The sequence below is a fragment of the Bombina bombina genome, chromosome 1, assembly GCF_027579735.1.
Source record: "Bombina bombina isolate aBomBom1 chromosome 1, aBomBom1.pri, whole genome shotgun sequence".
Lineage (NCBI taxonomy): Eukaryota > Metazoa > Chordata > Amphibia > Anura > Bombinatoridae > Bombina > Bombina bombina.
This window is the reverse complement of record NC_069499.1, coordinates 905,392,210-905,464,298: the sequence shown is the minus strand read 5'-3', so window position 1 is coordinate 905,464,298 and position 72,089 is coordinate 905,392,210. Positions and strand designations below refer to the sequence as shown.

Below are 72,089 nucleotides of genomic sequence, written 5' to 3'. Positions count from 1 at the left end.
TATAGTTTAGATGATAGAAGGGAAAGAGGTGACATGATAGAAACCTTCAAATATATGAAGGGACTTAATAAAATAAAAGCTGAAAGCATTTTTCACAAAAAAATAAATGCCAAAACAAGAGGTCACAATCTAAAGTTAGAGGGTAGCAGATTCAGTAGAAATTTGAGGAAGCATTTTTTTTATAGAAAGGGTGGTGGATTCATGGAATAAACTTCCATTTGGAGTGGTAAACACAAAGAAAGGAATTTAAGAATTTCTGGGACATGCATAAGGCTATCCTAAGGAAAAAAGTAACAAAATATGGGTAGACTTGATGGGTCTTTTTGGTTCTTGGTTCTTATCCACCGTCAAATTATATGTTTCTATGTTTCTATTAGTTTGACATGATCTATTTCTCATAAAACCATGCTGATTTGAACTCATGGGGGCCGATTTATCAATGTCTGGTTGACATGATCCTCTATAGCAGATCATGGCCGCCAGACATCGCTGAATGCTGACAGCATATCCTGTCTGCTTTTAACATTGCACAAGGAGGTCACCAGAACTGCTTTTGCAATGCTACCACCTGCAGATTTGCGACCAATCTAGCAGGGGGTGTCAATCAACCCGATTGTATACGATCGGGTGGATTGCAGACCGCAGCCTTAGAGAAGGTGTACGAGTTAAGGAGCAGCAGTCTTAATACCACTGCTTCTTAACTCCTGTTTTTGGTGAGCCTGAAGGCTTGCGCAAAAACAGATGCATTGCGGCCGATTGACACTTTGATAAATCGGCCCCATAATCTTGTTTACAAGAATATACCCATCAATATAATCCCTTATAATCCCTTCAAATATCTTCCCCACTATTGATTTCAGACTAACTGGTCTATAGCTTCCTGAATCAGCCCTGCTTCCCTTTTTGAAGAATGGAACCACATCAGCTTTACACCAATCCTGGGGTACTATTCCTGAGAATATTGAGTCTTGAAAAATTAAGAGTAGAGGTTTGTCTATAACAGTGCTCAATTCCTGTAAAACCCTTGGGTGTTTGGGCCTGGAGTTTTATTTATCTTAATTTTATCCAGTTTTTTTTCCTGATATCTTTTAGACATAACCCAGTTAATGTTATGAGCTGGCATGTTCTAGTTTGTTCTAAATTATCCTCCATTGGTTCCTCTCTTGTGTATACTGAAGAAAATAATTGGTTTAGTACCTCAGCCTTTTCCCTGTCACTGTTAATCATGCTACCCTCCACACATTTTAATGCACCTATATTGTCCTTCCTAGATTTTTTGCTATTTTATATACTTAAAGAACCTTTTTGGGTTTGACTTAGAATCCTTATCAATTAATCTTTCATTTTTAATTTTGACTAATTTGATTTTTTTGCATGATTTGTTACATTCCTTATAAATTTGTTATGTTGAGTCTGTACTATTTTCTTTGAATAATTTAAATGCCCTACGTTGTTTCCTAATCTCTCTTAACAGATTTTTATTTAGCCACATTGGTTTGGATTTTTTTTTTTTACTTGTATAAACATATGGTATGTGTTGATATGTATGTTTATTTAACAACGTTTTAAATGTTATCCATTTATCAGGTGATGAAAAGTAATGTATCTGCAGAAACAGAAACAATGGAGCGCAAAAAAGAGAAAAACAGGACGATCTAAGTGTAGATGATAAAAACACTTGTTCCACTTTATTACAATACACATATAGGTCTGCACTTACAGGAGATACCCTCAAACATATGAGTTATGTGTCGACATTATACAATAATCCACAGCGTGGTGACAGTTCCCAAACGTATCATATGTATGGTATAGACAAAGTCTATTTTTTTCCCCTTTAACAATGCACCATATATATAGTTTAAAACTTGCTGATCCAGCAATAGAGGAGGTGTCAAATGAGACAGCGGTAGTGCAACAATAAAGCCGGCTATGCACCCACCGCTCCCCACAGTTCATCTGTTTCCTCCATTCACGTAAAAATGGGCATCTACACTTAGATCGTCGTGGTTTTCTCTTTTTTGCGCTCCATTGTTTCTGTTTCTGCAGATACATTACTTTTCATCGCCTGATTCACGGAGATCACACCAGTGTTTTATAAGGAGCTGCATGGTGGATATAGAAAAAAAGGACAAGATATACAAGGACAGAATAAGTATTCTTTTATTAACAGTTTTGGAAAGTTAAAAGGTGTATACCCCTGTTTGGGGTAATGGACTTCCTATGCTTTTAAAGCTAATTGTGTCACCTGCTGTTATTTTGTAAAGTATTAACAGACTATATTATTTACAATTTTAACTGCTGGTTTTTGGATCACCATCATATCTGCTATATTTTGTTATATATGAACTATTATTGTGGCGCTGCCTTGGAATTGTGTCAAAGCAATAACTATTACTTTATCCATGTATCCTCTCTATTTTTTTTAGAGAATATTTTGTCCCAATTAATGTGCGGGCATGTGACAATTTAGTACTCCACTTGTACTCTAGCCCACAGATTTTATAATCACAGTGTAAAACTATTAGTGGTAAACACACCATTGTCTCTGACAGCACATCTTTCAGATTACATGTATTTCTTGACCAAATGCATTATTGTTAAAATGATTGCTCTTGTACCATAAAAATGATACTTAATCAATGATGTTTATGCATAAAAAGCAATGCAAATAGTTTAAAAACAAATCGACACCTTGTTTGTTGCAGCTTTTCTCCAGTCCATGAACCACCTTGTTTGTGTAAACAAGGCTATTCATGGTCATTAAAGGGACAAGAAATCAAACATTTTTCTTTAATGATTTAGATAGAGAATACAATTTAAAAAAAAGTTTCCAATTTATTTATATTATCAGATTTGCTTCATTCTCATGTTATTTTTTGTTGAATAAATATCTGGATAGGTAGTCTGCAAATGTCTGGAAGAATGCAAGGCAGGAAATAGTGCTGTCATTTAGTGTTATTGATAATGTGTAACATTGTTGCAAAACTGCTGCCCTATAGTGCTGCAGACAAATGCACACTTCTGAGCTTACATTTCTGCTTTTCAACAAAGAATAACAAGCAAACAAAGAAAAATGGGTAAACTTATCAGTAGCTATGGATTCAATTATCACCTCTATGCTGATGATACTCAGATCTACTTATCCACCCCTGCACTCTCTCTTTCTGTCCTTTCTCACATCAGTGTCTACTTATCTGGTATTTCTTCTTGGATGGCCTCTCACCACCTAAAAATCAACATGTCCAAAACTGAGCTCCTTCCAGTTCCCACCTCTAATTCTACCCCGGTTTCTAACTTTTCAATCACTGTGGTGACACCGCTATCTCCCTATCACCCCAAGTCTGCTGCCTAGGAGTTATACTTGACTCCAATCTGCCCTTCATACCCCACATCCAATTGCTCTCTTCCTGTTGCAACTACCTAAGCAATATCTCCAAAATTCATCCATTTCTGAGTGTTGAAACTACTAAACAGCTGTGATGTCCTGTTTTATGCAGGAACTTATGCAGTGTTTTTAAGTTAAGGGTTTGTTGCTCTTTTAATGAATAAAACAGGCAGTATGGTTTGAACTACCTGTTAAATCACTGGTGAGACTTTTACTGATAGAAAACTTCGTAGATGCCAAGCAGAAGCAAGGAATACTTGAGTAGAAACAATTGTTGCAATATAGGTAAGGAACATAAAGCAAACAGTTCAGAGATATGATAGAGTAAATGTGTATTTAGTTACACTTAGTAAAACATCAGTAGTTGTATCCTTATTGTAACAATTATCAGGAATGTCTTCACGCACTCACACAATCATACATAAAATATATACAGCACAGTCAGACTATGGTAGTAACCGGTAGATTTAGCATGGTAATGCGGATGCTTTCCAGAGAGTGACAAGGTAAGAACGGATCCTTCGTAAATGGATTAAATATTACCTTAGGTTTGAGGAGAACGGTTTTACCTCTGTGACCGGTATACTGCGTTGGTGTGAGTGCGGCTTCCGGGACGCTGCAAGTAGATCCGGTGGCTCCTTGATCCGGTTTGATGAAATAATAGGATTCCGGTAGAATTGGAGAAATAATGAAATACTTTTGAAAGTAAAGTGTACAGCAAAAGATCCTCACTTACTACTGCTATTTCAGAGAGAAAGAAACAATGAAGCAAGTTAGGAAATATCAAAAGTAGAATCACAGCATGAGGGATGCGATCAGATAAGCTCCAAAGAGAAAACAATTTTCAGGCAAGGAATGATGGTTCAGGTGTGCTTGATATAGGGTGGAGGAAAGGTAGGCGGGATATACCTTAAAGGTATATCACACACTCCCCCCGCTAAGGGGTCCCCCAATTGATGAGAGGGATGGCTTCAAAGGATACCTGCGATGAAAGGATCTAATCAGACGGGGAGCAGAAATGTCAGTGCTACGATGCCAAGAATTGTCCTCAGGACCAAAACCTTTCCATTTTAACAAGTACTCTAGGTGACGATTCTTGATCCTAGAGTCTAGAATACGGTCCACCTCAAATTCGTCGTGGTCATCTATTTGTAACGCAGTTGGAGTCTGAAGACTGGTTTGTACAGTAGAATTATAAGGTTTTATCAGAGACACATGTATAGTGGGATGAATCCTATAAGCTGCAGGAAGAGTTAAACATACCGTCATAGGGTTCAAAATTTTATTGATTACAAAAGGTCCAATGTATTGGTTCGCCAATTTCTTAGAGGGTACATGTAGTTTTAGATTCTTTACAGATAATAATACTTTGTCACCCACTTTATAGACTGGACTGGGTCTGTGATGTTTATCATAATAAGCTTTCTGATAATTCTTTGCATCAGATAAGTGTTTTTTGACTAGGGCTAGTCTTGCTTCAAGTTGTAAAGAATAGTCTTTAGCAGCTGGTGAGTTTACATCAGTTTTAGATAGTGTCAAAGTTGTCGGATGATAGCCATAGGTTACATAGAACGGTGTCATTTTTGTTGAGGATGATACCGAATTGTTGTAAGAGAATTCCGCCATTGATAAATAATCTATCCAATCATCCTGCAAATGGGAAATGTAACAACGAAGATATTGTTCTAATGTTTGATTTAGTTTCTCAGTCATCCCATTGGTTTGGGGATGGAAGGCTGTTGAATATCTTGGTGTTATTTTTAACAATTTGCATAATGATCTCCAAAAGGATGAGGTGAATTGTGTACCTCTATCTGTTATTATATCAGTGGGTAGTCCGTGGAGTTTCACTATATGGTTAAGGAAAACATTTGCTGTAGTAAAAGCTGAGGGTAACCTTTTTAGGGGTATAAAATGTCCCAATTTTGTTAGATGATCTATGACAACTAATATAGTGTTAAAGTTCCTTGATTTTGGTAGCTCTACAATAAAGTCCATCGAGATCATGGACCAGGGTTTATCCGGAACTGGCAATGGGGTCAACAATCCGATGGGCCCTTTATGATCTATTTTATTTCTAGTACAAGTGTCACAGGAATTGACATAATCTTTGATGGTTTGATTCATTTGGGGCCACCAAAAGTTTCTTCTTGTTTTTTCAATGGTTTTTTGTATTCCGGTATGACCGGATAAAGGTTCATCATGAGTGTGTTTCAATATTTGTTTTCTTAATGAACAGGGTATATACAATTGATCTTTATGGTTTATTAAACCTGTATTTAGGTTTTTGTGACAGGATTTAGGTGTATTGTTTTCTTTTTCTTGCGCCCTTTTAATCTCTTCCTCTAAAGGTGTTAGGACTCCAATAAATTTTTCGATTGGTACTATTGGAGTCAGGGTCTCTTGAGGTGTCATTTCCTGTACTCTGGATAATGCATCAGCCTTGGTATTCAGGCTTCCTGGTCGATAAGTGATCAAGAAATTGAACCTATCTAAGAATAATGACCACCTTACTTGTCTGGAAGTTAGAGTTTTGCTTTTCTTCAAATATTCCAGATTCTTATGATCTGTGAAGATTTTAAATGTTTTTTGTGTACCTTCCAGTAAGTGCCTCCATTGTTCAAGGGATACTTTGATAGCAAGGAGTTCTTTATCTCCTATACTATAATTATTTTCTGCAGGTGTGAATCTTCTTGAATAATAAGCTACAGGAAATAATTCTGATTTGTTGTCTACTTGTTGAGATAGGACTGCTCCTATACCTGAACTTGAGGCGTCTACCTCTAACACATATTGTAGCTTAGGATCTGGCATGTGTAAAATGGGGGCTTTGGAGAATTGCCCCTTTAAGTAGTCAAAAGCTAATTGGGCCTGTTCGGTCCATTTATATCTTTGTTTCTTACTAGTCAACTGAGTTAAGGGCTTTACTATATCAGAAAAGTTTTTTATAAACTTTCGATAATAATTGGCAAAGCCAATAAAACGTTGTAGGGCACGAACCGATTTTGGTGTGGGCCATTCTAGTACAGATGAAACTTTATCTGGATCCATTTGGATCCTGTTAGGAGTTATTATGTATCCCAGGAATTTGATTTTGTTCACATGAAATAAACACTTTTCATGTTTGGCATATAACTTGTGTTCCTTCAAGCGCATTAAGACCCAACGTACATGTCTTTCGTGTTCCTGTTCTGTCTTGGAATAAATTAGAATGTCATCTAGATACACTATAACACAGATATCCATTAGATCTCGGAAGATTTCATTAATAAAGTGTTGGAAAGTAGCTGGGGCATTGCTCAATCCAAAAGGCATGACGTTATATTGATATAACCCATATCGAGTCCGAAAAGCGGTCTTCCATTCGTCACCTTTCTTCATTCTGATAAGGTTATATGCCCCTTTTAAATCTAGTTTAGTAAATATTTGTGCTCCTTTTAACCGTTCTATTATCTCTGGTATTAGTGGTAATGGATACCTGTTTTTTATGGTAATGGAGTTTAAAGCCCTGTAATCAATTATAGGCCTTAGAGTGCCATCTTTGTTTTTTACCAAAAACATGCCTGCTGCAGCTGGGGATGTAGAGTGGGATATGAATCCCTTTCTCAGGTTGTCATCCAAATAGGACCTTAAATACACTAACTCATCTTGTGATAAAGGATAGATCTTCCCATGTGGTATTGGTGACCCTGGAATTATATCTATAGGGCAATCAAAGCTTCTGTGGGGTGGTAAATTCTCTGCTTCTTTCAAATTGAAGACCTCTGCCAAATCCTGATATATCCCTGGTATCCCTGTCTCAGATGATGTTAAAATACTATGAGGGTAACAGGTGTTTAGACAATATGTTGAGTCTAGTGTAAGTTTTGAATGTTCCCAATCTATTTTGGGATTATGTTTTTGCAACCAACTATATCCTAAAATGATAGTATGCAGTGATATAGGGATCACATCAAATGTAATATATTCTGTGTGCCCATTGTTTATCATTATAAGCAAAGGTATTGTCTGGTGTGTAATGGGTCCCTTATTTATTAAAGTACCATCAATTGATTTAACAAACACAGGGTTCTGCTTGCACACCAGAGGAATTTTATTATTTACAATATATACAGAATCAATGTAGTTCCCAGATGCACCTGAGTCAATCAATGCCTTGGAGTGTATATTTTCCTGATCCCACTGCAAAGAGAGAGGTAAAGTCAATTGCATTGTATCTGAGATATGATATATGTTTTTATAACCGGTTTTCTTACCCTTCTTTTGTCTTTGTAATGAAGGACAGCTTGAGACAGTGTGTTCCTTTTGTCCACAGTATAAACACAAGTTTTCTAACCATCTTCTTATTTTTTCCTCATTACTTAGTGGCCCCTTGATAGTGCCTATCTCCATAGGGGTTACACTACCTTGAGATTTCTCAGATGTTGTAGGATAAGTGACCTGACGTCTGGGTATTGTGTCTGAAGTGGATCTCTCTGCTCGCCGTTCCCTGAGTCTTCTATCTATGGAAGTGCTTAATTTAATAAGTGCTGGAAGAGAATCAGGCATTTCCTGGCGAGACAGTTCATCCTTAAGATTTTCAGATAGGCCCAGCCTAAACTGATTCTTAAGGCTAACTTGGTTCCATAGTGAGTCTGTTGCCCACATTTGAAATTCAGTTGTGTACTCCTCCACCGTGCGCTTACCCTGTTTGAGTGCGCGTAGTTTAGAGTCTGCAGTTATTTGCGTATCTGTATCTTCATATAGATTAGACATAGCTTGAAAGAAATCCTGTAGTGAATCCAAAATTGGGTCATTATTTTCATAAAACCTGTTAGCCCAGGTTCTGGGCTCTCCCTGTAGAAATGAAATAGTGGTGCAAACCCTGATGCGGTCTAAGTAATATGTGCGGGGTCTCATGGTAAAAAGAAGTTTACAAGCAGTCTTGAAATCTCTGAATTCATGTCTTTTACCAGTGAAAGGTTGAGGGTATTGAATATGGGGTTCAGGTACCTCAGTACTTTTGTGAGACATATATTCTTTAACAATAGCTTTTAATGCGGTATTATCTGCTTGTACTTCTGTTAAGCCTTGTGCAAGATAATCTAATTTTCTTTGTATGTTAGAGAACTCAGTTTTAATTTCATTTGCATCCATAATAACAAAGTTTTGTTTACCAGTAACAAACCCTTAGAACACTGTGGCCTGAAAATTATGTGATGTCCTGTTTTATGCAGGAACTTATGCAGTGTTTTTAAGTTAAGGGTTTGTTGCTCTTTTAATGAATAAAACAGGCAGTATGGTTTGAACTACCTGTTAAATCACTGGTGAGACTTGTACTGATAGAAAACTTCGTAGATGCCAAGCAGAAGCAAGGAATACTTGAGTAGAAACAATTGTTGCAATATAGGTAAGGAACATAAAGCAAACAGTTCAGAGATATGATAGAGTAAATGTGTATTTAGTTACACTTAGTAAAACATCAGTAGTTGTATCCTTATTGTAACAATTCTCAGGAATGTCTTCACGCACTCACACAATCATACATAAAATATATACAGCACAGTCAGACTATGGTAGTAACCGGTAGATTTAGCATGGTAATGCGGATGCTTTCCAGAGAGTGACAAGGTAAGAACGGATCCTTCGTAAATGGATTAAATATTACCTTAGGTTTGAGGAGAACGGTTTTACCTCTGTGACCGGTATACTGCATTGGTGTGAGTGCGGCTTCCGGGACGCTGCAAGTAGATCCGGTGGCTCCTTGATCCGGTTTGATGAAATAATAGGATTCCGGTAGAATTGGAGAAATAATGAAATACTTTTGAAAGTAAAGTGTACAGCAAAAGATCCTCACTTACTACTGCTATTTCAGAGAGAAAGAAACAATGAAGCAAGTTAGGAAATATCAAAAGTAGAATCACAGCATGAGGGATGCGATCAGATAAGCTCCAAAGAGAAAACAATTTTCAGGCAAGGAATGATGGTTCAGGTGTGCTTGATATAGGGTGGAGGAAAGGTAGGCGGGATATACCTTAAAGGTATATCACAACAGCTAATCCACTCCCTGTTAATTTCTCGACTTGACTACTGTAATAACATACTAACTGGCAATAACAAAACAGGAAGGCCTTGGAACTGGATAGATGAAAAATAAAATTCACTTTATTTAACGTAGGTTAAAAATACAACCCAAATCAGCAAAACATAGGATTTATCAGATCCTACGCGTTTCGGTGGATGCTGTACTCATAGATCTGTTAAAGCACTGCACAGGGTCGGTTTAAAAAGCACCTCCTACATAGCTTTTGGTGTTAATGGCAAATAAAATACACTCCCACATTCGAGGACAATAGCATCTATTAAAAAATCCTAACATAATACAATGCATAGTATATAACAGCATCATAATCAGCTCATAGTGTCTATAGCTAATACAAACATATATGTAACATATGAAACACATAGCACATATGCTGTATAAAAAGTAATCATAAACTATAAAAATATAATTAAGCATGTAATATATTTTTATAAATGTTCATATATTCAATGTTTGTCAATACATTGCAGTTGCAATAGAAGAGTATATTGCAATTAGTAGTGTTGTAAACAATTTAACATCAGGAATATAATTGTAGAATGCGGTTACAAATGAAATAAGTTCTCAAATCATCAGGAGAGAATATCAAGTATAAACTTATATGTAGTTATGATTAATTATATTAAACAATAGCACTGTTTGTTTGATTTATATAAATTTAAATTTTAAAAGGCCATCGTTAGTGAGCAGGCTACTGACACATTTTAATTTAAGTTAGTACCAGTGGTAAATAATATTGAATTCCGAATTATAGCCATTGGGAAAACTGCGTTTGCAGTTTGTTTATCCAGTAGATTTCCTGCTTAGCCAAGAGGCCTTCTTTATTACCTCCTCTTGGGGGTTGTCTGATTGCCTCAATGGCTCTCCAATGAATGCACTGATATCCTTGTTGTGGACCTCCAAAAAGTGACGTGAAAGAGCAGAACACGGTTTATCATTTTTGATGTACCCTAAGTGTTCCCATATCTGGGTATGTACATCTCTAGTTGTCATGCCCACATATTGACAATGGTGTACAATGCATTAAATCAGATAGATCACATATGGAGTAGAATATTTTATTCAACCTTTAATTGGGAATGTCTGTTTGCTGACATAGGACGTGAATTATCTACTCTCTGTCAGATATTCGCATGCTTTGCATCTTGAAATTCCAAACTTATATGTGCCGTTAACACTTAACCATGTCATAGTGGGTTCTCTGCGAGGTAACTGACTGGGAGAGAGTATATTCCCTAAAGTAACATTTTTAGAGTAAACACATTTAAAACCTTGTTCAACAATACTCTTTAGATCCCTATCGCCATGTAGCAATGGAAAATATTTCTTCAAAATATTGCAAATAGAATAGTACTCTGAGGAGTATTGTGTAATGACAAGGTATGATCATCTTGTTGTGGGGATTGATACTTAGGCTGTAAAATATCATTCCTGTCAAAACCAGATACTTCTCTAGCTATTCTATCCAGCATGTGAGGTGAATAGCCCATAGAAGAAAGCCTCTCTTTGATCACTGATATTTTCTTTTGGAAGTCAGTGTTTTTGCTACAAAGTCTTCTAGCTCTGACAAACTGGCCTTTGGTGATACCCCTAAAGACATGTGGTGGGTGGGCACTTTTGTGATGAAGCAATGTGTTACCAGATATATCTTTCCGATACAATTTAGTCTGGATACTCTGTGAATCAGTATATCCTGTCAGTGTAATGTCAAGAAAATTAATTTCTGCCTGATGCCAATCATAAGTGAACCTTACTCCATTGTTTGCATCATTTAGAAATTGAACACAATTGTGGGCACTTTGCTGGTCTGAATTCCATATTATCAACAGATTGACGATAAACCGACGATAAAAAAGAATATGGTGTGAATATGGGACACAATCTGCATAGACAAAGGACCGCTCCAACCACCCCATGTAGATATTGGCATAGGACGGAGCAAATTTTGCCCCCATGGAGGTCCCCTGTCTCTGCAGATAGTAAGTACCCTCAAAGAAAAAATAATTGTGCTGTAACAAAAACCTAGTGACCTTTATAATATATTCCACAGTTTGTGTATCCAAATGATCCTGTCTCTCTAAGAAATATTTCAGAGCATTAATGCCCGAATCGTGTGGAATGCTGTAGTAAAGTGACACCACATCGATAGTGAGCCAGCTACAGTGTATGGTCCAAGATATAACAACTAACTGCAACACATGTGTGGTATCCTTACTGTGAGAGGGAAGACTAAGTACAATGGGTTGGAGAACCATATCCCACCACTCCAAAAGTGGATCAACAACAAGAATAAGGCACCCGGTCTCCAGACATCCAATCTCCAAATAGTAATGCAACAATCCAGGAAAGACAATTCAAGGTAGGCAATCCACAAACAGTCACTTTCAGTAGTAAAAGCAAAGCAAGTAGTTTATTGAACAATATGTTCCATATATAGCGGCATCCATAAAGGTAGTTACACATTGTTAGCACAGGTCAAACATGTTTCGTATACATCAGATACTGAACTTCCTCAATGACTGCTAGTTGATTAATGGCTACTGTATCCTTTATATAAGCCTAAAGAGACTACTCCTCTAATAGTCATTCAATCCAAATACTAAACAGTTGCCAAACAATTGGTTAATAAATTAAGTAACTTAATTCCATTCAGCATATATGCTCATTAATGGGAATAACATACTAAAAGCATACAAATTACATATAAGAGGAAGAAACCCTATAGTAAAAGTAAAATATTAATACTACATCTGCACAGCATTTCAATCATGTGTGAAAATAAAGGGGGGAGGAGAATTACTCACAAGTAAAATACTGTAAACAAAAAAAACAGAACATAATTGTTTATTTTGTGAATATTTTGACATCCCACTCAGAGTTTAACCCTCTCGGCACTCTAGTGTCCAAATTAAATATCCAAAATACTTCTCTTTTTCTGAGAATCTCTTCTCTATTACCCCCTCCTGGGTGTCTGGGGATAACTTGGATACACTGGAATGTCAAGAGGGAAACATCTGAATTACGTTAGCTTTTAAAATGTAGCGACACTGGAGTAGAGGACTCAGGATCCTCAATTGACACTCCAAAAGTGGCTCTAAAAATAAGCCAATACCTGACATAACTGGGTGTCAAACCACATTGTGTAAACTCTTATGTACTTTAGGTAAGTGGTGGAATATTGGCGTGATGGGATTATCTACACTTAGATATCTCATAGTGTGTTCATCCAAAATGCCCTGGTGCAACCCATCGTCCAAGATCTGATACAGTGCTCTTTGAAATTCTCTAATTGGATTTTTGAATAAGGTGAGTCCCTTCACTGGCTTCCCATTAACAGCAGAATTAAATTCAAAATTCTCACCCTGAACTACAAAGCCCTTACCAATTCAGTCCCTCCCTACCTGTCCTCACTCATCAACAAATATACTGCAGCCCGCCCCCTAAAATCCAACAATGACCTGCTCCTTGCATCTTCTACCATCACCTCCACCCATGCTAGACTACAGGACTTCTCTCGTGCGGCACCAACCATCTGGAATGCACTTCCTCAAGCTGTGAGACTTTCCCCTAACCTTTCCTCCTTTAAACGCTCCCTAAAGACCTTTTTGTTCAGGGAAGCCTATCTCCAAATCAGTAACAAATGAATCCACTTGCCTAATAGCTGCCCTCATCTAACTCCACACTAACATAATTCTCACCTTTGCAGTCCCCACCTCCTGTTTTTCACCCTGCTACCCATGTAGATTGTAAGTTCCCATGGGAACAGGGCCCTCAAGTCCCCCATGTATTTGTTTGTTAAACTTTGGTGTCTTTTATATTGTATTGTACTGTACTTTTATCTTTGTACCCATAGACAGCGCTGCTGAATCTGTTGGCGCTTTATAAATAAAGAATAATAATAATAATAGAAGTAAATTGGAAAGCTATTTAACATTGTATGTTCTATCTGAATCAGGAAAGAAAAAAAATGGGCTTTATGTCCCTTTAAGAAGTCATCAAAGACTGCATTGCTTGGCAGATTGTTATCTGATATCATTTGCTGAGGCCTGTTAGGAACAGATAAATACCAGTCTTAGCCTTGAGAACTCTGATTTGTGCCTTTTCTGAGTAAAATAAGTAATACAAGTTTTTTTGAATGAATATTAAACATTTTCTATTACAATCTAACTGCTTATTTTAAAATGAAACACATTTTTACTGAGTTGAAAAAAAGCTGAGTCTGGCTGAAATATACACCTATTTGTAAAACCCCTAATCTGATGAATTGAACTTACTTTTTGTTTTTAACCAAACCGTTTGTACAAACATGAATAAGTGAAAAGTCAGTTAGACATAACTTTAAAAATCACTCTCATCTAGATCACGAGTTTTACATTACGGTGCGGTACGGCTTTTAACGCTGAAAAATTGGCCATTACGCTGTAACGCAAACATTTTAGCCTGTAACGCAACGTCCATTCCACCCTCAAAAAATGACATTTTTGTGTGGGATTTTCATAGCGCCGGTATTACAGTTTGTGCGTTCAGGCTAAAAAGCTTGCGTTATGCTCTATAACGACACAAGCCATACCGCCATCTGAGAGCAGTAGTTATGGATTTTGTGTAACAAAAATGTCTCACAACACTCATAAATAAAGTGTTACAAAGTACACTAACACCCATAAACTACCTATTAACCCCTAAACCACCGCCCTCCCGCATTGCAAACACTATATTAAACCTATTAACCCCTAATCTGCCACCCACCCACATCGCCAACAATATTTAAATACATTAACCCCTAAACCTCCAGCCCCACATATAGTAACTACTAAACTAAACCTATTAACCCATAGACCGCCTGCCCCCCCCCCACATTGCAAAACACTAAATAAATTATTAACCCCTTAACCTAACACTCCCTAACTTTAAATTAAAATTAGAATATAACTATATTTAAATAAATAAAAACGTGAAATAAAAATAATCCTAACAAACTATAAATGAACATAACATAACTATTAAATAAATAAAAAAATACTACCAATTAAAAACCTAAATTTTAAAAAAATTTAAAAAACTAACCCTACGAAAAAAAAAATCTAAAATTACAAAAAACAATAAACACTAAATTACAAAAAAATATATAGCCCTATAAAAACAAAAAAGCCCCACAAAATAAAAACACCCCCTAACCTACAATAAACCACCACTAGCCCTTAAAATGGTCTGTTGTAGGGCATTGCCCTAAGTTAATCAGCTCTTTTAACAGTAAACAAATACAAAGTCCCCCAACAGTAAAACCCACCACCCAACCAACCCCCCCCCAAAAAAAAACTAACTCTAAAAAATCCTAAAGGGGCATTTGTATGGGAATTGCCCTTATAAGGGCATTCAGCTCTTTTTCAATGCCCTTAAAAGGTGATTCAGCTCTTTTCCAAGTGCCCATCCCTAATCTTAAAAAAAAAAACCACCACAAAAAATTAAAAATAAACCTAACACTAACCCCAGAATACCTACTCACGGTTCCTGAAGTCCGGACATCCATCTTCATCCAGGCGGCGAGAAGTCTTCATCCAGGCTGCAACACCTTCATCCATCTTGGGGACAGCAAATAGTATGAGAGCTTCTGAAATCCTATTGGCTGATTTTAAACACCAATAGGATTTCAGCAGCTCTCATCCTATTGGCTGTTTTGAACAGCCAATAGGATTTCAGAAGCTCTCGTCCTATTGGCTGATTTGAATTTGAAGAATTAAATCAGCCAATAGAAATACAAGGTATGCCATTTTGAAACAGCTACCTTGCATTCAAATTCAGTGTACGGTGGTGACCGTATGAAGAGGACACTCTGCGCAGAATGGGATCCACTTCCAGGATAGCTCTGCTCCGCGCCACCGGGATGAAGATAGACATTGATGTCTATGGGGGAAAGGGTGCACAAGCACTTCAAATCAGCCTTTGGATTTTGTGCGGTATGGAGCTTAACGCACAAGGAGGCTTTTCAGTAACTCGTAATGGCAGCGCTATGGAGAGTGAAATAACGCAACTTTTTTGACATTAGTTTCGCACCCTGTTTAGTGCAAAACTCATAATCTAGGTGAAAGTTAATTAAACTGTACTTTTTAAAAATATTTTTACTTTAAAAAATTGCAACATTTGTTTTAAGACAGGGGTGGTGTCAGTATTAATGTATTTAAATAATGGCATATGTAAACAAAAACATTAGCCTGGTCATTAAAAAGCCAACTTTAAGTCAGTTGCAAATCTGTTATCGGCTTGAGACAATTAGAATACATAAGATGTTTGTAAAGGATGACTACAACTGATTTGCATACAGTCTGATTTGGAGTTTTTCCCAAGTTGCCTTAGGCTAAGATGACAGGCTTAGTCAGGTTACAGAGGGTGTATAGTTGCATCATAATATGTAGACATCAATATGTCTACTTAATTTTGGTAAGAGCAAGGCAACTAAATGTATATTCTCTAGCAAATATGAAGTAGTCAAAACAAGCTAATGGCTAAATTATGAGTTTTGCAGTACAGCTATACCGCTGAAACAGCCAATAGGATTTCAGAAGCTCTCGTCCTATTGGCTGATTTGAATTTGAAGAATCAAATCAGCCAATAGGAATGCAAGGTATGACATTTTGAAACAGCTACCTTGCATTGAACTTCAGTGTACGGCGGTGACCGTATGTAGAGGACACTCTGCGCAGGATGAGATCCACTTCCAGGATAGCTCTGCTCCGTGCAACCAGGATAAAGATAGAAGATGTCTGCCGAGATGGATGAAGATGGATGTCCGGACTTCAGGAACCGTGAGTAGATATTCTAAAGTTAGTGTTAGTTTTTTGTTTGTTTTTGGGGTGAGTTTTGTTTAAGATTAGGGATGGGAACATGGAAAAGAGCTAAATGCCCTTTTAATGGCAGTGAAAAAGAGCTGAATGCCCTTATAAGGGCAATGCCCATACAAATGCCCCTTTAGGGGAAATGGGTAGTTTAGGATTTTTTAGAGTTAGGTTTCTTTATTTTGGGGGGTTGGTTGGGAGGTGGGTTCTACTGTTGGGGGACTTTGTATTTTTTTACAGGTAAAAGAGCTGTTTAACTTAGGGCAATGCCCTAAAAAAGGATCTTTAAAGGGCTATTGGTAGTTTATTGTAGGTTAGGTTAGGGGGTGTTTTCTATTATTTTTTGTAAGCTTAGTGTTTTTTATTTTTCGTAATTTAGTGTTTATTATTTTTTTGAATTTTAGATTTTTTATTTTTTTTTCGTAGTGTTAGTTTTTTTAAAATTTGTTATTTAGGTTTTTAATTGGTAGTATTTTTTTATTTTATTAGAATAGTTATGTTAGTTTAATTCATAGTTTAATGGTAGGTTTATTTTTATTTCACAGGTAAGTTTTTATTTATTTTAAGATAGTTATATTGTAAATTTAATTTAAAGTTAGGGGGTGTTAGGTTTAGGGGTTAATAGGTTTATTTAGTAGTGGCGATGAGGGGGGTTGGAGGTTTAGGGGTTAATAGGTTTATTTAGTAGCGGTGATATGGAAGGCCGGAGGTTTAGGGGTTAATCATTTAATTTAGTTTTGGCGATGTTAGGAGCGGCAGATTAAGGGCTAATAACTTTTATTAGTGTTGGCGATGTCTGTGGGCAGCGGATTAGGGGTGTTTAGACTTGGGGTTTATGTAAGGGTGTTAGGTTTAAACGTAACTTTTTTCCCCATAGACATCAATGGTATTGCATTACAGAGATTTTTCATTCCGCACTTCAGGTGTTTTTTTCAGGTTTTTTTCTGACACTCTCTCCATTGATGTCTATGGGGGAAAAGGTGCACAAGCACGTCAAATCAGCCTTTGGATTTTGTGCGGTATGGAGCTTAACACACAAGGAGGCTTTTCAGTAACTCGTAATGGCAGCGCCATGGAGAGTGAAATAACGCAACTTTTTTGATGTTAGTTTCGCACCCTGTTTAGTGCAAAACTCATAAACTAGGTGAAAGTTAGTTAAAATGTACTTTTTAAAAATATTTTTACTTTTAAAAATTGCAACATTTGTTTTAAGACAGGGGTGGTGTCAGTATTAATGTAGTTAAATAATGGCATATGTAAACAAAAACATTAGCCTGGACATTAAAAAGCCAACTTTAAGTCAGTTGCAAATCTGTTATCAGCTTGAGACAATTAGAATACATAAGATGTTTGTAAAGGATGACTACAACTGATTTGCATACAGTCTGATTTGGAGTTTTTCCCAAGTTGCCTTAGGCTAAGATGACAGGCTTAGTCAGGTTACAGAGGGTGTATAGTTGCACCATAATATGTAGACATCAATATGTCTACTTAATTTTGGTTAGTGCAAGGCAACTAACTTACCTACGATTGGACAATCAGTTCACACCCCTAATTTGATTGGCTGATACGCCTTTAAAACAAATAGGCGCCATTCTAAACCCATATAGCCTTTGAAAAAGCCCGACCGAAGTCGGGGGAAACGCGTCAGGCAATTAAAAAAGAACTGTGGGAAAGCAGAAAAAGGACTGTTTGCACCAGCTTGACAAATGCTTAGGCGGCAGGATCCAGAATACCACTGTCTAATTGCTTTTGCCTGGAATTGTGAGGAGGAGGACCAACTTTCCCTGGTGCTACAGAAGCTGCAAAATCCCAGGAGTGTGCCTTTTTTAATGGAGAATTTTCTTTTTTATCTAGTAAGTGCAATTTTATTTGTGTGCTTTATCTTTGTAATAAAACTCTACACTTAAATTGTGCCTTGTGCGCCTGTTTTTTCTTCTATTTCATGTAATCACATTTGAGCCAAGACCAGTGGGATTGCTGGCTGAGATCAGGCGGCACTTCATTTGCACTACAATTGGAATCTGATTGTTTCAACTACACTTGGCTGAGGAGTTTCTTACTACAAATAAGGAACGATCATAAAGCATAGAAGTGCTCATTGGACTTAACACATAAGGTACTGTCTTTCTTTTTAATGTGAATCCACACTAGGATTTTGGAACTTTCAAAAGACAAATAATATCAAGCTTCAGTACATTTTAGAATTGCAAATTAATAATTAAGCATCTCTCTGGATTCCATTGTTTATATGTGATTCCTGTGTGTGTTTAAAATATTTTGTGCACAAATTCCCAATAGAAGCAAGTGTGTTTTTATTCTTTGTATTGTACTTTTTATTTTTATTTTTTCATATTCATCACTTAATTTTTTGAATTTTCTATATTATACACTACAATTTTGTTGTACACAGACAACAAACAGTATATTATTGAAATTATCAATTTTATTATTTTATTTTTTTCACAAACATATTGAGACACAATTTAATATTCCGGTCAGTACATAAGCGCATAAAATTTTGACAGTTTTTTGCAACTAAATGTATATTCTCTAGCAAATATGAAGAAGTCAAAACAAACTAATGGCTAAATTATAAGTTTTGCAGTACAGCTATACCGCTGAAACATTTCCAATGCGCCTGGAATTTCTGGTAACGCATATTACGAGTCGTAGCGGTATAGCTATACCGCAAACATCTTAGCCTTTAATGCAATGTCCAGCTTCAGTTAACAGCGGTGAACTGTGAAGAGGATCCTCCATGCTGGATGTCCGCCCCACCGGCTACGATGCTCCATGCCTCCACAGCTCTGCATCACCAGATGAATATAGAAGTTGGTCCCGCGATGGAGGAAGATGTTGCCGCCTGCATGAAGACTTCTTGTCGCCTGGATGAGGATGGATGACCGGACTTCAGGAACCGTGAGTAGATATTTTGGGGTTAGTGTCATTTTTTTTTTTTGGGGGGTGTTTTTTTTTTAGATTAGGGCTTTAGGCAGTAAAAGAGCTGAATGCCCTTTTAAGGGCAATGTCCATACAAATGCCCCTTTAGGGCCAATGGATAGCTTTGGATTTTTTAAGACTTAGGTTTTTTTATTTTGGGGGGTTGGTTGGTGGAGTTTTTTTACTTTTAGTTGAGACTTTGTAATATTTTAATATAAAAGAGCTGTTTGACTTAGGGCAATGCCCTAAATAAAGCCCTTTTAAAGGCTATTGGTTTTTATTTTGGGGGGCTTGTTTATTTTTATAGGGCTTTTAGATTATGTGTAATTGTTTTTATTTTTGATAATTTTGGTTATTATTTTTCGTATTTTTAGTGTTTATTATTTTTTGTATTAGGTTTATTTTAATTTGTAATTTAGGTTAATTAGTATTTTTTTTATTTTATTAAAATAGTAATGTTAGGTTAATTTATAGTTTAATGTTAGTTTTTTTTTAATTTCACAGGTAAGTTTTTATTTATTTAAAGATAGTTATATTGTAACTTTTAGTTTAAAGTTAGCGGGTGTTTGGGGGTTAATAGTTTTATTTAGTGTTTTGCAATGTGGGGGCTGGCGGTTTAGGGGTTAATAGGTTTCTTTTGGTGTTTTAGCGATGCGGGGGGGGTTTAGGGGTTAATCATTTTATTTAGTGTTGGCAATGTCGGGAGCGACGGATTTAGGGGTGTTTAGACAAAGGGTTTATGTTAGGGCATTAAAGTCATAATATGTCTTGTTGAATTGTGATGAGAAGTGTTTACTTGAGTATTGTGGTCTGTTTGTTATTATCCTACTAGGGTAGTAATCTACTTAAGGGGTAATTTTCCATATTCTGCATCACAACGTTTAGAGAATAGGTGAGAGGTTAGTTCCTTGCAATCATGAGTTTGGTTTAAATCAGGATGAAGATTAATAAAAATTGTTGGTCTTTGGGTAGGGCCTTATTTCTAGGTGTGGGAGAGCTGTAATCGGTTGTGTGAGGGCTGGAAGATCATGTTTAGAACATAGTTGTCGCATTTTGTCCCAAAAGGGTCGCAGTAGGGGGCGGGTCCACCAAATATGGAGGGGAGTTCCCGGTTCCCCACAGTTCCTCCCACAAAGTGGGGAGTGAGCTGGGTATTTTTTTTGCAATATGGTAGGGACCAGATGCCATCTGGTTAACAATTTATAATATAATTCATACATGGTTACGCAGTGTATAGCTGACTTGGTAATGACTATTGCCTGTGTCCACTTTTTGGTGGTGAACTCCTGTCTCCATTCCGTCTCCCAGGGGGGTAATGTGATTAGTTTTTACAGAAAAGATCTCTTGCAGGAGACATTTATAGTGTGCCAAGAGTGGTTCATACAGCTGAAGACCAGCTGTCCATCTAATCTCCCACGGGGTAAAACCTTGAGTCTGGCCTCTCAGGAATCCCCAAGCATTCATAAGGGATCGTAGTCTAAGTAAGTCAAATTGTCATTTAGAGGGGATCTCGAGTAAGTTGATCAGGTTGGTTTGGTTAAGGAGTCATCCATCCGAATAGAAGTCAGACACTTTGTTTAAGGAGGTTCTCCTCCAGCTACTTAGGTGCATATTTGGGAGGCTGTGTAATAGGCCAAGTAGGGAGTGGATCGGTGAAGGATGAGGGGAGATTCATGGGCTATGTCTTAATTTGAGCCAAGTTTCTTGTCATCCTTTAACGAGTAAATTTGAGACAACTGGTTTATCTATACAATGCTGGGGAATCCATAAGAGATCCTCCAGTTCAACATGGGCTGGTAGTGAGGCCTGTTTAAGGTCCCGCCACCTGGCTGGGGGAAGGTTGCTACCCCAGGCTGATGCATGTGAAATCATGACTGCTTCGTAATTGGTCCTAATGTTTGGTAGTCCTATACCTCCAATGTCTAAAGAAATTTGGAGAATGCAGGCTGCAAATTTTGTCATAAAAATGTTGTCATAATTATTGGGTATATATATATTTGTTTTTTGATGGGCTTTCATAAATTCCAATTATGGTTTGCAATTTCAAATTGGTGAAAACCTTTTTGCAAATCCTTATAAACAAATTTCTTTTCTGGTCTTTTTGATGATCCATCAACCTGCATAATTGATAATCCAGCTTTATAGCAATTCTGGATTTATATAGAACAGTTAAGCACTACTTAAAATGTGCTTTCTAGACCATGTAATATTGGTGTATTTTTTCTGTATCTTTTGCAGCACTTGATATATAGTAATACAAATAACATATATAATATATGATGAATAGTGCAATCACATTTAAACTGGCTTGTGAGGACTACTTACTTAGAATTGGTATATGCAAATAGGATTATTTGTTGTTTTTTTATGAGATATGCATATATTTGTATTTTATGTATGTGGTGTTTCATTTAATTGTATACAGGTGTATTGGTCCCTTTAAATAGAGGTACCATCATCTGACAAACTTACCCTATGATTAAGTGCCTAACAGGGCACGAAACTAGTCAGGGAGTTTGGAGCTGTGTATTTTTTTAGCATATGTTTAAATAAAAGTTATATTTTTTAACTATATGATTGCCCTGCTACTCCTTTGCCTAAGTGCTGCTGTACTTGTTTTTTTTTAATCCTACATTTTCGGCTACACTTGCCGTTTCCACTCACCTCTGCACATTGAATGCGCCGGAACTCCTTGCCTGTAGCAGCTTGGTATTGTTTGTCTGCAACTCTAGGTCTCTTGCCATTCCAAACATATTTATTAAATATTGCTATAGACTTATAATCTTAAGTAAAGGGTTATAATTGTCAGTCAGGGTTATTGATTTGTCGTGTGATAAGAAAACTCCTAGATGTCTAAGACCTTTTGTTGACCATTTAAAGGAGAAGGCTCTCTGGAGATGCTTCTGTTCACTGGGCAGAATGCCTATGGAGTAGGCTTCAGTTTTCATTACGTTGATCTTAAGTGGGAGAGTACCAAATTGTTTGAACAGATCTATAAGAGGAGGTAGAGAGGTAAGGGGTTCTGTGAGAAAAACTATCAAATCATCGGCAAAGAGGGCTAGTTTTTGTTCCGTGTCATGTAGAATAAGCCCATGTATGTTCCTAGCTTTTCTAATTGCTGCAGCTAAAGGCTCTATGACGAGGGCAAATAAGGTCGGGGACAATGGACATCCCTGTCAAGTGCACTTAGTGATCGAGATCTTGGGGAAGCAAAATCCTACCCCTTTAACTATGGCTGTTGGGTTACCATACAAAGCTTGTATGGAAGTACAGAACAAAGCTGGGATACCAATGGCCAACAGGGTCTGAAACATATAGTCCCACCTCACCCTATGAACGCTTTTTCCACATCGAGGGAGAGCGAGAGTGGGGGAATAGACATATCAGCTGATTCCATGAAAATGTTTAGGAGCCTACGGGTGTTATCAGGTTCCTGTCAGCCACTGATGAACCCCACCTGATCTAGATGGACTATTGTAGGGATGTGAGTTACTAGTCTGTTCGACAACATTTTTGCATAGACTTTTACATCTACATTTATTAATGAGATTGGCCTATAGGTTTTGCATAATGTGAGATCCTTCCCCTCTTTGGGGATAGTGAGGATGCTAGCTTCCAGGAACTCGTTTGCAAGCTTACCTTTTTCAGCTGTTTCACTAAAGAGTCTCAAGAGTATAGGAAGTAATTCCAGGGCAAATGCTTTTTAAAAGGAAGCTGGAAAACTGTCTGGTCTAGGGGCTTTATGGCTCTTAAGAGATTTTTTTTTTTATTAAATATTTTTATTGAGACAAACAGGCAAAAATAAAGTAGTACAATTCCACATGGGTATGCGCATAAAGATTGCTATCATAAAAGGGAAACTACAATGCTTGAACAATGGTAAAATGATTATTATCTTACACTTAACACATACACAATACTATATCTGTTGGCAAGTATATAGGTGGAATTTCTCAGAGATAAATATACGGTCTCATTTTAATATTATAAGAAGTATTATGAGTATAAGTTAACATAGTTATATCTCTGTTTTATGAAAAGTTAGACCAAATAGACCTCTCTTTGTAAACTGAAGTGGGTACAAAGTGATAATATAGTGAGAAATCAGCCTGTCCACTTGTGGTGGGGAAAGTATTTGTCGGGTAGGTGTGTGGAGCTTCTTGATTATACAAATGGTCTTTGTCCATGAAGGGATATAACTACTAAGGATTATGTGATAGAAAAAGAAAGAGTACAGCGGGCAAGAGCCGCTTGGTTTAAAGAAAGGTGGGTATAGGACCCAGTAGGGGAAGGGGGGGATGGAGGGGGAGGGAGGCGGAGCCATAGGAGAATGTTTTTAAATTAAATGTAGCAGGTGTAGAAGTGGAGAAACAATATGCCTGAAGGTCATTTCCTGAAAGACCAACTATATTTAGTCCTATAACTATATATTCGTCTATGTACAATAGTCATCCTAAACATGTATATGGATATTCAGTTACTCAGTCACGTATGCGGTCTGGATCAGATCCTTTAGTCTAAATTGTAAAGTCTTAGAGATAGTATGTTGTGCGAGAAAAGGAATAACTGAAGCAAGAGAGATTATCATCTTATGGGTTAGCCCAATGGCATAACAGTTCATGCTGGCAGAGATGGTGTGGTAATGTGAATCCTCATAGGATATAGTAGTGAATAATATATCATATGAACCAGATTACATTAATGGATCCTCTATGCACCAAAGTACAGAAGCATACTTATCTGTATACTGTGACTCTAAATTGATATGGAGGAGCCATACTAAAAGCTAGGTTGCATAGGACTATAATAGTCTTAAAAAGTGTAGGAGTCTGGCCTTTAGTTATGTATAATATTAGTACTCCGTTCCAATAAAGAGTATGGTCTATATAATCTACAGTATTCTGAGTCCCTTGTCATTTTAGTATTAGCACAGCATAAACATTTAGAGATATATGTTAGAACAGGCCATAGAGTGTGATAGTATATTGTGTTGAATTGAGTAATTTGAATCGTAATTGGAATCACTGTAGTGAAGTATATACACCTACTAATAACAGTTATGGTCTACACATATTGTAAAAACTGAATTCCACATACATAGGACTCAACAGCAGGGTTGTAAAGATTTTCTGCACAAGCTACATTAAAACATAACCATTTAGACTATAACTATTTCTGAGGGAAAATAGGAATGATCTTGTTGCAAGACTGAAATGGGTCTCTTATTTGTTAACTAGGAGGTATAAACAGAACTACAAAATATCATAATCTAGGGAAACCAAGCCCCCTATTAGAGCAGAGCTAACTGTTCAGAGCATATTAGGGGATAAAGAGTGTATAACAGCTTATATCAGCTTATATACTAAGCTTTAGAGCGAAAACACCAGGAGCTGGGTAGTGGAAAGCAGTCAGTAGTGTTGTAGATTAGTCCACTGTGAATGCTCCGATATGTTATCTACATTACCCGATGCCAGCTCTTTTTGAGATCAGGATATAGGCAGTCTTAAATGCAGTTCTAAATCTTACTGGCAAGTGAGCTGCTTGTTCAAGAGGGGAAGGTTGACACATCCTATCGTGTAGTGGGAGGACTTGTGCGCCAGGCTCAAAGACGGTCAGTGCCTTCAATAATGTAGCTGTTGGTCTCTGGCGTAACTTCAATTTAGCGGTGCTGAGTTGTACTGACCCCGGAGTAAGGCTTCTCATGTCAGTTGTAGTGGCATCAGATGATTGCCGGGGAGAGAGCTCAGGTTCAGCCTCTGGCTGCCATATAAAAGCTATTCGCTGAGGAGCTGGTGTTAGCTGGGGTTTGCCTAGAAGGCATTGAGGCTCTGTTTGTGATGTCAGGCTACACTGTTCCGTGGTCAGAGTGGTAGTGTGTTCTATCCGCTCCGGATCTTGGAAGCCAGGGGCAATATTCCACAGAGGCATCGGAGTCTCAAGTTCCCCGGGGGCCATTTCCCCACATGTCAGCACTGAATGTAGTGTATGGCGAAGATCGTTCAAGCAGCGATCCATTTTCCTTTCAAAAGCCATAAAAAGATCTTTGAAAACTGCTTCAGATATGTGGTTATCCATATTTAGGACAAGGTGCTTTGAGTTGCAACAGAGGGTGAGCTAGTCTTAGTAGTGAGATCCCGGGGTGGCCTAGTTGACAAGATGGCGTCCTCTCCACTTTTGCTGCGGTGATCCTTACTGGCATAAACAGTGAAATATGCTGTTGCTCAAGTCGCTTTTGTAGTACTCTATGTCTGTGATGTTTCATCTGTTAATCGGCCCTTGTTTCATGAAAAGTTATCTGCTCTGAGCGGTCAAGACTACTTGAATATAATAAATTTTGCCGGAGCTGATGTGTTGTGCGACCGCTCAGATGTAGAGCCAGCTCCGCCCCCGCTCTTAAGAGATTTGACCGTAACTTTTACTTCTTCTAAGGTATATGATCTCTCTAGTTCAGCGACCGAGTTATCAGATAATTTTGGCAGGTCTAAGTTTCTTAGGAACTGCTGTATAGAGTTAATATCAGTAAGGGGGTAGATCTCGAGTCCTGCAAATTATAGAGGGTCTTGTAATAGGTTGCAAAAGCCTCACCTATGTCTCTTGGGGAATAGACTGATCCTGTGCTTGTCTTACTTGTTGGTATATGCCGTTGTTGGGTTCTATGACTAAGTTTAGCGGCTAGCAGTCTGTCAGCCCTATTTCTTTTGAAATAAAATAGTAGGATTTGTCAATTTAGTCTGAAATCTCAATTCTTCTCTTTTGTTGATTTTGTCTCGGATAGTGTGCCTACTTGTTGGGGTATCAAATTATTTGGGCTATTTTTAATAGACATTTCTAGTAGTCTGAGGTCAGAGTACAGTTTTGCTAGGGGTTGCTTAAATATCTGTCTATTTCATGCAGTTTTATTAATAAAGTAACCCTTCATATAGGCTTTAAACACTGCCTATACAACACCAAGACTAGTATCTCCTGTGTCATTCAGGAGAAAGAATTTAGAAATAGTTTTAGAGATCTTCATTCAGACAGTGCTCCGGGAGCCTCCATGATGGGCGGTTTCCCGGTATTTTAAGTAGCGAGAGGTCTGCACAAACCAGATCATGGTTAGACCAAGGGCAGGGATTTATACAAGGGTTTAGGAAGGAGTCGAGAGACCAGGTGTCACAGAGCAAAAAGTAGTTGGGTTTTTGAGAAGCGCGTATAGTCTTTTTCTTTTGGAGAAAGGCACCATATATTATAAAGATTAAAATGGTACATTAATTTGCGGAAAGCATTGAATAATGAAGTCACATTGCGATCAGTACGGTGGTATATAGGGGTCTTTTTGTCTAGATTAGGGGTCCCATACCATTTTAAGGTCTACTCCTAGTATTAGGTGTCCTCTTTTGTTTTTGCTTTCTATTCGTACTAGTAAGGACTGGAGGAAAGGGATCTGTTTGGCATTGGGAGTGTAAATGGAGAGTGCACAGGACATCATTAAGTTTACAGATTATGATGAGGAACCGACCTTCAGAGTCTCTTTCAACATATTCCATATCACATGTAACAGATCTATGGATCAGAATTGAGGCACCTATTTTTTTTTGGAACAGGGAGCAGACTTGCAAATTGGATAAAAGGTAGAGTTTTATAGAAACCGGGAACCCTCCCTCCAGTGGGTCTCCTGTAGGAAAGCAAGGGGGATCTTGTGGTGTTTCAAATAATGCAATCAAAGGCTATGTTTATTGGGGGAGTTTAAACCCTGCATATTTAAAGTTGCAAGTTTGAGTGGAACCATAGTGTGTAATTAATGCTAACCCTATATTTTGATCCGTCCCGTAGGGGTGAGTTAGAGGGTAGGGGCAGGGGCGAAACTACAGGGGGGTGCAGAGGATCGCAATTTAAAAAAAATTTTTTTTAATAAAAAACGTTGACCTACCATTGCCTGCACTGATATCATGTGAGCGTGACATGATGCTTCACTAGTGTCTCTGACTACAGGGGTTAGTTTTTCTGTTTTACCCATTGGTGTTTATGTGTGTATGTGTGTATGTACAGTATGTATGTGTGTATTTATGCATGCATGTGTGTTTGCGTGTATGTTTGTGTAACCAGCAAATTACAGACCTTGTTACTACAGCATGGGGGGAGGGGGTAAACAGTGTCACTATACAGTACCACTATATACAATATGGGGGGGGGGGGCTGGACTATGTCACAGACTACTGTGGTCACTTTATAAAGTACTGGGGCGGGTAAGGTCAGGCCAGCCATCTCACAGGCAGATTACAGACTGTGTCACTGGCTCACTATATACAGTACTGGTGGCTTAAACAGTGTCACTATATACAGTAATAGGGGGTCAAACCATCTCACAGACTGTGGGCACAGGGTAAATCCTTTTGCAGGCATGTAATCTGATTCACATTTTTTTCTGTGTTAGTCTAAGAGGACATAACTAGTTTTTTGGCGGGGGGGGGGGGAGTGTAGATAGCCCTAGTTCCATCAGTTCTTTGAAGGAATATCACTAATTTGTACACTAGTTAGTTGTGAATTAAAGTATCGTGAAGGGTCCTGGCTGAGTTGGTGCTGGATGTATGAAGTTGTCAGCATGTGGAGTTGGCATATTGACGTGTATCATAACAGCTTTGGAACTTCCCAACTTAAAGGGACAGTATACACTCATTTTCATATAACTGCATGTAATAGACACTACTATAAAGAATAAGGTGCACAGATACTGATATAAAAATACAGTATAAAATGGTTTAAAAACTTACTTAGAAGCTCTCAGTTTAGTTCTGTTGAAAAGGTAGCTGGAAAGTCCACTGCAAGTGGCAAATAAGACACCCCCCACTTCCCCCTTCTTTTGCATATGAAAAGATCCTTTACAAAAAAAGGAGCAAGCTGGAGTAGGTAGCTGACGGTATTCTCATAAAACTTTGGGGCTTGGTTAGGAGTCTGTAAATCAGAGCAATGTTATTTAAAAATAAGCAAAACTATACATTTTAAAAAAACAAACTTTATTTGCTATATAAATAGATCATCTACAAAACATTTATGCAAAGAATAAATCAGTTTATAATGTCCCTTTAAGTAATGACAAATAGTAAATAAGCAGATTATGCACAATGATTTCTACAAATCAAACACCATTATGTAAGTGTTATATGTGCAGAATTAGGTTAAACATAAAGCAAACATTCGGCACTCAGATATTACATGTATCTGAACATTTTCTTAACCTCATAACTGAACAACCAAACATACTTTATGAACCAATTTTTTGCGGTGACCGCTAAGAAATGTTATAAGTGCAGATTACCCAGTGTTCAGTGAACTCTAGTGGGTTGTCACACATATCGTTTTGCAATAGAGTGCAGTTGGATTGCATATGCATAGTTTGTGTGGGCAATCCGCCACAGCTCAAGGTATGGTCATCTGGACATATATAAGGTAAATTAAGCATATAATAAACATTCAACATTTCCGAGTGGAAGCCATAATCAACATTTACAACCATAAGGGTGAGCAGGAGTGTAAATTATATGCTATAAATTCTGAAGTTCACATACCTCTGGCTGGACTATGAGTCCAGATTGGCCAAGTGGCCCTTATAGTTCTGTAGGGAAGAAAGAGGAGTGTCAAATACACACTGCTTTCTGCAAAACCTTTAAGCAGCTAAGGTACAGTATATCAGACCTATCTCACTCCAGTGAAATAGAGGTTTTCTCTGGTGAAGGTTATCTCTTTTTTATGTGGTCATCTCTGAGGTATTGGTTACCATTCTTTCTCATTGGTACTCAATTGTTGAGAGGTAGATGATCCTTCTGGGGTGTGTGTTTTTTCAGGTAGGAGATCCCATATTTGCAGGAGATCCCTGGCTTGCTGAATATTGGAGACTATAAACTGCTGGTCATCTTTTGTGATGAAGAGTCTTACTGGGAATCCCCATCTATATTTGATGCCATTGTCCCTTAAGGTTTTTGTGAAGAATTGGAAATTTCTCCTCAATTGTAGGGTATGGGGCGAGAAATCTGGGAAAACTTGCAAGTCTGAGAATTTGCCAGGGAGGGCTTTATCTTTCGTGATTGCTTTTTAGCAGCTTCTCCCAAAAGGTGTAGTAGTGGAGACAAATTAATCCATCTTTGGGCTTATCGCCGTCCATTGACCTTGGTCTTAAGGCCCTGTGTGCTCTGTCTATTAGTGATACTAGGTCAGCGATAGTGTCCATCACCACTTTGAAGAGTTCTTGAAGGTAATGCCCTAAATCTTGAGGTTGTACATGCTTCAGAACTCCTCTAATTCTTATGTAATTGTGGTGTAACCTGTCCTCCAGGTCAGCCAACTTGTTTTCAAGATCCGAGATTTGTACTGCTAGGGTCTGGGAATAGTTTGAAAGGTTAGCGTGGTCGATCATGAGACCTTCTTTTTGTTCTAGCCTATCTGTACTCTCCCCTATAGCAGAAATATCTCTTTTAAGATGGACGTGGGCCTTGTCAAACTTTTTGGAGAGAGAATCATGGTGGGATGCCAGCATTGACTTAATAGAGTCTACTAAGTTGTTATACATGGTTTAATGTTGGAGAGTAGCTGTAGAATGATGCTTTAGCGTGTTTTTCATTTGGGTTTCTAGTGTGGTAGTTTGATCTGGTTTCATCTGAGAAGGTTTGTGTCTGCACAGTTGGTAGGTGGAAATGATCTACCATGGTGTATTTGGATGAAGAGTAACCCTTCTGCTTTCTCCTGAATGCATAAGAAATTTTACGGTATATAGAAGAGAGTGTGGGTTTTTCCAAGCTTTTTTGTACTTCACCAGAGATGTTTTCTTAAAATCTGAAGACTGTTCACACAATTTAGAGCATACAATAGTGTGACTGATGGGACTAAGGCTTTTCTCACATAGTGCAGGTTATTTGTGGATTCTGAATTATTTCTCCTGTGTACATGTTGCATCCACGCTCCCTCAAAGAACATACCCGTGTAGGGCGGCAAATGGGAAAGGCATGTGAAAAGTACCCACTAGGGGTGAGAAAATTGGTAGGGGTGAGAGAGAGCAAGTGCCACGTACAATCTAAGTTAGACAGTTAGGCTGAGGCAAGTATCCCAGCAGCGTTATGAGAGTTAGTAGGTCACTTATTTATTTTAGGCTTGGCAGTTCTCAAGTTATACTATACAGATAGATGAGATGCTGTATTAATTCTTGTGTAGGCCTGTTGTTAGCAGTGCGGCCAGTTCAAGGGCCATCTCAATTAGCTTCCCCTGTGTTGGATTATTAATTCGTTAGTGGGGAAAGTTATAGCAATTAACATGCTCAGGAGGGGTATATAGACATTTGCTTTAAAGCAGAGGTATGCTGCCTAGGTGCAGCTATGAGGATCCACCTGAAACCATCTCAGCTTTTCTCAGATATTGCAGCGTCTTGGATAAGGGGTTTGATATAGGATAGCAATCTGTAAGAGGGTCTACAGTCAGCTGTTGCGCGGTGCAAAAGAGTTGTGTGTGTATCCGTATATATTAATGTCCCAGGGCCTACTTGTTCAAGGCCACAAAATTGAATCTGGTTATTTTGCTGCCCTCTAGGCCTCCTATCCTATGTGGAGTTTGTGTGGCTCAAAAGTACGGTACACATGTACTGGAACCCCAAAGCGCTGTGCCGTTTAGTATAGTGTACAGCACACTCACCAGTCTTTTAGATATGGCAATTCACGCGAAAAGCTGCCGGAACCTGTTTAATTCTCTTTCTCCAGCAATCGCTCAGTCTGCAGTATAGGTAACCGGCTCCTTAACGCCTGCAGCCAAGTCCGATTATGGCTTGGTGAGGATGTCCGGCCTCTCTTGAATGTGGGGTTAGTGCTTCCTCGCAGTGGTCTTAGGCCTCAACAGGAACAGATCTCTTCTTCCCACTCCTCAACTGACAATCCACTGGCACCAGTGTTGCTAGTTTGCCCTTACTGTGTATAGGGCACTCGGTCTAGGTGGCAGTTAAAGGGATAGTCTAGTCCAAAATAAACTTTCATGATTCTGATAGAGAATGTAATTTTAAACAATTTTCAAATTTGCTTTTATTTCATATGCTAATTTCTAAGCCCTTGAAGGCACGCCTATTCTCTCAGGGCATTTTGACAGTTTTTCACCACTAGAGGGTGTTAGTTCATGTGTGTCATATAGATAACACTGTGCTCACGCACATGGAGTTCAGGTGAGCCAACTCTGATTGGCTAAAATGGATGTCTGTCAAAAGAACTGAAATAAGGGGGCAGTCTGCAGAGGATTAGATACAAGGTAATCACAGAAGTAAAAAGTGTATTTATATAACAGTGTTGGTTGTGCAAAACTAGGGAATAGGTAATACAGGGATTATCTATCTTTTTAAGCAATACAAATTCTGGTGTAGACTGTCCATTTAAGCAGCAAAAGGGGAAATGGCTCACACCTAAAAGTAGGCTCAGTGGTCTGTCACCCCTCGGATTTCTCCATTGACTGTCTTGTCCAGAAGTTTATCTCTCTGGGGCCATATATAAGTTGCACCTCAGTTCTACTTATTGTATATAAGGTATTTTCTGGCCAATATCTCGAGTTTTTCAGCCTTTAATACGGAAATATTAGTGGAGCTGCAGGCATACACATCTGCTCTCTCTGATGGCTAGCTCCGCCACCGACAAAAAATATGTTTATTGTGAAAACATTATATATATTTTTATATTGCCAATATTTATTGCCTAATTTTTTTCCATGTAAATAGATTTTATTTTTATTTTTTTCAGCAGTTCTTTTCTGATAGAAGTAATGATAAAAAATATACGGCTAGATTACGAGTTTTGCGGTATGAGTGAAAAAAGCAGCGTTAAGGCTTATAACGCTGCTTTTTCACTACCGCTGGTATTACCGCACACTTTTTTGGCCTTAACGCAAATTAACTTACGCAATTTGCGTAAAGTCTTTTTTCAAAGGGACTTCCTTTGCGCCGGTATTACGAGTCTGCCTGGGAGGCTAAAAAGTGAGCGGTACACCCTATACCTCCAAGATTCGTAACGCTTTCTAAAGTCAGTAGTTATGAGTTTTATGTTACAACGCCGTAACATAAAACTCATAACTAAAGTGATAAAAAGTACACTAACACCCATAAACTACCTATTAACCCCTAAACCGAGGCCCTCCCGTATCGCAAACACCAAAATAAAATTATTAACCCCTAATCTGCCACTCCGGACATCGCCACCACTATACATAAATAAACATATTAACCCCTAAACCGCAGTACTCCCATAATATTAACCTCTAATCTGCCGCCCCTAACATCGCAGCCACCTACCTACATTTATTAACCCCTCATCCCCAATGTCACCGCCACTATACTAAATGTATTAACCCCTAAACATAAGTCTAACCCTAACACCCCCTAACTTAAATATAATTAAAATAAATCTAAATAAAACCTACTATTAATAACTAAATGATTCCTATATTTTAGCTAGGTAGTTAGCAACTATTCTACCTAGTTAAAATTAATACAAACTTACCTGCAAAATAAAAATAAACCCTAAGCTAGCTACCATGTAACTATTAGTTATATTGTAGCTAGCTTAGGGTTTATTTTACAGGTAAGTATTTAGTTTTAAATAGGAATTATTTAGTTATTAATAGTAGGTTTTATTTAGATTTATTTTAATTATATTTAAGTTAGGGGGTGTTAGGGTTAAGGTTAGACTTAGGTTTAGGGGTTAGTAAATTTAGTATAGTGGCGATGTTGGGGCCGGCAGATTAGGGGTTAATCAATTAAGGTAGGTGGCGGCGATTTTAGGGGTGGCAGATTAAGGGTTAATAATATTTAACTAGTGTTTGCTATGCGGGAGTGAGGCGGTTTAGGGGTTACTATGTTTATTATAATGGCGGCGATGTTGGGGGAGGCAGATTAGGGGTTAATAAGTGTAGGTAGGTTGCGGCGACATTGGGCGCGGAAGATTAGGGGTTAATAAATATAATGTAATTGTCAGCGATTTTGGGGGCAGCAGATTAGGGGTTAATAAATATAATGTAGGTGTCGGCGATGTCAGGGGCGGCAGATTAGGGGTTAATAAATGTAGGTAGGCGGTGGTGATGTTAGGGGTGGCAGATTAGGGGTTAATAATATTTAACTAGTGTTTGCGAGACAGGTGTGCGGCGGTTTAGGGGTTAATATGTTTATTATAGTGGCGGCGATGTCAGGAGCGGCAGATTAGGGGTTAAAAGGTCTAATGTAGGTGTCAGCGATGTCGGGGGCGGCAGATTAGGGGTTAATAAGTGTAAGATTAGGGGTATTTAGACTTGTTAGGGTGTTAGGTGTAAACATAAAATGTGTGGGGCTGCGTTACTGAACTTTACACTGCTTTATTGCAGGTGTTAGACTTTTTCTCAGCCGGCTCTCCCCATTGATGTCTATGGGGAAATCGTGCATGAGCACGTATAACCAGCTCACCGCTGACTTAAGCAGCGCTGGTATTGGAGTGCGGTATGGAGCTCAATTTTGCTCTATGCTCACTTCTTGTTTGCTAACGCCGGGTTTCTGAAAACCTGTAATACCGGCGACGTAGGTAAGTGAACGGTGACAATAACGTGCAAGTTAGCACCGCCCCCCTCATAAAGCAAAACTCGTAATCTAGCCGATAGTTATTGAGATGAATAAACATCAACTGTCTTTTAAACAGAGCTGATACAAGGAGTTAACAAAATTGAGCACCTATATCAGAAAAATGTAATCAAATAATAGACATACGTGAGTAAAATTTTAAAACCATTAGTGTTGTATATGGGGAAAAATGTAATAAATATATGAATAATATTCTAAAAAATTACTAAATTTTACAATATAAATTTGTCTCCAGTCTATTCTAGGCTTAACATTGTCTCATTGGTCAGCTCATGTGAATTTGCCCGCTAATTTCTCCTTAATATTTTATTCACTATCAAACTTTATGTAATATTTACAAAGCCAAAATAACTTGTGAGTTATATTAAATCTGTGCTCTAAAATGTTGGTGCAATGGCCTTAATTAAGAAAATAGGTTCATGGTACAATGTGACAACAGCTAATATTTTCAAGTGTTTATTTTTTTGAGGATACGGATTTAATGATTTCATGCCTATAACCTAAGCTCAAGTTGACATTTTCCAGAAATAATGTATTCTAATTCCCTTACATTACATTTGAATGTTCCATGCTAAGTGTATGTATACTTCTATATATAAATATAGTCAAACAACAGGAGCTGCCGCAAAATAAGTGTCAGAGAAATCTCAGAAAGGTTTCAAATGTACCTATGAAGAATTTGAATGATGTTGTATTGAAATGTATAATTAATTACAAATGACTTGCTTTTCTCCTGAAGCAATATGAAAATTTGCTTTTAACTTCAACTAGCATAACCAAGAACATCAAGTAAGATTACATTCTCTTCATGTTCACAGTTTTCATATACATAGTATTGCTATTGGATTTCCTGCAACTATCAGGCTTTGTAGTTGACAAATAAACAATGCTGACAGACAGAATTGATTCTGTAGCTCGGAGTACGGTAAGCAAAAGTGATTTACAATGTTGCACTAAGCAGATTGTTGGCTAAAAAATGGTTTGCAGGGATGTGCGCATGCATAGTACAATTTCAGTAACTAATGGATAAGTCAAGTTGTAGCTGTTACACTTTATTTGTGAGTATAGACAGATGATAGATAGATAGATAGATAGATAGATAATTAATTGATAGATAGATAATAGATAGATGATAGATAGATGATAGATAGATGATAGATAGATGATAGATGATAGATAGATAGATAGATAGATAGATAGATAGATAGATAGATGATAGATGATGATAGTGTGATGGATAGATAGATGATGGATAGATAGATAAATAGATAGATAATGAATAGATAGATGGATGGATGGATGGATGGATGGATGGATGGATGGATGGAAAGATAGATAGATGGTTGGATGCATAGAAAGATAGATAGATAGATAGATAGATAATGAATGGATAGATATATGATAGACAGATAGATAGATAGATAGATAGATAGATGATAGATAGATAGATAATGAATGGATAGATAGATAATGAATGGGTAGATAGATGGATGGATAGATAGAAAGATAGATAATGAATGGATAGATAGATAGATAGATAGATAGATAGATAATGAATAGATAGATCGATAGATTGATAGAAAGATGGATGGATGGATGGATGGATAGATAGATAGATGATAGATAAATAGATAGATAGATGATAGATGGATGGATAGATAGAAAATGAATGAATAGATAGATAGATAGATAGATAGATAGATAATAGATAGATAATGAATGGATGGATGAAAAGATAGATAGAAAGATAGATAATGAATGGATAGATAGATAATGTATGGATAGATAGATAGATAGATAGAACGATAGATAATGAATGGTTAGATAGATAATGAATGGATAGATAGATAGATAGATAGATGATAGATGGATGGATGGATGGATGGATGGATAGATAGTTGGAAAAAGAATGGATAGATAGATAATAGATAGATTAGATAGATGATAGATACATATATAGATAGATAAATAGATGATTGATAGATGGATGGATAGATAAATAGATGATAGATAGATAATGAAGGGATATATAGATAGATAGATAATATATATATAATAGATAGATAATGAATAGATAGATAGATAGATAGATAGATAGATAATGAATGGATAGATGGATAGATAGATAGATAGATAGATAGATAATGGATAGATAGATTGATAGATGGATAGATGATACATAGATAGATAGATAGATAGATAGATAGATAGATAGATGGATAGATGATAGATAGATAAATAGATAGAGAGATAGATGATAGATGGATAGATATATAGATAGATAAATATATAGATGGATGGATAGATAGATAGATAGATAGATAGATGATGGATGGATGGACAGATGATAGATAGATAGATAGATAGATGATAGATAGATAGATAGATAGATGATAGATAGATAGATAGATAGATAGATAGATAGATAGATAGATAGATAGATAGATAGATAGATAGATAGATAGATAGATGGACCATATTGAAAATAAACTAGAGGTGTCTTATGAATGTCATAAGAATATAAAAGGGATCCCAATAAACACTTGTCTATGTTATGGAATAAAATTAATATGTAACTTAATAGAACTTTTAAACAGAAATTCTAAAAGCGAATTTATATCATACGTGCCTTTGCCATACACATTTCCTAGGGGAAATAAAATATTTACTTTACTGGAGTCAACTAATCAAAATGATTGTGTTTTTATAGTTGCTTATCCAAAAAATCCATTATTACATGAAATGCAATTACATGTCCAATTTGCCTCATGAAACATAAATAAACCCAATTTGTCCCCAGCTAATGAGAAGACTCAAGATCAAGAGGTGAATAAACAGAAAATATAGGTCAACGGGGAAACCCTTAGTGTATAACCCTTCTCACAGACACACAGCAGATCACTATATAGCACATCTGCACAATTTTCCACAGAAAACCTGAGAAGTGTTTACACTGAAGCAGGGACTCCGGGCAAGGATGTGCAAATGAGCATAAATAGCAGAGGATACTTCACTGAAACACACTTTTTTTAATTTCTCCCTTATTCTAATTATCTTCAACAGAAAAGATAAATGTGGGGAAAGCCAAGGCTTTAAAATGCAAATGACCTGCCTGCCGGTAGCGAAATAACAGCACCATGCTTTTGCGGCAGTCATCTTTGTTAAGGCCACCACAAGTATTGTGCATGCGCGGGGGGATGACGGATGCTGCACATGCATAATACTCGCAGCAAGCTTAACACATATGGTCGTCATGTCATGAATGTGCAGTGCTGTTAATTCACTGCTGGCAGTCATCGTAGTTAACGTTGCTAGCTGGCCATTATTTATAATAGGCAGAGACAAGCGACCCTGTATGGAGGGCTCCTGTGCACATTCTGCCTTATTTTAAATGCTTGGGCTGTGATGTCATCAATTGAGAGGATAAGAACATGATTTCTCAATTAGCATGTTGTCTATATAGCTTTGTGGGCTAGATACAGGTCTGCAGGAGTTTGAGGGTGGGTTGTTTTTAGCTAATAGAGTGATAGTTTGTTGTGTTTTTTTCAGTGAGTTTTTCTTAGAATAGCCTGTTAGTGAGTGTTTGGGTTTTGCAGTTGAGTTTCATGCAGTGTAGTCTGTGTTCTATGTATTGCTGGTGAGTGGAGGTGGTTTGCTGTGTCTCATAACTGAGTGAGTGGACGAGTGTGGGTCAGTCTTTTCATCTAATTACGCCTTTTCAACACAAGGTAGAATGTATATATAAATATATATATATATATATATATATATATATATATATATATATAATTTATTTAACACAAACACAATCAATAGGTAAATATGCATTGCATTAGGGACTACAATACATACACTCCATACCCCCTTCCTTTTAATCCTTTTTCCTCTCCCTTATAACCTTACCTTATACACTTCCTTAAGACCCTTTTGCAGTTCCCTCAAACCTTTCTATATATTTGTCCCATACATTTTATTTAGGTAGTTCTGTTCATTTCTTATCTCATTCCTTTTGTCTCATACTACCCAGTACTCTCGGTTAGTTTGTCTGGTTTGTCAACTTTCTCTTTGTTTGTGTTCTACCTTTACCCTCTATCCATACCCTATAAACCGTTTCACAGTTTTGGCACGCTTTTATTTAGTTCTTTATTTTTATCACGTTTCATTTATGCGGCAACACTTTGTAATGTGTCAAGTATGGAGTGGAGGAGAGGGATGGGTAGGAGCAAAGTGAGGACAGGGAAGGGAACAGGAGAGAGGAGAGGAGACAGGAGAGGAAAATGGAGAGGGACAGTAGAGAGGAGAGAGACAGGAGAGAGGAGACGGACAGGAGAGATGGCAGGGACAGGAGAAAGTACAGGAGAGAAAACAGGGACAGGAGACAGGAGAGGGATATTAGGTGGGTGAAGAACGGCAGGTGCCAAAGCCACATTCAGGAGGAGGAAGCACTTGCTAGGCCCAGTAGGCAAGGGCAGGAGCCTATAGAGGGAAAAATTCAGACCAGAGAGCAATCCTCTGCACCTGCTTCACAAAGTGGAGGCAGAATGAGGGAGGAGAGGTACTCTATGGAGGAGAAAGATAAGCAGATAAGGGTGTATATGCAGAGGGCAGATAGTTTAGAGAGCACAACTATTAGTGGGAGTGCAAGAGAGAGACTCTGGTGGGAGATACAGGATGCTGTCAATGCAATGGAGAATAGCAGGTGGAGCATCGAATAAGTCAAGCCCCACTACCATGACTGAAAACAGGAGCTCAAAAGGAAAATGGCAAAGCAGGGGGAAGAGGTGACCAGGACTGGTGGCGGTGTTGCTAAGCACATGGTATACTCTAGTTGGGAGCCACACCTGAGAGAGAGAATCGCTGAGGTGATGGTGGTGGGTCTTCAAGAGGGACATCAGGTGGTGGACGTTGACACTTCTGGTAAGGACATCACTTTGCTAATTAACATAACATTTAAAGAAAACAAACAATGACATCATTATATCTTTTAGAAAAACAAATGATGATTGCACTTTAGCATTTTAAAAGTAAAATGAATAAGAGTTACATACTGTGTCATTGTATTTTTGTTTTATATTTACTCATTTCGTATTTTGTTAAACAAGCAGCTGTTTTTAAAACTATGAAAACATGAGGCACATTTGGGAAAACATGAGGCACATTGCGCAACTTAAATCTTGGAACTGCCAAACCATTACTTGAATCCAACACTGTTGTTGTTTTTGGTTTTATTTAAATTTTGGTTTCAATGCATAATAATGTGTTTATATGTTTTATTTTACATGATACGCAAAAATTGATGACATTTTATTATTTTTTGCGATTTGAAAATTTCAATTACTGTTAAGCATGCAAGTTATGTTATCAAGAGTATAGACAGGTCAAATGAAATTTAAAATACATAAATAAATTATTTTTTTATGAATTTAGACATATAATACAAAGAATTTGACCAGGATTTATGTGTCAAATATTTATTCATTCTCAGAATATACAGACTCTTTATCAATGGACAGGGCCACACAGGAACAGCAAACAAGTGCAACACCAAAACATCAATCCTCAAGTCACAGCTCTGAGAGTGACTCCCATTATGCTGGCCATTCACGTGGCACCTAAGGGACCTCACCTCAGTGCCCATCACTAGAAGGAACCCCTGTATTAAAGGAAGAAGAGTCATGCCCCTCATCCTCAGAGAACACCTCCACTGCTGCACAAAGAGAAGCAAGCTTAGCCTCACGTTGTCTGTCATGTTATTTCTTGTGCTGCTGATGCACCTATACCAGACCGGAGCTTCAGTTGCCTCCACTAATACCTAAGGTTGACATAATAAGGAAACTGGATACAAATGTTGCAAGATCTAGAGAGGAACAATGCCAGTATTATGAACAGTACTATAGCCTCCAAGAAGAGCACATGAGTTACGAGTGTTCTAAGGCCTGGTCAGAGAGCTGATTGACTACATATGGTAGTCTAGGGTGCAGCAGGAACAACTTGAGGCAGCATCTATTAGTGGCCCCCCTGCAGCCCCTGCTGTGCCTCCAAATCAGCTTAAAGTGCCTTCTCCACCCTCTCAACCTTTACCTCCTACAATTTAGGAAATTCCTTCTCCTCACCTTTTTACACAATCCCCAATGAGGACAAGACTTAGGAGGTATGAGGCCCCTTCAGAGGCTTCACGTCATGGGAAGAGGTGGAGGAAGAAGTAATTTCAATTTTTTTTGTGTGTATTTACACATATAAACACATAAATATATATGTATGTATTCATATACATATATATTTAAGTTTGATGCCATTGCTTGCATCTTACCCCCTTCACTGAGCGATGTTCTGATTCCGTGACAGCATCAGAATGTGACTCCCATAGGAGCCTCTGGAAGCGCTCTCTTGTGAGTGCAATGCTTCCCAGCAATGCGAATGTGAGGTTGGGTTCGCATTTCTGAAAACTTATAATACTAGCGCACATTAGCGTGCACTGGTATTACACAGTGGAGGGCTAATATCGCTTCCATGAAAGTAATATATAGTGCTCCACTTGTACTCTGGCCCTATGGGGCCTATTTATCAAGCTCCGTATGGAGCTTGATGCCCCGTGTTTCTGGTGAGCCTTCAGGCTCGCCAGAAGCACAGGTTATGAAGCAGCGGTCTAAAGACCGCTGTTCCATAACCTGTCCGCCTACTCTGAGGTGGTCAGACAGACATTGCTGGAAATTAACCCGATCGAATCAGATCGGGTTGATTGACACCCCCTGCTAGCGGCCGATTGGCTGCGAATCTGCAGGGGGCGGTATTGCACCAGCAGTTCACCAGAACTGTTGGTGCATTGATAAATGCTGAGAGTGTATGCTGTCGGCATTTATCGATGTGCAGTGGACATGATCCGCAATATTGGATCATGTCCACTCACACATTCTTAAATTGGCCCTCAAATCTGTAAGTGACTGGGTTGCGTAGGCCTGTATTTATATTCTGACATTCTGAATGAAATTACATTTTAGAAAATATATCTACCATTATGCAAATCCAAAATATGTTGAGAGCCAACATGAATCACCAAAGTCTTTTTTTTTTTCATCCATGGCTAATTCTTTATGGGAAACGTTTGTCACTAAAGAAAAATATATAAAAAGAAGAGAATTTACATTAATATATGCAATTGCATATATAGCTACTAAAAAAGATAAAAGGAAATTAGAAATACATTTTTTGAAAGTACAATTCCTATGTCCAAATGTTTGTCATGTCACTAACACTAACAATTGCATGCAGTTTATACAGTGATATTGGGAATGCTTACCCTCTGCTTGGTTGATGTAGGTGAAGTCAAGAATTATCATTAGGGCCAATGTCACATAAAGAACAATCATATATTATAATGCAAATTTCATTAAAAAAAAGGGGGGGGGGCATGAATCTAACAAAAGAAATTTCAATTGGCCCAAAATTATATAATAATATTTTTGACATGTTCTTTTGATAACCTAGTAAAGTGACATAGAATCATCTGTGAACTTGACTCCTTTCTCTAGGTCTGGTCCCTCATAGAGATAATCCTCATCCTTTTCCCCTTGGATTGATCTCCTCAGGAACCTGGAGATCCCACAGCAATCATCCTTGCTGTGCAAAAGGCCATATATCATTATATTTTCAAAAAACTCCCAGTACTGCATTTTATCACCAAAGATAAATTAGAATAAGATATATTTTTTTTTATATTCCCAATGTTATATGTAAAACAAGATATCATACATTTTGTATTACTAATTTAAATATTGTAAACATAAATTGCATAACTAAATTAAGATATTTTCTTTTTTCAAATTCTTTCCAAACGGCTAGATTTAGAGTTCTGCAGTCAAAGGGGTGCATTAGCTACGCATGCTTTTTTTCTCCCGCACCTTTTAAATACCGCTGGTATTTAGAGTTCACAGAAGGGCTGCGTTAGGCTCCAAAAAGGGAGCGTATAGCATATTTACCGCCACTGCAACTCTCAATACCAGCAGTGCTTACGGACGTGGCCAGCTTCAAAAACGTGCTCGTGCATGATTCCCCCATAGAAAACAATGGGGCATTTTGAGCTGAAAAAAAAACAAACACCTGCAAAAAAGCAGCGTTCAGCTACTAACGCAGCCCCATTGTTTCCTATGGGGAAACACTTCCTATGTCTGCACCTAACACCCTAACATGTACCCCGAGTCTAAACACCCCTAACCTTACACTTATTAACCCCTAATCTGCCGCCTCCGCTATTGCTGACACCTGCATATTTTTTTTAACCTCTAATCTGCCGCTCCGTACACCGCCGCAACCTACGTTATCCCTATGAACCCCTAATCTGCTGCCCCTAACACCGCCGACCCCTATATTATATTTATTAACCCCTAATCTGCCGCCCCCAACGTCGCCTCCACCTACCTACAATTATTAACCCCTAATCTGCCGACCGGACCTCACCGCTACTATAATAAATGTATTAACCCCTAATCCGCCTCACTCCCGCCTCAATAACCCTATAATAAATAGTATTAACCCCTAATCTGCCCTCCCTAACATCGCCGACACCTAACTTCAAGTATTAACCCCTAATCTGCCGACCGGACCTCACCGCTACTCTAATACATTTATTAACCCCTAAAGCTAAGTCTAACCCTAACACTAACACCCCCCTAAATTAAATATAATTTAAATCTAACGAAATAAATTAACTCTTATTAAATAAATTATTCCTATTTAAAGCTAAATACTTACCTGTAAAATAAACCCTAATATAGCTACAATATAAATTATAATTATATTGTAGTTATTTTAGGATGAATATTTATTTTACAGGCAACTTTGTATTTATTTTAACCAGGTACAATAGCTATTAAATAGTTATTTACTATTTAATAGATACCTAGTTAAAATAATTACAAAATTACCTGTAAAATAAATCCTAACCTAAGTTACAATTAAACCTAACACTACACTATCAATAAATTAATTAAATAAAATACCAACAATTATCTACAATTAAACCTAACACTACACTATCAATAAATTAATTAAATGCAATACCTACAAATAAATACAATTAAATAAACTAACTAAAGTACAACAAATAAAAAAGAACTAAGTTACAAAAAATAAAAAAATATTTACAAACAGAAAAATATTACAACAATTTTAAACTAATTACACCTACTCTAAGCCCCCTAATAAAATAACAAAGCCCCCCAAAATAAAAAAATGCCCTACCCTATTCTAAATTTAAAAAGTTCAAAGCTCTTTTACCTTACCAGCCCTCAAAAGGGCCTTTTGCGGGGCATGCCCCAAAGAAAACTGCTCTTTTGCCTGTAAAAGAAAAATACAACCCCCCCAACATTAAAACCCACCACCCACATACCCCTAATCTAACCCAAACCCCCCTTAAAAAAACCTAACACTACCCCCTGAAGATCATCCTACCTTGAGTCGTCTTCACTCAGCCGAGCCACCGATGGAACTGAAGAGGAGATCCGGAGCGGCAGAAGTGATTCTCCAAGCGGCGCTGAAGAAGTCTTCCATCCGATGAAGTGATCCTCCAAGCGGCGCTGAAGAAGTCTTTCATCCGGGCGATGTCATCTTCCAAGCGGGGTCTTCAATCTTCTTTCTTCCGGATCCATGTTCATCCCGCTGACGTGGAACATCCATCTTCACCGACGACTTCCCGATGAATGACGGTTCCTTTAAGGGACGTCATCCAAGATGGCGTCCCTCGAATTCCGATTGGCTGAAGACCCCGCTTGGAAGATGACATCGCCCGGATGGAAGACTTCTTCAGCGCCGCTTGGAGGATCACTTCATCGGATTCAAGACTTCTTCAGCGCCGCTTGGAGGATCACTCCTGCCGCTCCGGATCTCCTCTTCAGTTCCATCGGTGGCTCGGCTGAGTGAAGATGACTCAAGGTAGGATGATCTTCAGGGGGGTAGCGTTAGTTTTTTTTAAGGGGGGTTTGGGTTAGATTAGGGGTATGTGGGTGGTGGGTTTTAATGTTGGGGGGGGGGGTTGTATTTTTCTTTTACAGGCAAAAGAGCAGTTTTCTTTGGGGCATGCCCCGCAAAAGGCCCTTTTGAGGGCTGGTAAGGTAAAAGAGCTTTGAACTTTTTTAATTTAGAATAGGGTAGGGCATTTTTTTATTTTGGGGGGCTTTGTTATTTTATTAGGGGGCTTAGAGTAGGTGTAATTAGTTTAAAATTGTTGTAATATTTTTCTAATGTTTGTAAATATTTTTTTATTTTTTGTAACTTTGTTCTTTTTTATTTTTTGTACTTTAGTTAGTTTATTTAATTGTATTTATTTGTAGGTATTGTACTTAATTAATTTATTGATAGTGTAGTGTTAGGTTTAATTGTAGATAATTGTAGGTATTTTATTTAATTAATTTATTGATAGTGTAGTGTTAGGTTTAATTGTAACTTAGGTTAGGATTTATTTTACAGGTAATTTTGTAATTATTTTAACTAGGTAGCTATTAAATAGTAAATAACTATTTAATAGCTATTGTACCTGGTTAAAATAAATACAAAGTTGCCTGTAAAATAAATATTAATCCTAAAATAGCTACAATATAATTATAATTTATATTGTAGCTATATTAGGGTTTATTTTACAGGTAAGTATTTAGCTTTAAATAGGATTAATTTATTTAATAAGAGTTATTTCGTTAGATTTAAATTATATTTAATTTAGGGGGGTGTTAGTGTTAAGGTTAGACTTAGCTTTAGGGGTTAATAAATTTATTAGAGTAGCAGTGAGGTCCGGTCGGCAGATTAGGGGTTAATACTTGAAGTTAGGTGTCCGCGATGTTAGGGAGGGCAGATTAGGGGTTAATACTATTTATTATAGGGTTATTGAGGCGGGAGTCAGGCGGATTAGGGGTTAATACATTTATTATAGTAGCGGTGATGTCCGGTCGGCAGATTAGGGGTTAATAATTGTAGGTAGGTGGAGGCGACGTTGGGGGCGGCAGATTAGGGGTTAATAAATATAATATAGGGGTCGGCAGTGTTAGGTGCAGCAGATTAGGGGTTCATAGGGATAACGTAGGTTGCGGCGGTGTGCGGTCGGCAAATTAGGGGTTAGAAAATTATAATAGAGTGGCGGCGATGGGGGGGGGCCTCGGTTTAGGGGTACATAGGTAGTTTATGGGTGTTAGTGTACTTTAGAGCACAGTAGTTAAGAGCTTTATGAACCGGCGTTAGCCCAGAAAGCTCTTAACTCCTGACTTTTTTCTGCGGCTGGAGTTTTGTCGTTAGATTTCTAACGCTAACTTCAGCCACGACTCTAAATACCGGCGTTAGAAAGATCCCATTGAAAAGATAGGATACGCAATTGGCGTAGGGGGATCTGCGGTATGGAAAAGTTGCGGCTGCAAAGTGAGCGTTAGACCCTTACCTACAAAACTCTAAATACCAGCGGTAGCCCAAAACCAGCGTTAGGAGCCTCTAACGCTGGTTTTGACGGCTAACGCCAAACTCTAAATCTAGCCGAAAGTTTCTTATTATGAAATTTGAAAATCCTAAATAATTTAAAAGGCTAGAATGCTCAATGATAATCTCAAGTCATAAAAAACACATCCTAATTAAACTGTGAGTTTTTAAAACAGTGTTCTGTGGAAATAAGCAGCTTATAGAGGTATGCACCAAATGTGTTCTGCGCATGCGCAGCGCCAAAACAATGGCAATTGGTTATAGTATGATTATATATCTGTATTAAAGCACCATGTAGCTGTCATTCACTAAAAAAACCCTTTCTAAACCCATAAACATTCCCTTGTGGAACATATGTTCTTTCTATTTATTATGATTGTCAAACGCTGGTGATTGTTTATGTTTAGGAGTTATGAAACGACTTTCATAGTGCATGACTAAGACCAGCTACATAGTGCTTTAATACATTTTTATAAATATAATCATGTTATAATAAATGGTCATTTGTTTTAAGTTGCATATTTTGACAGACAAGGTATGATGAAAACATATTGTACATAAATGTTAATAGAGTCAGTCCCAATCCTAAACTATTGGTTCCTTAACCACATGATGCATAGCATACACTGTCTATTTAAATGTATGGTGTTGTGTTTTGAAGGCTAGCACATGCAATATGATAAATATAGTGAAACACAGGGGGTGCAAGAGAGACATACAGTTAAAGATAACGTGTTATAGCCTTAGAGACCTTTACAACACATATGTATGCGTGCATTTGATGTAAAAGTGCAATCCTGCCCACTGTACATATGTGTTGCATGTGTGCATTTGCACTCACCAACCAGCCATCCATGAGGAAACCTTCTGTCCTCAAACTGTTGTAACAACCTTGACTGCCTGATGATATGTGTATTGTGTGCGGAACCAGGAAATGTTGCAAATACATTCATAATGTTATAAACAAAATATAAAGGTGAACACTTAAAGGGACATTGTACCCAATTTTTTTCTTTTGTGATTCAGATAGAGCATGCAATTTGAAGCAACCTTCTAATGTACTCCTATTATCAAATTTTCTTCATTCTCTTGGTATGTTTATTTGAAAAGCAAGAATTTAAGTTTAGATGCCGGCCCACTTTTGGTGAACAACCTGGGTTGTCCTTGCTGGGTTGTCCTCCTTTATTGGGCAGCACCAATAAACAATTGCTGTCCATTGTTCTGAACCACAAATTTGCTGGCTCCTCAGCTTAGATGCCTTGTTTTTCAAATAAAGATATCAAGAGAACGAAAAAAAATTGATAAAAGAAGTAAATGAGAAAGTTGCTTAAAATTGCATGCTCTATCTGAATCACAAAAGAAAAAATTTGGGCACAGTGTCCCTTTAACACTTAAATATATATATATAAATACTATAAACAAATAATAAGTGTAAGTCCCCCCAAAATAAAAGGATATATGATAATTTGGAAATTAAAACTATAGTCCATACAGGAGCCAGTCATTTTGAAAGAAAGTCAGCCCTTGATAGCAGTTGAATTCAAGGACCTCCCAAAGAAGAGAGAAAGCATACAATAGTGAAATCTAGCTCAGATGTTAAAGGGACAGTAAACCTCAAAAATAATGTTATATAATTCTGCACATAGTGCAGAATTATATAACATTATATTAGCCTTATCTTTATAAAACCTAATATTCCCTTTGATTTTTTTTTTAAAAATGACTGTTTTTTGACCCGCTCTCTGTGCTCTTCTGAGCGGGTCTGTTTTTTTCACACAGCGCATCGGGCCAGCTGTATAGTCACAGCCCGGCCCGACCGCGCCATTAAACTCAGTGCAGCTCGCTCCCGCTGTCAGACAGAGCAGGAGCGAGCTGCACTGTGTATAATGGCGCGGTCGGGCCGGGCTGTAACTAAACAGCTCTGAAAAACTGTCATTTTTTAAAAGAAATCAAAGGGAATATTAGGTTTTATAAAGATAAGGCTAATATAATGTTATATAATTCTGCACTGTGTGCAGAATTATATAACATTATTTTTGAGGTTTACTGTCCCTTTAAGGCTGATAGGTATAAAGCCCCTCGGCTCTCAAGGAAACTCTGGAACTTCAGGTTAAATTAAAACAATCAATTAAAATACAAAAGAATATAGAAATAGACTGTGTAACAGAGCGGGCGATCAGTTTAGATGCTGCTTGAAGCTCTGTCACAAACTCAACACCGGAATGTGATCACAGACCACAATAGTAGTGGTTTGCCTCACCGTCCCTGTATATGTTTGCACATATTCCATAGTCCATAAAAACATCTGACATATGATGAATTCGTCATAATGTGCATGTGGGCATTGCACACAAACTGCACATTGAGAGAATGAAGGTGCTTGCGATTTATTGCCCGCAATCCAATATGGGTGCAATCTATTGCCCCCAACACATTTAGAATGCGAGAAAGTGCATAGATGTCTCTCTTTAGGTCACACCAGGTGTCCTTGTTTTAAGGGAATATTTTGTGCATGGCATTCAGAAATTTCCAAAAAGTGACAGAGAATGTTCCTTGAGCCAAACCACTCAAATAACCATCTGTGGACTTTAAATTTCTGGATGCCAACACGTGAATGCAGCAGGGCATCAAAACATACCAGGAATAGCAGTGTGCATACACCTCAGTGCCTCTAAGTTATCCTTTATGACATTGTAGAGGCCTATTGAGCCTATACATGCCAAACACCTCAGCATCACTGAGTGAATCCAAGGTGCACCTCACCCTGTTCACCACTGGTGCTCTCACCCTGGCCAAGGGCCTCTCCAGTCTCACATGTTCCCTGTGCCTCTGTTCTTGGTGCCTGACCCACATGATTCTGTTGAGACTAACTTGTCCTAGAGCAAGCAAATATGCTAACTTGAAATCCTTGGGCGCGATCCGATATAGATCGCAGTTTGCGGCGCAAGCGAGGGAACCGGCGTCGCCCGCAGTTTCAGCTCGCAACTCGAGCCATCCCATATAGGTCGCCGTCAGATGCTAACGTCCCGTAAGTCTCACAAACCAGCGATGTCCAGAAATCTGCGTAAGTACAAATTTCTGGCGTCGCCAGTGACTTGCGCCACGTTAGAATCTGCCGGCGCCTATAAAACCTGACTAAAGTCTAAAACACCCGCACTGTCTAACACGCCTCCCTAACATAGCCCGCACTGTCTAACACGCCTCCCTAACATAGCCCGCACTGTCTAACACGCCTCCCTAACATAGCCCGCACTGTCTAACACGCCTCCCTAACATAGCCCGCACTGTCTAACCCTCTATCCGCTATCCCCCCTCACTAGCCTAACAATAAAAAAGCTATTAACCCCTAAACCGCCGCTCCTTTACCCCGCCGCAACCTAATAAAGTTATTAACCCCTAAACCGCCGCTCCCGTACCCCGCCGCCAGCTATATTATATCTATAACCCCCTAAAGTGAGCCCCTAACACCGCCGCCATCTATATTAAAATTATTAACCCCTAATGTAAGCCCCTTACACCGCCGCCATCTCTATTAAAATGATTAACCCCTAATTTAATCTACCTACCCCGCCGCCAGCTATATTATCTATATTAACCCTAAGTATATTATAGTTAATATAGGTATTACATTATATATATATTAACTATATTAACCCTAATTATATTAGGGTTAATATAGTTACTATAGTATTTATATTAACTATATTAACTCTATCTAACACTAACACCCCTAACTATATTTATATTAAATTAATCTAATTAATTTATAAACTAAAATATTCCTATTTAAATCTAAATACTTACCTATAAAATAAACCCTAAGATAGCTACAATATAATTAATAATTACATTGTAGCTATGTTAGGGTTAATATTTATTTTACAGGTAAATTGTTAATTATTTTAACTAGGTATAATAGATATTAAATAGTTATTAACTATTTAATATCTACCTAGTTAAAATAATTACCCAATTACCTGTAAAATAAATCCTAACCTAAGTTATAAATACACCTACACTATCAATAAATTAAATAAAGTACAAACATCTATCTAAAAATACAATTAAATTAACTAAATTACAAAAAAAAAAAAACACTAAATTACAAAAAATAAAAAAAAGATTACAAGATTTTTAAGCTAATTACACCTATTCTAAGCCCCCTAATAAAATAATAAACCCCCAAAATAAAAAAAATTCCCTGCCCTATTCTAAATTAAACATATTTCAAAGCTCTTTACCTTACCAGCCCTTAAAAGGGCCTTTTGTGGGGCATGCCCCAAAGAATTCAGCTCTTTTGCATTCAACAAATACAATCCCCCCCCCCACATTACAACCCACCACCCACATACCCCTATTCTAAACCCACCCAAACCCCCCTTAAAAAAGCCTAACACTACCCCCCTGAAGATCTCCCTACCTTGTCTTCACCACACCGGGCCGAACTCCTGATCCGATCCGGGCGATGTCGTCCTCCAAGCGGCAAAGAAGAATTCTTCCTCCGGCGATGTCATCCTCCAAGCGGCAAAGAAGAATTCTTCCTCCGGCGACGTCTTCCTCCAAGCGGCAGCAAAGTCTTCATTCTTCCGGCGGCATCTTCAATCTTCTTTCTTCGCTCCGCCGCCGCGGAGCATCCATCCCGGCCGACTGCTAAACTTGGAATGAGGTACCTTTAAATGACGTCATCCAAGATGGCGTCCGCCGAATTCCGATTGGCTGATAGGATTCTATCAGCCAATCGGAATTAAGTTAAAAAAATCTGATTGGCTGATTGAATCAGCCAATCAGATTCAAGTTCAATCCGATTGGCTGATCCAATCAGCCAATCAGATTGAGCTCGCATTCTATTGGCTGTTCCGATCAGCCAATAGAATGCGAGCTCAATCTGATTGGCTGATTAGATCAGCCAATCGGATTGAACTTGAATCTGATTGGCTGATTCAATCAGCCAATCAGATTTTTTTAACTTAATTCCGATTGGCTGATAGAATCCTATCAGCCAATCGGAATTCGGCGGACGCCATCTTGGATGACGTCATTTAAAGGTACCTCATTCCAAGTTTAGCAGTCGGCCGGGATGGATGCTCCGCGGCGGCGGAGCGAAGAAAGAAGATTGAAGATGCCGCCGGAAGAATGAAGACTTTGCTGCCGCTTGGAGGAAGACGTCGCCGGAGGAAGAATTCTTCTTTGCCGCTTGGAGGATGACATCGCCGGAGGAAGAATTCTTCTTTGCCGCTTGGAGGACGACATCGCCCGGATCGGATCAGGAGTTCGGCCCGGTGTGGTGAAGACAAGGTAGGGAGATCTTCAGGGGGGTAGTGTTAGGCTTTTTTAAGGGGGGTTTGGGTGGGTTTAGAATAGGGGTATGTGGGTGGTGGGTTGTAATGTGGGGGGGGATTGTATTTGTTGAATGCAAAAGAGCTGAATTCTTTGGGGCATGCCCCACAAAAGGCCCTTTTAAGGGCTGGTAAGGTAAAGAGCTTTGAAATATGTTTAATTTAGAATAGGGCAGGGAATTTTTTTTATTTTGGGGGTTTATTATTTTATTAGGGGGCTTAGAATAGGTGTAATTAGCTTAAAAATCTTGTAATCTTCTTTTTTTTATTTTTTGTAATTTAGTGTTTGTTTTTTTTGTAATTTAGTTAATTTAATTGTATTTTTAGATAGATGTTTGTACTTTATTTAATTTATTGATAGTGTAGGTGTATTTATAACTTAGGTTAGGATTTATTTTACAGGTAATTGGGTAATTATTTTAACTAGGTAGATATTAAATAGTTAATAACTATTTAATATCTATTATACCTAGTTAAAATAATTAACAATTTACCTGTAAAATAAATATTAACCCTAACATAGCTACAATGTAATTATTAATTATATTGTAGCTATCTTAGGGTTTATTTTATAGGTAAGTATTTAGATTTAAATAGGAATATTTTAGTTTATAAATTAATTAGATTAATTTAATATAAATATAGTTAGGGGTGTTAGTGTTAGATAGAGTTAATATAGTTAATATAAATACTATAGTAACTATATTAACCCTAATATAATTAGGGTTAATATAGTTAATATATATAATGTAATAACTATATTAACTATAATATACTTAGGGTTAATATAGATAATATAGCTGGCGGCGGGGTAGGTAGATTAAATTAGGGGTTAATCATTTTAATAGAGATGGCGGCGGTGTAAGGGGCTTACATTAGGGGTTAATAATATTAATATAGCTGGCGGCGGTATAGGGGGATTAGATTAGGGGTTAATAATTTTTATATAGGTGGCGGCGGTGTAAGGGGTCAGATTAGGGGATAGATAAGGTAGATGGCGGCGGTTTTAGAGGCTCACAGTAGGGGGTTAGTTTATGTAGATGGCGGCGGGGTCCGGGAGCGGCGGTTTAGGGGGTAATAACTTTATTAGGGATTTCGGGGGGGGGGGGATCGCGGTTGACAGGAAGATAGACATTGCGCATGCGTTAGGTGTTAGGTTTATTTTAGCAGATCACGGTTGACAGGGAGATAGACATTGCGCATGCGTTAGGTGTTAGGTTTATTTTAGCAGATCGCGGTTGACAGGGAGATAGACATTGCGCATGCGTTAGGTGTTAGGTTTATTTTCTAGTTAGTTTAGGGAGTTACGGGGCTCCAATAGTCAGCGTAAGGCTTCTTACGGCTGCTTTTTGTGGCGAGGTGAAAATGGAGTAAGTTTTCTCCATTTTCGCCACGTAAGTCCTTACGCTGCATATTGGATACCAAACTGCGCGGGTTTGGTATACCTGCCTATGGCCCAAAAAACTGCGGGCGACGGCAGAAATATACGCGCGTAACTTCTAGCTTACGCCGTATATAGGATACCAAATCCGCGCAATTATTGGCGTCGCCGGCTTTTGCGGGCGACGATTTTTATCAGATCGACCCCCTTATTTGCAGAGCCAAATAGCAAAACCAATTAGCAAAGCAAAAATAGCACTGATACACAATGGTAATCAAACAGCAAAAGCAATCTACACTGGTGGTTGGCTGGGACATATTGGCTATGATGTTTGTGTAATTTATAGTGCACTAGACCTATGGGAGCACCTTAGTAATGATTCTTGACCGTCTATATCTGAAACATATTTAAAACAAATAAGCCAAAGGAGTTAACCAGAGGTGGGAGCTGTGGTTAAAAAAGTCAACATTTTCATGAAAGTGTGGCCATGCGCATATTATCCAGAAGCTTGTAATACGAGCACTGAATAGTATTTTTTGTGGCTGACTGAAAAGGTAGGAAGCAAAATATTTCAAAAGCTCCCAAAGCTTAGTTCATGATAATATAACCACCACTGAACTTGTAATATGGGTGGGTGCAAAAACCACGACAAGGAGCTTGCGAATGCGTACGTAAACCTTGCACAGTTGATAGAAGGCCACTTGTAATCTAGCCCAAAACATACAATATTATACAACTTTTTAATGTACTTCTATTATCAAATTTGCTTAATTTTCTTGGTATCATTTATTTTAAGAATCAGCAATGCACTACAGGAAGCTAGCTGAACACATCTGGTGGGCCACTGACAAGAGACACATATTCAGCCACCAATCAGCAGCTAGCTCCTAGTAATGCAATGCTCCTCCAACAAAGGATACCACGAGAATAAAGCAAATTAGATAATCAAATTTAATTGGAAAATGACATGCTTTATGTACTTTAAACATGTCTGCAACCTCAGAATGTGCTAATATCAAACAGCTTTAAATTGTTCGTCCAGGATGCATGACAAACCCTGCTCTCGTGCAATTGGTTGTGCTGAAGCAGTGAGTGGGGTTGCATAAGTAATTGTGTGTGCAATCTTAAATTCTGGCAGTGGAATAGTGATCCAGAAGCCCTCAATGCATGTGGGCAGGATCTCCCAATGGAAACTTTGACCGCATGGATCTTTTAAGGCAAAAGAAAAAGAAATGCTTAAATGATGTCCTTTCATGTATATATTTTTTGCTTTTATTTTTAGTCAGCATTTCAACAAATAAGTTAATTTTGTTTGTAGAAAATAAAATATTACATTTAATACAATGTTTTACATACAATGTTTCGGGCTGAAGGTGTGAATGCACCTTTAGGAAACATAAAATCATTCAAAGATACCTTTTCAGGATTGCAAATGATATCTATGAAGAATATTGCTTTTAGCTAGAATCAGAAGCATTTGATAGAAAGGATATTTCAACACACAAAATGTAAGAAAGTGAACAACAGAAAATTAATCAAGAAAAAGAGAAACTGATTGTAACAGCCTTGAAATATGCATTAGATTGCTGTTAGAGATGCTGCTAGCATTAATAGTCAGAAATATATAATAGATCATGATTAAAAAGTGTAAGATGATGTCGATACAGCAATCATGAAAATAAGGAAACTAATTATGTACTTAATTTATTCTGCAGGTTATAGCACACACACACACACACATATATACACACACATATATATATATACAGGTATACCCCGCTCATACAGCGGCTTAGGGACCGGAGCCCCGCTGTAAAGTGAAAACCGTCTTAAAGTGAAACAAGGCAGTTATAGCTTTCTTTTCAGTGTTTAAAATCTTGAAAACATGTTTGAACTAACATATATTAGAGGTGCAATAGTGCTATGTTTAGTTTAACACTAGCACAGCACAGTATTCAATTAGTATTCAATAAATACTGTACCTGTAAAATAGTGACAATTACTGTAGTACAATTTGCCAGACTAGCACTGAGACAAAGATTGCACTGCAATGCTGTTAACAGAGTGAACTAAGCATAACAAAATAGTGCCATTCACTTTTTTCGCAATCTCACAATGATTACAGCACTGTTTCAAAATCCTTGGAGGTTGAACTTCAGCTCCACAAAGCGCTGTATTAGCGAATCGCTGTAAAGTGAGGTATACCTGTATATATATATATAGGTATATATATATATAAACTAAATGAATACTGTATAGCACAGGCAACAAATATTCAGGTAAATTCATCTGAAACAAAGGTTTTCTATATTCTACATAGCAAGCAATTCAATCTGCAAGCAATCTGTTAGCACTCTACAAATAAATTATAATAATAATAATCTCCACGCTATTTTTTTAGCGCTGTTATGTGTTGTACTCAAGGGCAATACATAACTCACAATTTGTAATAAGAGCAACGATTAAAGGGACAGTAAAGTCATAATTAGAAATTTATAATTCAGACAGAACATACAATTTTAAACAACTTTCCAATTTACTTCTATTATTTAATTTGCTTCCTTCTCTAGTTATCCTTTGCTGAAAGGTTTATCTAGGTAAGCTCAGGAGCAACAGAGAACCTAGGCTCTATATGCTGATTGGTGGCTTCATATATATACCGATTGTAATTGGCTCACTCATGTGTTTAGTTAGAAACCAGAAGTCCATTGCTGCTCCTTCAACAAATGATACCAAGAGAACGAAACAAATGTGATAATAGAAGTAGAAAGTTGTTTAAAATTGTATGTTCTGCCTAAATCATGAAAGAAAGATTTGGGTTTTCATGTCCCTTTAACGCAATCCATTGAAAGTATAGGGCATGCTAAAGAGATGTCAACTGTGCTAGACATTATCTGGTAATTCAGTATTACCATGGACTTGTAATATCAGGTTATACTCTAATCTTAGTGCTGCCCCTTAATTGTGACAGTGCACCCTGTACTTTCAATAGCACTCCACTTGTAATCAAGGTTTTAATGTGGTTTATGTGCCAATATTTATATGATGCCTGCTCCTCTGATAAAATAGTGTCTAGTTAAGGTTCTAGTCACTCTTTGTCCTTAAAGGGACAGTTTACTCAAAAATTTTCTCCCCTTTAATTTGTTCCCAATGATTCACTTTACCTGCTGGAGTGTATTAAATTGTTTACAAGTAGCTCATTTCCCCTTATATTGGCATTTGAAATAGTTGATTTAGCATGTGGTATCCCCACCTATTCTGAAAGTTTGTGGCCGCAGGTCCCAGCTATAGATAAGCTTTGCAAACACAGCCAGCAGAAGAAATTAGACTTCCAGTGGGTTATAGCAGAGATAAGGTAATAAAATGTTGATTTTCCATTGTTCTCTCCAAGTACTGGTGATTGTTTTATGGACAGATATAAGATAAAGAAGCAGATATATGTATACAATGTGATACAGTAATGAGATCTGATTATATCTGCAAGCTCAACCCATTTTATTAGGTTGTGGCTTCAAAACACAAAATCAGAGCTATAATATAGACAAAAAAACATAAAAAGCTATTTTTTCATACATTTATTTTCTCTGCAGTTGGTAAAAAAGCAATTGTAAACCCATTAAGCGAAAAACTATTTTTCAGTATACTGTCCCTTTAAGTTGTTGTTCTTATCTCTCCTTACAGGACTTCCAAGTAGAGCAGAGAGTGTTAGGTGGCAGTATTCCAGCACTATATAAAGAAAAAAAGCTAGCATCCTTAAATACCCTAAAAAGGGAAACAGTAAGTCAGCCCACGACACCAATAATACAGTACCTGAGTGTAAAGATACAAAAACCTCATATTAGAGAGCCTAAAATAAACTTTATTAGTGCTAATAAAATTGATAAAAATAGTAACCAACACTTATTAAATAGAAATCAACATTCAATCTACTACTGAGAAGCCACACCCTTGAAACGTCAGAGGTCCACCCCTGATATCTGATTGATTCCCATGACCTCCTCAAGGTCAATAAGGGGAATCCCTTAGTGGTATAACAGATAATCAGGGTATTGAATTTGTCAAAATAGTGTATACCACTAATGTATCAATATACTATAGAGTATGTGTACAGCATTAAAGTCGTCATGACTCCATATTTGATTGGTTTCCATGGGACTACTTTTTCATCCACAAACTCTGCACAGAGTAAGGATTTTCTTCACAGATTACGGATCAATACGCCCGAAATTCCTCCTTACTTGGTGTCAGGATCAGGTGACACGGACTAAACAGACCACATTGGAGAAGCGGTGAGTGGGCTAAGCAGATGTTACGAGACTCCACAACCACCCGTGCTGAAGCTCTGTTCATATTATCAGGTAGAAGTAAATAACTAAAGAGCAACATCAAGCAAAAGGTAGGCACTTTAACAAGGGGTGTAAGAGTCCAGGCGTAGTGTGCTAGCATACCGCTATCAGCTGTATACAAAGTCTTACATGAACTTTTAACGTGAATTATTATTATTATTGGTTATTTGTAGAGCGCCAACAGATTCCGCAGTGCTATAAACAAATGCGGAGTACAACAAAACAATTATAGGGATCAAATGGGTAGAGGGCCCTGCCAAGAGTTGCACTGTTGTAGTCAGCACTTAAGAAGGTGATCTACAAACAGCTGGACTCTTAGGCTTACATGCTAAGGGGGTTCAGGGGATAGTAATGGAGGAGAGGAACTGGTATAAAGAAAGGTAAGCATAGGTTGTATTCATCCCTGAACAGTAGAGTCTTTAGGGAGCACTTGAAGCTTTCAAAACTAGGGGAGAGTCTTGTGGAGCGAGGCAGAGAGTTCCACAAGATGGGAGCCAGTCTGGAGAAGTCCTGTAAATGGGAGTGTGATGAGGTAACAAGAGAGGAGGAGAGTAGGAGGTCATGAGCAGAGCAAAGGGGACGGGAGGGAGAGTATCTGGAGACAAGGTCTGAGATATAGGGGGAGGAGGGCTTTGTATGTCAGAGTGAGAATTTTGTGTTTGATCCTAGAGGCAAGAGGAAGCCAGTGAAGGGATTGGCAGAGAGGTGCAGCGATGAAGAGCGACGTGTAAGGAAGATGAGCCTGGCAGAGGCATTCATTATGGATTGTAAAGGAGCTAGGCGGCAGCTGGGGAGACCAGAGAGGACAGAGTTGCAGCAATCGAGGTGGGAAAGGATGAGAGAGTGGATTAAAATCTTAGTTGTGTCTTGTGTGAGGAAGTGTCTAATTTTAGAGATGTTTTTGAGGTGGAAGTGGCAGGCTTTAGCCAAGGAATGAATGTGAGGAGTGAAAGAAAGATCTGAGTCAAATGTGAATTCCAAGTACACTCTTATAAAGGTATTTTAGAACATCTCACCTACTACTTTTAAAGGGCCATTATACACTCATTTTTTCTTTGCATAAATGTTTTGTAGATGATCTATTTATAAAGCCCATAAAGTTTTTTTTTTTTTTAAATGTATAATTTTGCTTATTTTTAAATAACATTGCTCTGATTTTCAGACTTCTAACCAAGCCCCAAAGTTTTATTTGAATACCGTCAGCTATCTTCTCCAGCTTGCTTCTGTTTGTGTAAAGGGTCTTTTCATATGCAAAAGAAGGAGGAGGGGGGAGTGTCTAATTTCCCACTTGCAGTGGGCTTTCCAACTGCCTTTTCAACAGAGCTAAACTGAAAGCTTCTAAGTATGTTTTTAAACAGTTTTATACTGGATTTTTATATCAGTATCTGTGCATCTTATTCTTTATAGTAGTGTCTATTACATGCAGTTATATGAAAATGAGTGTATACTGTCCCTTTAAGCTTAAAGAGTTAAAAGTACCACAATACTAAAGGGACACTTTTAAACTTTCTATGAAAAAGGATAAAATCCTAAGTGCTGGACCTTTTAATTAAAACCATTGTTATTCAGTTACTATTCTAACGATTTAACTGATACAGGCGTTTACATTTTGCAAAAGGAGAGTTCCCAAAAGGAAATTTTTCAAGCGCTCTGAGACTGATTATATTTGCAATATTTTGTAATTTTATATTTTTTGTATTTTTGTATTTGATTGAATATATAGTACAATCAAACTAAAAAAATGACCGGTCACATTATGTAAATTTTAATTTTAAAGAGAATTTTTATGAGCAATACAATCATAAGATTGTTATAACAATGTATTAAACTGTTTGTTTTTTTGTATTTCAATATCCTTTGTTGAAGATTTTGTTTTATGTAAGCACATACAAAACATTTTAATTCAATTATTTTTTGATATTATAGTCAGCCTTTGTTTTTATAACATAATTATGCTTTGTTGAAGATTTTGTTACATGCAAGCATAAAAATAGTTATCCTTTGTTGAAGATTTTGGTTCATGAAAGCACAAATAACACATTTTTAAATTATTTTCTATTTTATTATTTTATATTTTATATCGGCAAATAATTTGCAAACACAATTTGCACAAATTTTTGCAAACATTTTGCAAATATTTTCATTTCACTTATGATCATTTGATATACATCAAATATTTAAAATTACAATTAACCCTATAGCTTTCTTCTAGCACACATATACACTATTTTCTATCCAAAACATCCCATGGTCATGTGACCACCTTATAATTACATTTAACGTGTAACTAAGAGACTCTCCTGATTGGCTATAAGGAGGTCACATGACCACAAAAACCTTGCTAGAGTTTTTAAGGTTGTGTTTATTACTCTTTTAGCAGATGATGTTTTTCAGAAAGAGCTGCAGGTGCATCCAAAACACAAGTTAAATATAAGTTACTGTATTCTTACATTGGGATTACTGCACTAGTAATAAAGTAAGTAAGTGGCTAGCTAAAGCCATAGCTGCCTATATATTATTCAGTCAAATACGACTCAACTATTAGATTTTTACCTGACCCAATCTTTAGTCAAAACTGGCCATATCATATCTGCTAGACCTTAGTCTTTAACCCATTAGATGTTGTGCCATTTTTTCCCTGTGCAGATCTGTTTTGGAGTTTTTAGATGCTGGTCACTTTTAATCCAAACTGTAGACCATTTTTCAGTGAAAAAAAAATCTCTCTCTCTCTCTCTCTCTCTCTCTCTCTCTCTCTCTCTCTCTCTCTATATATATATATATATATATATATATATATATATATATATATATATATATATATATGTATATATATATATATATTATAGCCGGTAGCCTAGCACTCCTTCCACTCTTGTGCAGCCATAGCCTGGGTGCAATCCTTGAGATAATGAATAAGTTAGCTATGTAGATGAAGGGCACTCACAGGACTTGTAGAACAGGTAAAAGAATATGATCTTTATTTTCAAAAAGCAGTTTTATATCAAACAATGTCGACGTTTCGGCCCATTCAAAGGCCTTCTTCAAGACAGATTTTTTATCTACAAGACACAAAACATACAATCAAAATCTAGACAAATAACTTCAAATATGCACCAGTGACAACCCTCCACCATAGATGGCAGCAATATACTACCGCCAAATAAGTATATAGGAGTATATAGTTTTTATTTGGAGGTAGTATATTGCTGCCATCTTAACAAAAGTGTGTTTTTTTTTTATTATTAAACCCTTTAGTGAAGAGAACAGTTTGTTTTTATACAATTTAGGGCCTTTTGTTATAGCAATATACATAACTTTGATTTGCATGAGCTCAAATAAATACACATTTATTTACAGCAAGTGATTCCTATTAACCACAGTGATTACCTGGCTGTTAAAATGTATATGGGGCTTTATTTTAAAGAGGGGATTTAGGTCAAGGAGATATGGGGCTCTCTAGGCTTGTTATAATGCTATAGATAATGTAATAAATTGCTAAAACATGTTTATTTTATTTGCATTTATTTTAAAATGCACTTATACTTTATATCGCCAAGACATACCAGTTGAAAGAGCAGGCAATTATCAAACGATAGGCCTTGCTCATGTTCCATATTTCAACATGTCACTTTTAACAGTTCCTTGTATTCTATTCAACACTTTTCAAGTGTTATTAGTAACTGTGGATGATAACTAAAGTTTCGTTTTCCAGTATATTTGTTCATGCAAAACGTGGCTTCTAGGTTGTGCATGGTCTGCACTATATTCAAATATTCTCCAGCTCAATTAAACAGAGTACTTGTATGTCTAAAGGTTTCATCCATCACCATTTACTGGAGAGTTAACCTTCTCCAGTCTTTATAGAAGTATACCCTTTTATCATTATCTTAGCAATGGATAGTTGTAATAAAGCAATTAAGCATAGAGTATGATATAAATGATTTATTAGGGATGAATGATTAGAGAGGATTTTGTAAGTGAAATTGCTTATAATAATTTCCTCTGTTATTCTAGAGGCCAAATAAGATTATTTTGGAATTACACTTCCAATCCTGATATCTCCACTTCCAGACCTTCTTAAAAAAAAAACCTATTCACTGTTCAAGAATTTCAAGATGGATCATTACACAATTTGGAATATTGGTGGCAATTAATATGTATCAGTTATGATACCTCACCCTACTCCTTGACATTAAAGGGAAAGTCTACACCATCATTTTTATTGTTTGAATAGAAAGATAATCCCTTTATTACCCATTCCCCAGTTTTGCATAACAACACAGTTATAATAATACACTTTTTACCTCTGTGATTACCTTGTATCTAAGCCTCTGCAGACTGCCCCCTTATTTCAGTTCTTTTGACAGACTTGCAGTTTAGTCAATCAGTGCTGATTCCTAGGTAGCTCCACAGGCATGAGCCCAATGTTACCTATATGGCATACATGAACTAACGCCATTCAGATAAGAGGCGGCCTTTAAGGGTTAAGAAATTAGCATATGAGCCTACCTATGTTTAGCTTTCAATTAAGAATACCAAGAGAACAAAGCAAAATTGATGATAAAAGTAAATTGGAAAGTTGTTTACAATTGCCTGCCCTATTTGAATCATGAGAATGTATTTTTAACTAGACTGTCCCTTTAAGATTATTATACATCATCTAAAGGGAACAAGTAATGATAGCATTAATAACTCTGCTTTGGCACCCCTGGTCTTGGTTTCTAGGCCTGATAAAACTTTCCTTGGTTCCTTAATTATTCTTGAAGTATTTCCAACTCCCTTCAGTGATTGTCATGATTTAATCCTCCAGACTCGGTTAATTGGTTGGCAGATTTACAAGGTGTCTAGCCTTTCCATTGTCTTTCAAACAGAACACAAACACTTACTTGTGTCTATTTCCTGTAACACAATAAGTTTTCTTTTAGTTGTTAAATCATAGGTTCATTGGTACTTGGAACAGCCTGTTGCTCTATTTTAGTGCCTCTAGAGATGGTTGTCAATCTCTTATTAATTAATTTTGTCATTTCCGCTGCTCCTTCTGATGTTAATAGTACACTAAAAGGCAAAAAATGCTTTAGTGTGTAGTCTTTTAAAATATATAAAATTAAAGATACTTCATAAACCAGCATATTTCTCATTGTAGTTTGTTAGTTTAGATTTGTACTTCACTTACCAGATACTTGCAATTAGCCTTTTACTCTTAAAACAACTTAATGTCAAACTCATAAACCTATTTGTCTTTGTCTCCTTCTGGGGTGTCTCTGACACAGTGCAAGTTCAAGAAATAACTTTTTTATAGGTCACACACGTACATTGCAAAACTCCATTCTCTGAGCAAAGTAGTAAGGGCCTGACTAATAAAAACATGCAGAAAAGGAGAAAAATCCCACAAAAACATATTTTGAGCATTATACTGTAATATCACAATTAAGAACTTTCAAAAATCTTAAATTTGAATTTCTAAAAGGGACTAGACCGGTGAGCTTTAGAGAATCATGTCCTAAGGGAGGAATGGATATGGATAGCATAGAAGGTGGAGTAATGTGAAAGGAAGTGGAGCCAAGCTTTCCATGGGGAGAACTATGAAGTCAAGGGTGTGGCTAGACTGTTCAGAATGTGGTTGGGCAGGCTCGACATGAATGAACATCCTGCTCCTCAGCAGAACTGTCTAACAAGGATACAATTTAAACATTGGAGTGCTTGTGCACGTTCATGTATACCCATAGATCTCCCATTGTAAATGTGAAATAGCTGATAATGCCATTTACTCCAATTCTGAAGTTGTCTTCTTTTTTCTCTTTCCATACATACAGAATGAAACTCTTCCCAATTAGCTATTGAATATTCCCTTTTTACTAATTGTGCACATACTTCAATGGCTAAAAGAATATATATTTGTTCAGATGAGAATTGCCTGGTATTTCGGGGCTGGATTGTCTTTTTGAATGGGGTTAGACTGAAATGCTACAGGAAAGTTCTCTTCTGTTAAAAGCACAGATTGGGCAGAAAGAGGCTGCACACTGGGTGGGGACCATCCCATAGGCTGGGCTTTTAAGCACAATCTGTTCCCAGTATAGTTCCTCTCTTTTGTATTTAAAGAATATATAGAACAAATTAAAAAGCAATCCTATTTCCAAAATAAAAGCAAAACGTTTATTGAACCAAAAAGAATAAAAAAGACACATAAACAGAGCAGCTAAACGGTCTTAAGCTTTTCAGCGAAAGCCGTAAACATAGACCTAAAAAGACACAGGTTAGTGCCGTTTAAAAAGGACATCATAACAGGTTATTGGTCGGTGCTATACACACCCCTATTAACCCTATACATGCTCAATCGACACAGTTATAAATAAGTACTGGTAACATAAACATGACCCCATAGACATAGGTGAGTAAACATGTTCAATATAATTAATTACAAAGTTATATACCTTGTATCAAACTTCTTCAAACAAAATCTACTCTCAATGGATTAGCGCACCTGAAGACCTAGCGTAAAGTGTAAAGGTTAAAAAAAGTTACACCAAATAACAGATAAATAAATTAAAACAAACTATTACACTCATATATTCACTTTACACTCAAATACATTTTAAAATAAAAAAATATTTTTAATACATTTTAATATTTTGTAATATATTTTACCGTGTTTTTACTGGAAATAATTTAAATCCAAATGTTATGTTTCTTTTTTATATATATTTCTACATCTATCTATCATCTATATATATAAAATATAATCCTATGACTGTATAAAACATAGTATTTATAACATCATTGAAAACAATCCAAACAAACAAACAAACATGCTTCTCCCCCTCCTTCCTCCTCCCCGTGTTGCTTGCTATTAGCAAAAACAAACATTCCTCTAGCTGTGCAGATGTATTTCTTCTAACGCAGATAAAGTTTTGACTGCTTTGATTTTAAAACAATGAATGCACAAACTGAATGTTTATTTATATAAATATGAGGCACATATGATGTTTATACAGCACTCGATTATCACCACAGGTGAGGGAGCATTCTGATAATCCATATCTTAACTTGATTTATACAATTATCTGCCATGCACATCACCTGACTGCTGTGCCTGTGAGCAACGTGCGTTACAACATGGTGGCATACATAGCAGCATTCAGCTCAGTATCACCATTCTGTTTGACAACACTCTTCTTGAATATACTGGGGTGTTGCCTTTCGAGGTCTTAAGGTGACTATGTATATCTACATATGGAACCACTATAAACTTGCTGAGTTGCATTAGGACTCTCCCTGGACATGGTGGCTGACATTCCTTGGTGTAGATTTTGGATACTACTGGTTTACTACTGGTTTCATCGCATGACCCACAAGGGGCAGGACATCAAACACATAACAGCTCAGAAGATTATTACAACTTAACCACTGCTTTAAGGCAGTCGGTTCTCCAAAAATATTTTTCTTGGTTAATAAATAATCTTGGGCCATTGGAACTTACCCTGAATACTCCAAGCCACCACAGAGTCCATCATGGAAGAAATCCATATTGTATTGATTCAAATTATGCACGGACTCTGATAATTTGGGACAGGATATTTGATACAACATTGTATCTATATGTGGAACATGTTTTGGGAAACACCAGTTTTTTTTCAATAAAATATCTGAAATATTTAAAGGTACAGAATGGGGACCAGGCAAGCCTCATCTTGGTCTTCCTGAGGAGCTACCTAAGGTGACTAGTAAGGAAAAGCCTTATGATCCTCAATTGCCCATGTATCTACAGATTTATGCAACAATTCATTTTATTTTAATGCTTGCTGTTTATTAGCACATGTTTGAGGCCAAGCTGATGTTAACACAGATAACACTTCTCTTGAGAATTGGTTATATCCTGCTAGCGGTAACACCTCTTGGGTTTATTCTTGAAAAAAAATCAAATGCGGCCATGATAGAAACCATCAGATGCTCTATTTTTTTGCTACTTCAAAAATACGACTGCCTAACAATAGACACTCCTTCATTTGAATTCATTTGTCAGATCATTTTTTCAATTTGCATCACATTCTGGGGATTTCAAGCCATAAAAAGAGTTGTCCCCAAGACTGAAAAACATGATTAAACACAATTTCTTTCTCAAACTAGAAACAATTCATGATAACTGTGTAAATAATGCAAAAATGTAAAAAATAAATGTCTAAATATTTTTTTTTAAAATAAACAATCCAAGGGTATAAGAAAATCAGAGGGATCCCAATGATATGAACTAATTGTCTTTTGAAGTGAGAAAAAGAATGTAGAAAAAACAAAGGGGCAGATTTACTATGACGGCTCACGTGGATACTGCTGCATTTGCAGCATGTTAAATCGGCCCCTGAGTCTGAATCCTATTCCCGAAGGTAAAAAAGGTGAAGTTAGATTCCGTCCAGAGATGGATATCCAAGTGAAAAATAATCAGTGTGTGGTAGAAAAAATCCAAAAAGATAGTAAAAATAAAAATACATTTTGTATATTGCTAGAAAATTATAGAAAAAATATAGAATAAATATATGATAGAGATAAGTCTCAAAAAAAGGAAATTAAATTATATCCAGAACGAAGTTGGGTGCATCAACGGTGGGATGTGTCTATAGAGGATAAAGGAAAAAACACATAGAGCAGGGTGTTAAAATGATAAGTGCTTACTGCGCATAAAATCTGCTTACTGTATATAAAATGAAAAACTGTAAATTTAAATTAAAAGTTCAACGCTTTTCGGCCCTAGTGTATTGGGCCTTTCTCAATACATAAGTTAGTGCCGTGTTTGATCCTATAAATATTGTGTGCGATCCAATCAGAAAGGTTCTTAACAATTGAGGTTGGCACAGATTTTATGCACAGTTAGCGCTTATCATTTAAACACACTAAACTATGGGGCATATTTATCAAGCTCTGTACGGAGTTTGATGCCCCATGCTTCAGGCTCACTGGAAACAGAATTCTAAAGACCGCTGCTCCATAACCTGTCTGCCTGCTCTAAGGCGGCAGACAGAAATCAACCTGATCGAATATGATTGGGTTAATTGACACCCACTGCTAGCGGCTGATTGGCCGCAAATCTGCAGGGGGCAGCATTGCACCAGCAGTTCACAAGAACTGCTGGTGCAATGATAAATGCCGACAGCGTATGCTGTCTGCATTTATCGATGTGCAGTGGACATGCTCCCCTATATCGGATCATGTCTGCTCGCACCCTAGTAAATAGGCCCCTATGTGTTTTTTTTATAAGTTTGTTATATGGTTATTTGTTCCTATATTTATTTATATATAGAGAGAAATATACTGTATATATTCATATATATATATATATATATATATATATTTATATATATATAAATATATTTTTTTTAAATTATTTTTATTATATAGAAATATATATTTAAAGATAAAAAAATAACATTTTCGTCTATGTGAATGTAAAATATACATAACTACCTTTGGGTTTAGCACAGTTGATCTAATATGTGTTGGGTTAGAGCACAAGCCTTTTTTTTTAACAGCAAACTTCCTTGAAGTCTATGGGGAGAGGAAGTTAATATGTTCTCAATATCCAAAGTCCAGAAGTTTTCCCTTTTATTTTCTACTAATAATATGCTCTCTAACATGCCTGCATTAAATGTTTACCTTAAGCGCAGTTAGCATGCAAGTGAAAATTCCATTAGCTCGCCAACGTAATCTGGCCCTTTATCTTTTGTGATCAGTTTACTTTACTTTTCTTTTTACATTGGGATCTAATGCTCTTTGAAGATCGCACTGGTTCAAGTAGGGGTGCCGTTTTAGCGTCCATTCTATCCTGAGTTTGGTACAGTCAATGGTATCCCTCCAGAAACCAACTACATTTTCAGCGCACATCAGATCCCAAACAGTGGTATAACCTATAATCTCTCTAGTGCTGGCTGAGGCTGAATGGACTAAGGTAGGGGGGCATTTTGGGCCCTCACAATAATAAAAAAATAAGAAAATGATTGATCATATACTGTAGATAAATACCACGATTTGAGAATGTAGGAAATTGCAAAAACCTGAAGGAAAACTTGAAATGATGTAATAATCAGCAATTAATAAATTGTTAATGGTTTTTTTCTTTTCTCATTGGCTGATTGCCGCATCAGGGGAAGTCTGGGAAAAGTGGCACTGATGAGATTGGAATACAATATTTTAGAATGCTGCAAACAGTATGTTCTATAAAACTGAAATGTAATCCTATGTCATAGTTTTTTTTTTTTTTTTTAATAATGTTAAAAATTAGTTTTAAGAAATGTGTAACTGAAATAGAATGAAGAACTTTCTTAAAATCAAGATAAAGTTTTACTAGAAAAGTAACATTTTAGTAAGAAAATATTTTCAGATTTTTTCTTAACTGACATTTGCTTTTAAAATTTTATTGCAATGTTTATGATGAATTGTACCATTTTATAATATACTTAATGCTGTGAGATATGATCTGTTTCTTGTGAATCAACACATTTAGAATCCCAGCTCAGCTGCTTTACAGTATTAAAAAAAAAAAAAACAACTGACGACGTAAACTGTTATTGCTTGTTTATCCAAATTGTTTTCTGCTATAACAGATTGAATACCTTGAAACTGAGAGATGATGAAGCTACGGAAATGGGGAATGTAGCCAGTGGCAATTAGTTCTCCTTAGAATCTTTTTCTGGAAAGTGTCATTATTGCCCACAGAGAAATTGTGAAAAGCATTCTGCAGCTGCTCAAAATTGCAACGGTTGTCTATTCATTTGTAGTTATGCTTTAACTTCAGTAATATCTGTAAAAACAAAAACCGGGAAAGGCATAACAAAATGTTGCGCCAAAAGATAAATTGGAGGATAATGCTTTTGAAAGCCTTACACATAATTACTGAAAAACTGAATACCAGATCTTGCAGATAAAAGCTTAATTGATTAAACTGTAACAAAATGCATTACCTGTTAAGAAAATATTATTTAGTGTTTGCTGAAATAGCACCTGAGATCAAACAACATAAAACAATAATATTTAAAGTGATGGTAAACACAGTAATATCACTATGTGCCTTCTGAAAGTAACTGCCTTAGAATCATTATTAGCATGTTTTTTTTTCTACACATACCTTTTATTTATAAATATTAGGGATGGGCGAATGTTTCTAAAAATTCGAAATTTAAAACGAATTTTGATACATTTGTTAGTTCGAATTGAATTTCTAATGTTTATATAACATTCTAACATTCTATTTTTGAATTTTCGTTTTCTAATTTTTCAATAAAATTAGAAAATATTCGTTCGAATAGTAGAATGTTTAACTATGTATTCATTCAATTTTGAAATGTAATATTCAAATTTGAATGTGACATTCGAATTCGAATGTGACATTCAAATTTGAAATAGTATTTCTAGTCTACAACTGTGTTTAATAAATGTAATATTCGAATTCGAATGCTACATTCAAATTTGAATGTCGCATTCGAATTTGAAATAGTATTTCTAGTCTAATACTGTGTTTTATAAATGTAATATTCGAATTCGAATGTGACATTCGATTCGAATGTGACATTCGATTCGAATGTGACATTTGAAATAGTGTTTCTAGTCTACAATTGCGTTTTATATATGTAATATTCGAATTCGAATGTGATATTCGAATGTAACATTCGAATTCGAATGTGACATTCAAATTTGAATGTGACATTCGAAAACTGTAAATAACATTCGAAAATCGAATTTTTAAGAATATTCGTTCTTATCAACATTCTATTATGTAAATCGAATTTCTACAATAACATTCGTTCTAACATTCAAATTCGGATATAAACACATTCGCCCATCCCTAATAAATATATGCCAGCAAATAGGGATGCACCAATACCGATACTAGTATCGGTATCGGTACCGATATCAAGTATTTGCATAAGTACTTGTACTCGTGCAAATGCACCGATACTTAAACCGATTCCTCTACTTCCTACCCATATGCTACCTTGTGGCGTTTTTTCAAACTGCATGTTCCCATTTCATTTTAAACTGTAGCGGAGATTAAACTAAAAATTGTTTACTACTGTTCTGCCAATACAAATTGCTGTTATTTGTATTATTGTAGGAGAGATCACTGTACTGCGTTCAGACAAACCTCTGAAGTACTGGGCAGTTAATAAACAGATTTCAAGCTCTGGCTAAAATGGCCCAAAAATATCTTTCTGCCCCATGCAGTAGTGTGGAAAGTGAAAGACTGTTCAACTTAGAGTCGAACCTCCATACACATGTCAGATTGATGTTATATTCAGCCCTACAACCCAATTGTATCACCCCTTTAAATGTAATATTTGATTGTAATATTTTTTATTTATAAACATGTTCAGTGAACTTTGTGACAAATAAAACTTTTATTATTTCATAATGTCTTTTGAATTACAGCCCTTTATAATTATAAAGAAGGAATCTTAATAATTAGTCTGTATTGTGCTTGGTAAACTGTCACATGACATTAAATAAAAAGTATCGGTAATTGGTATTGGCGAGTATTTGAAAACAAGTATCGGTACTTGTACTCAGTCATAAAAAAATAGTATTGGTGCAACCCTACCAGCAAATATACCATCCCTGCCATTCCCTGCCATTTATCTGCCGTCCCCACTCCAAACTCTAATTTTTTTTTATGACCGCTTCGCTTTGGCCCTATTGCGATCCATGTCAGTCGACATGCTTTTTTTAATAGCCTTCGTTTTTGTTCTCAATGCGCATGTGCAAAATCTATGTTGCGTCATCGTTCTCAAACACCCGTTGTCACCATGCGCTTTCACAATCCCCACAGACATGCACATTATTTCCAAGGGTAGTTTCTTACTCGCAATATAGTAAACACTAAATCATAGTTTTTGTTACGATTCAGTGTTTACTTGGATAGCCACCAGCAGCTTTGTCTCATCTGTTAGAGGGTATAAATAGACTCAATGTGATAAAGTCAAAATTAAATTTATGTATATTAAATATTTATAAAATATAATGTTGCCAGTTGAAGAGAATTTTTTTATCAATTACTAAGTATTTCTATACCTTTTCACTTACATAATTAAACACTTGTTATAATCGTAAGGGTTCTGACATCGCTTTTAGGTCACCAGATGATGTAAACAGTGAATTTCATGACTCACTGTTTAGATACGTCTGTGTGAAATCCTGAGCATGCGCACAGTAAGGTGATACAGGAGCGTGCATCGATAGTAGGCAGAACTCTTATTTCTATAGGACAACATCCACCCTTACTGTGATGTTACAAAGGTACAAACCTCTGACATCACTTACTCTATGCCTGGGGAAACGGTGAGGGCGGTCAAGAGACATATGATAGACAGGTAATACATTTATGAATATAATTATAGTAAAACACAAATGGAAAAAAAATTGAATATACTAGTTATAATATGAACAATATAAATATTCAATATGGTATACACAACATTTGCTATCACTTTAAGTCAACATACCTTAAAGTGACATGAAACCCTAAAAAATTATTTCATGATTTAGGTAGAACATACAATTTAAAACAACTTTCCAGTTTACTTCTATAATCAAATCTGTTTCATTTTCTTGGCATAATTTGTTGAAGGAGCAGCAATGCACTACTGGTATCTAACTGAACACATGAGTGAGCCAATGACAATAAGTATATATTCACAGCCACCATTCAGCAGCTAGAACCTAGGTTCTTTGCTGCTCCTGAGTTTACCTAGATAAACCTACCAGCAAAGTATAACAAGAGAAGGAAGCAAATTAAATAATAGAAGTAAATTGGAAAGTTGTTTTAAATTGTATTCTATGAGGCCCATTTATCAAGCTCTGTATGGAGCTTGTGGTCCCTTTAATACATCCAATATAAGAGGCACATATAAGGAAAAATATGAAGCCAATGTAAAACAGAAAACTCACATTTATATCACAGAAAAAAAAAGAGAGAGCAAGTTATGTTTTATCAATAAAACATTTTACATCACTGATTTCATTGATGCCTAAAGGGGACCCTGTTTGGAGTGTGTAAATCAAATTTGTTTTATTTTTTACATAATATAGTGTAAATTCATTCCTCAGAGATCCAGAACTATAAAAGACATTGGCCTCTAGTTATCAAGCCGTCAACCGCAAATACGCTGGAATTCCGCAGCGTATTTGTGGCGAGGCTGATTCGCTGTAGTTATCAAGCCCTACAGCCCGGCAAAAGTAGAATTTAGTGACATAACATACGATCCGCCGGACTCAGTCCGACACAGATCGATGGTTACGTCACTCCAGATGTTCCGAACGCAATTTCGGCACAATCTGACTACTTTTGGTAGTTATCAAATACCTACCAGGTATGCTCGCCACTATTCCAGGCCAGCGTACCTGGTTTTCAATCCGCCGCCCTGGAGGCAGCGGATGCCATAGGAATCAATGGGAGTCTGACAGCAGTGAGAGCTCATGTTCGCTGCTGCCCGATATCCCATTGATTCCTATGGGAAGTGTCTGCACCTAACACCCTAACATGTACCCCGAGTCTAAACACCCCTAATCTGCCCCCTCCCCTATACCGCCACCACCTACATTAAACTTATTAACCCCTAAACCGCTGCTCCTGGACCCCGCCGCCACTATAATAAACTTATTAACCCCTAAACCGCCGCTTCCGGACCCCGCCACAACTATAATAAACGTATTAACCCCTGAACCGCCGCTCCCGGACCCCGACGCAACTATAATAAACTTATTAACCCCTAAACCGCCGCTCCCGGACCCCGCTGCAACTAAATAAATATATTAACCCCTAAACCGCCGCTCCCGGACCCCGCCGCCACCTACATTACATTTACTAACCCCTATACTGCCCCCCCTACACCGCCGCCACCTACATTAGATTTATTAACCCCTAATATACCCCCCTGCACCACCGCCAATATATTAAATGAATTAACCACAAAACCTAAGATTAACCCTAACCCTAACACCCCCCTAACTTAAATATTATTTAAATTAATCTAAATAAATATTCCTATCATTAAATAAATTATTCCTATTTAAAACTAAATACTTACCTATAAAATAAACCCTAAGATAGCTACAATATAATTAATAATTACATTGTAGCTATTTTAGGGTTTATTTTTATTTTACAGGCAACTTTGTATTTATTTTAACTAGGTACAATAGCTATTAAATAGTTATTAACTATTTAATAGCTACCTAGCTAAAATAACTACAAAATTACCTGTAAAATAAATCCTAACTTAAGTTACAAATACACCTAACACTACACTATCAATAAATTAATTAAATAAATTAACTACAATTATCTATAATAAAATACAATTAAATAAACTAAACTATATTACAAAAAACAAACACTAAATTACAAAAAATAAAAAAATATTACAAGAAGTTTAATCCAATTACACCTAATCTAAGCCCCCTAATAAAATAAAAAAGCTCCCCAAAATAATAAAATTCTCTATCCTAAACTAAATTACAAATAGTAGTAATCAGCTCTTTTAACAGCCCTTAAAAGGGCTTTTTGCGGGGCATTGCCCCAAAGTAATCAGCTCTTTTACCTGTAAAAAAAAGAAATACAATACCCCCACAACATTACAACTCACCACCCACACACCCCTACTCTAAAACCCATCCGATCCCCCCTTTAAAAAACCTAACACTACCCCATTGAAGATCACCCTACCTTGAGCCGTGTTCACCCAGCCTGGCACCA

At 37.1% G+C, this 72,089-nt stretch overlaps 1 pseudogene; it reads left to right on the top strand.

Moving 5' to 3' along the window:
* Positions 1–34,728: 34,728 nt before the first annotated feature.
* LOC128661605 (alkylglycerol monooxygenase-like) lies at positions 34,729–64,457 on the top strand (annotated as a pseudogene).
* Positions 64,458–72,089: the final 7,632 nt, after the last annotated feature.